The sequence below is a fragment of the Rattus rattus genome, chromosome 1, assembly GCF_011064425.1.
Source record: "Rattus rattus isolate New Zealand chromosome 1, Rrattus_CSIRO_v1, whole genome shotgun sequence".
Taxonomy (NCBI): Eukaryota; Metazoa; Chordata; class Mammalia; order Rodentia; family Muridae; genus Rattus; species Rattus rattus.
The window spans coordinates 256,157,701-256,229,789 of record NC_046154.1 but is presented as its reverse complement, the minus strand read 5'-3'; positions in this window follow the sequence as shown (position 1 = coordinate 256,229,789).

The following is a 72,089-nucleotide window of genomic DNA, read 5'->3' as shown; positions in this document are numbered from 1 at the left end:
CATGTTCTATCTTCAACTTCATTCAGTTTTGGACATGAACACTTTTACTAATGAGAGTCCAACCATTCACAGCAGCTCTTTTGCAGATATCCGAATGAGTCTTCTGGTCCAAGATGCTTTTCTGTACAGCTTTCTTCCTCTGGAGTTTTGTATATAAGAACAAGTGCACACAGATGGTCCTTATCTTTAGACATCATCCACCAGCTCTCCACATCTTCATGGTCACGAGGCTCCTAATTAAACACGTGTTTATTGATCCTGGCTTGAAGAGTGGAGGTTGTCAACCCTTCTCTGTAATCAGATAGGCCATGTTCCATTCTGTGCACAGTTTGATTTCCGATTCTCGGGAAAGCAAATTCTACAGAAAGACAAGCAAGGGTCAAAGAGAAAAGTTTGGGGAAGACAGAAGAAAAGCTGTAGGGTAATGGGGGTAGCGACGAGGTGGAGAAATAAGAAAGCAAAGTTAGGAAGGAGGAAGAGGATGAATAGAATACACAGATACAGACAGGTACACATGGCTGTGCTGGAGACCAGGCCAGGATGGGATTGGACACACAAGAGGGTCAGTGAGCAAAGGCCTATGAGACACAAAGTGAGAAAGGAGGGAGACAGACAGACAACTACAGAGGGAGAGAAAGGGCAGCCTGGTAAAGACAGCCTGAGACTGTACTACACTAGGGAAGATTTGGCCAGGCTAGAAGAGTGTTTATGGCAACCTGCCCATCAGGTAAGTCCCCTGCCTCACCATGTTGATACAGCAGCTGGGAGCAATGCCCAAAAGACCACAAGAAGAAAGATGTAGGACCTCTTGAGGGCACTGTCTAGAGTCTCAAGTCTTTTATGGTCACAGTAAGATTTCGGTGGCCTGTTTTCAATGTTGCCATGGAGAAAAGGGTACCAATAGGAAATGTAGGAAAATGGGAGAAAAATTGAAGCAATCATAAGTATGTGTCTCCTATTCAATGCAAAATGAATTAATATTTATATAAAAGTCCATGCTACAACAAAAGGAGAAGTGTTCACAGATTCTTACTTCCCAACATACAGATATTAGTTTGTCTTCTGTTGCTGGGATAAACACCATGAACGAAGGCGATCTGGGAGATGAAAATGATGAGATGAGTTATTTAGCTCATAACTCAGAGTCCATCATAGAGAAGTCAGGACAGGAACTCAAGGCAGGAACTCAATCAGAGCCCTTGGAGAAATGCTGCCTATTGGCTTTCTCCTCCTGGTTTGCTCAGCAAACTTTCAGATACAGCCCAAACCCACCTGCTTATTGGTACCGCTGCCCACAGTAGACTAGGCCCCCAAATCAATCAGCAATCAAGAAAATGCCCTACAGAAATAGCCACAGGCCAATCGGATAGAGGCAATTCCTTGATCGAGATCCCCCCTTTCCAGGTATGTCAACTTGACAAGAATGAAACAGCAGAATGCAGATGAGAAAATACCAAGCACTTATACATGCCCCCCCCCCACCTCTGCTAAGAGGACAGTGTAGCTGAGAGCACAAGGATAAGCAGTGGAGGCTCCTACTTTGCCATGGAGGGAAGAAACTCTTTACAATTTACATAAATGTTCTTCCAAAGACCCACTGTTTTCAACAGGAATCCACTGACTTGATCCTGGGGAGAAAAATCAAATCTTCCACTTTTCTCATGGCTTTAGAAATAGCAAGGTCACCCTGAGTTGAAGTAAGTACGACGGGTGATTTAGGGGAGCTTCTGTAAAAGGGATGTAGGAGGATTGGCTATAGTATCAAGGGGAAACTTAAAATCAAAGTTGATAGGACTGTAAGCTTGCTATGAATAAATGATACCCCAGACTATCCACAGTTTTTATCTTCCTCAAAGCCTCGGGATATAATATCCTTGTGATAAAGCTGGGCAATCATGGTACTGAGAAAGTAGCTGAGGTCTCACATCTCATCTCCAAATTACAGACAGATGGTGAGTGAGACAGGGCCTGACATGGGCTCTTGAAATCTCAAAGACCACACCCAGTAATGCATCTCCAAAAAAGCTGCTCCTATTCCAACAGGACCACACCTACTAATCCTTCCCAAACAGTTTCACTCACTGTCAACCAAGCATTCAAACCTATGAGCCTATGTGGGCAATTCTCAATCAAACTGCCACGGGGGATATTTTATTGTGTCAAATCTGTGTTTCTGTAACTAATGACATGTTTACCTCCTTTTCCTTGTTCTTATCCACCAGGCATCTTTTGCCATGTGGTTGTCACTGGTACAAAGGGTTTGAGGGTCCCTAGAAAATAACTCCATAATGCAGAGCATCTCAGCAAAGCAAAAGCTTTACTTCTGTGCACAGGAGTGAATGACAACATGCATAAAGAAGCAGACAAGCACACCCAGCGTGGGTCCCACTGGGCTGTCATTCCTAAGGCCTAGGGGGTCCCATGCCTCACTTTAAATGGTCTAACCTTGGTCCCGCACTCTTATGCGGATGGCTGACTCAGAGTGGAAATGCTGAGAACAGATTTTGAGAACAGGATATGACCTTGATTTTAAGAAGTGTTGCCACTAGAGGGTTTGAATGTCTGCCAAGTGTTGTCTTTATAGTTTTTTCAAAGGGTTTATCTTATTTAACCCTCTGACAGAAAACACTGTACTTTTTTGTTTACATCTATAGCTCTTCCCAGCTCCTCTATGCTTGCCCTCTGCTTGTCCAACCAGATGTCCCTGGATTCTATGTGGAGCCTGTATACTCAGGCCATCCATCCTAGAGCAAAGGTTTTTATTGCTGAGCTGTCCTGGATGACCAATACTTTCTCCCAGTCCTTGGCTTTCCCCTTTCCATTTTCTTAATGGTGTCTTTTGATGCGAACAAAGAAGCTTTTAATTTTGAGGAAGCTCGAATGGTCAATTTATTTTCCCTTCCGGTTATTGCTCTGTTTTTTTTCCTCCGAGACCTTTGCCTGCTCCCAAACTGAAATTGCTTCCTTTAGTCTTCCTTTAAAAGCTTTATGGCCATAGATTTTTTTTTAAACATGGAAAACTATCATCTCAATTAATTTTGTGAAAGAGGAGTTGATTTTCTTCTCTAAATGGATGTCTGGTCTGAGCATTTCTTCTGCAAGAGGCTTCCCTCTCTCCATCGAATTGCCTCAATGTCTGTGTCAAAAATCAATTGCCTTTTAGGTCTAAGACAATTTGGACTCTTACTTCCATTGATCTCCGTTCTAAATGGCCACTGCCGGCACATTGTCCTTCTTTGTGGGACTTTCTAGCAAGCACTGAGATCCATTATGAATCGAATTATCAGACTGCCTTTTGTCTTTAATATTTCAAATATCACATGAACATAGGAACCTTAAACTCATCTTATGACTATTAGTTAAAAACAAGCCTGGGCCTTTTTTTTTTTTTATAGAATTGTGTTCAGTCTGTAGAGCCTCAGGGGGAACTTGATTGGTCAATATTGAGCGATCCAATCTATGAACATTGTACACCTCCCCAGTCACACACCTCTTCTTTGACATCAGAACACAGGCCTTCGTTTTTAAATACAGAAGGTCATGTGCAGCATTCAGCAAAATTGTATTTAAGTGCTTCCTTGACGTTATTATTATCCCTAATTTCTGCATTGCTGTCATTATATAAGAAAGATTTTTATACTGATCTGTTTTCTGCAGCAAAACCAAGAGTCTTCACCCAACAGCAGATGGAAACAGATGCAGAGACCCACAGCCAAACATCAGGCAGAGCTCCAAGTGTCTTGTGGAATAGTGGGAGATAGAATTGAGCAACCTGGAGGGGTCAAGTTCTCCACAAGACCAAAAAGCATTCAGGGACTGGACCTGGGAACCTCTACACATTTATAACAGATGTGTAGCTTGGTCTTTGTGTAGGTCCCCTAACAGTTGGAGCCAGGGTTGGGGGAGATGTCTCTGACTCCATTGCCTGTCATTGGATCCCCTTCCTCTAATTGGACTCAGTTGGGCCTCAGTGGGAGATGAGCTGAGGCCTATGGTAACTGGATGTCCCAAAGTAGGTTTCCCCTTCTCCTCAGAGAATGGGAAAGAGTAAGTGGGGAAGGATTTATAAGAGTAGGACTAAGAGGAGAGGAGGGACACTGGGTTGGGAGAGCGATCTGGATGTAAAGTGAATAAATAAATAAATAAATAAATAAATAAATAAATAAATAAATAAAATAACCTACTATTTTGTGTTAACATTTTATTTCCTTTAAAAATGTTTATGTCATTTATACCTTTTTGTTTCCTGGCCTTCACTAGAACTCCCAGTGTAACAGGAAAAGGTGCTACAGACTTGCCTTTTTCTGCTCAGGGTTCTTTGAGGGAGGGGCTGGCTGTGAAGGTCCACCCATGCTCTCTGTTCCTATGGTAACTCACACAATCCATCAGCTTCTCAAATGGAGACATCCCAGCTCCTTGCTGCACACCGACTGCCTATAAGTGACTGCAGACTTTAGGAGCCCTGCCTAGGATCTCTAGGTTCACAGTAATAAGAGCATAGACCTGGTATTTTATTTGTAAATATTTTACTAGGTTTTACCATCAGCATTGTTGTGGAATTATGGACTTAAGAAATGGCTATTCTCTCTCTCTCTCTCTCTCTCTCTCTCTCTCTCTCTCTCTCTCAAGATTGGCCTCATTTCCTGCTTCAATGCCAATCATGTAAGCAAACTGGACACAGCCTTTCTATTGCCTGTTTAACTGATTTAACTATCAGTTCAATGAGTATACAGAACTCATCATATTTTCTGTGTTGTCTCACATGGCTAAGTTTTATATATATATAGATAGATAGATAGATAGATAGATAGATAGATAGATAGATAGATAGATAGATAGATAGATAGAGAGAGAGATAATATATGTGTGTGTATGTATATACATATACATATGCATATATATATACATATATATATATATATATATATATATGGATTTGTCAAGTGCACCTGAGTTGCAAAAATTCCCGGCTCTTCTTAATATCCATTATTATATCTTTTACATCTGCAGATCCCTTGGTGGCTCCTACTAAGGGCCCCTTGCCTTGGTCCTGCCCCCAGCAGATCTCCTGTGCCTGTGGCTAGTGTATGTGTACGTGCGCCCTTTACACTCCTTCTTTCCAAGGTTTTAGGAATCCCATTAGCCTTTTCAAAGAACCCTGCTCCCTTTGTTAAGTTCTTAATTGCAGGTTTTCTATTTCATTTAATTCTGTTCGCCCCTTTATTATTTTTATTATTCTCTCTTCTTTGGGACTAATTTGCTCCTTTTTTTTTTTTCTTGACTCTTAAGGTAGATCATTAACTTTAAACTTTCTTCCTTCCTAATTATGCATTTAAATTTATAAATTTCTTCCTAAGCTTTATTTAAACCACAGCTCATGTATTTTAATTCATCGTGCTTTTGTTTTCATTTAACTCAATGTGGGGTTTTCCCCCCTGGTCTTCATGGCGATTTCTTCTCTGAATCACGGATTATTTGTGTGTTGCCATAATTACTAACTATTTGGGTATTTTCTTATCCATTTCTAATTTAATGCAGTTAGTAAGCAAGACAGAGTGGTCCTCACCTATAATCCCTGAATTTAGAAGATGGAGAAAGAAGACCAGAAGTTCAAGGGTGAGCCTCAACTACATCCGTGATTTCAAGTCTAGCCTGGGCTACATGGCAGCCTGTCTCTAAACACAAAAGCCAATTAATAGTTTAGCAGTAAGGATTCTATCATGTTTTCTGGCACAATAAAAAGGGTTGTAAGGTATTCCTTTCAGCTCTGTAATATTTTACTGAGGATAATAATCACGAATAACACCAATCTCACACAATTAATTATTCTGTAATTAATTATTCCTCAATAGCAGGTGATATTTTCTCTTCCTTGTGAACATTCAGAATGCAAGGGGAAAGAACCTGCCTTTGCTGCCATTGAAGTCTTCATTTGCTGGCGGGCCATTCAACCCGCTGCATCCTAAATGATGCAGTTCCCTCACCCTGAAAGATGCAGTGTGATTATCTTCAGAAATGGCCACGAGAAAAGGTCACGCAGCCTTTCACTTCCACTTATTTTTCTTTATTTATTGAATTTGTAGACAATATATCTTACATCTAGGGAAGGCTGATGAACACTTAAAAAACAAAGTGAAAATATTCAGCAATATCACAAGACACAAGTCCACATTTACCTGGACTCTACGTTTTTACTCCATGCCAGTGGTGGTGATGCACACAGGTAGAATACGATAAGAAGTGATGGCCGGGAGATCATGAGTCACTGACAATAAAACTAGAAAATTCCTTTGCAAAGAGAATCAATAAATGAAATATTTGAAAGGGGTTAAGGACACAGATCAGCAGGCAAAGGTGCTTGCTGCTGTGCCTGGTAACCTGAGTTTGATTCCTGGGAAATCACATGTCCCATGCCAGAAAGAGAATAATGACCCCCACCACACATCCTTATCTTATACAAAATAAATGAATAAATAAATAAATATATATATATACATACATATACACAGACATATATATATATATATATATATATATATATATATATGCACACACACATATATATGGACTGGCATTCAGATCCTGTGCACCCACACAAAAACAGACATCATCCATTCATAATCCCAGTGCTGGGGAGACAGATAGAGGAGGATTCTGAGGGGAGAGAGGTGTTGTCTATCTAACCAAACTTGTAAATCTTAGGCTTAGTGAGAAACCCTGTATCAAAAACAGATGGCCTTCAATGTTGACTTCTGGCTTTACAAGTGCACATATGTGCACAAATAGCCCCACACACATGTGAGCACCATATGTGGTATCCATGCACACCCCAAAAGATACAGAACAGGAATATATGCAAAAGTACTGGGGTTATGCACAGAAAATAATAAAGAACTGCAGAAGCAAAAACTTAAATAAAGAGGAAGTCATTCCTCGATGCTGTTTGATCTCACAGCACAGCCAGGAGGGCAAGCTTCACAGCACTCAGGGTGCCAGCAGACTGTTCTTTGTATGCTGATGAATTCATCCCAATACGAAACAAAACACAGCAAAAAGCAAAAGCCAACTGTGAGGTATATGAGGGAGCCAAAGACAATTCTGAGAAAGAACAACATCCGAGGAATTCAGAACCTAACTGGAGAGATGGCTCAGGGGTTAGGAGTATCTGCTGCTCTTTCGTACGGCCTGACTTTCATTCCCAGCACCTACACAGTGGCTCACAGCTACCTGTAATACCAGATCTGCTGGCTTTGGGGGTAATGTATGTGTGTGCACGTGTGTGTGTGTGTGTGTGTGTGTGTGTGTGTGTGTGTGTGTGTACACACACACCTTACAGTAAAGCTATAAAAATCAAGAACTCACAAAAATGACATCAGAGAAAGCTTAGACCCATGACCTTGGTTAAGACTTATTTCTCATAAATATAACATCAAAGGCATGCCCCTCACACAAAAACAAATCTGATAAATTCCATTGCATCGAAATGCAAATCTTTTCTTCTTCAAAAGGAAATATTAAGAAAATGGGAGATAGGCTGGATGTGGTGGTACATACTTTTAATCCCAGGACTTGGGAGGCAGAGGCAAGTAGATCTCTTTGAATTTGAGGGTAGACTGGTCTACAAAGTGAATTCACCATTACAGAGAGAAATGCTGTCTTGAAAACAAACAAATAAAAAAATATACAAACAAAGAAACTATACACAAAAAAGAAAAAAGAAAAGAGAGAAAGAAAGTAAGAAAAATAGAAAAAATTGAGGGAAATAAGATTTATGATCAAGTCTTATATAGACGTAGATATATAGAACTTTTAGAAATTTAAGGGCCCCAAAATAAAACCAGACAGAATTTTTAGAGCCCAGAAAATAAAGACAGAAAGGAAAAAGATAGCTCAAAGATGTAGTTGGCATGGTGAATGGGCATGGGGCCCATGAAGGAAGCACACCGTTTTAGGTTCATGAAAAGATAACCTTAAAATGCAAATTAGAGTCCCAGTAAGAGATGATAAGACTTAACATCTTGTAAAATGACTTCAAACAGAGAGATGGAGAGCGGTGGTCAATGGGAGAAGATTCCAGAAGCATTTGTATGGATCTGGGAGTTACTTATCTTTCTATGCAGGCCACTTTGGAACTAAATCCAGCTCTTTCTTCAAAAGCTAAGCATTGAAGTACAATAAGTCCAGCAGTGCCTTCACCAAGACTAACAGAAACATAGTTTCTACACAGGCCTGGACTTAAATGTTGACAGTTGCTTTATTCATGAGCCCCCAGCTGTATAGGCTCATAGGTGGGTAAGCAAAATGTTACCTATGGGGAAAGTAGAACATTGTATTATTCAACAATGAAGAACATCTCAAGGTGATTTTGCCCTCAGGTTTCATTACGGGTGATGTTTGTCATTGTGGTGGGAGGTGCATACCTCCAGATTGAAGAATTTGTAGATCTTTGTTACAGGAAGTGGGCCAGCCACAGCGAGCAGGCAGGGATAAAGGCACTGGCCCAGGGAAATCACACATCAGTTAATGGCTTCTGGAGCCTGGGGCCAGCGAGATGGGTGGCTGCAGGCCTGGGGAGTCTCAAGCCCCCTTCATGATTCTCCTGCATGCCCTTTGATACAGCTTACCTCCAAACTGTTTATTAGAGCTGGTAGAGAGATGTGAAAGAATAAAGAGTTAGCATCTGAAATGTTTATAGAAAATTGACAGAGTAATTTCATGTCTGTTAAAATTAATAACAAAAAAAGCGGAGTCGATTTTGTATGCTTTCTGGCATTTTTCTCTCTTTATCTTTTTTTTTCAATAATTTCTTTTTTGCTCAAACCACATTCTGTGGTAGACTGCAAAATATCCCACCTCCACACAGTCCCGTGATGGACCTGTAGGTCCACCTGGCGGGAAAGGATGCCATGGGGTGGGATTCCCAAGACCAAGAACCATGTCTGAAGATCCTATGAGAGCCGAGAGTCAGTGTGGTATCTGTAGGGGGTTCATGGGTCACTTGGATGACCCTGCCATCATATGCACTGGAAGGAGGGTGACATGGTGTAAAGTGTTCTCTACCAGAGCAGTGATGAAGGCAAGGGTGTGAGTTTGTTGGGGGCTTCATGGCTAACACAAGTCCCCACCAGGCAGGAACTGAGAATGGCATGCCTTTGGTGTCCGTGCGTGCGTGCGTGCGTGCGTGCGTGCGTGCGTGCGTGCGTGCGTGCGTGCGTGCGTGTGTGTGTGTGTGTGAATCCTTTAGCACTGGTAACATGGCTTTGAGGTCCAGAAGAGCCAGGGCACCTATCAATAAACCATTACGACGAGGGGACCACTCTTGAAGAGTTGGCCACAGACAAATACAAGTCTCTGTCTACAGTGATGAGGAGATACCCGGTGCCCACTAGCACTCTTCCAAATGCCATTTAAATGTCAGAATAAGCACCTTCATTTTCAGCCACTGAGCTTTAACGAGAAATAAATAAACCCATGCTCAGGCCTCACTGAGTTGTCACGATCTTTAGGTCTGCAAAGCCAAGAAAGAGGTGCAGGTCATAAAAAGAAAACAAATACCACACATGTGTCTGAGTGTAGAGTCTGTCCTCCAATCCCAACACCAGAGACCTTGTTAATGGCTCCGTGCTCAGGACAAACTCTTAAAGCTCCAGAGGGCTCCACCTTGCTACCAGAACAGAAGCCAAGGACAGCAGGGGACCATAAGGAGATTGTTGCCTTCTCTTGGGGCTGAAATAGAGTTATAAACTTGGGTTTCTAAGTCCAGGGGAACTTCCACAGGGTCCCATAGGCGTTGGGTTTTGTGATACAAATAAGATTTTGCCAGGTATACACTCTTGAGAAGGAACTGTGAAAAGAACTTATTCAAGGTAATTTGAGCAATGCTGTGGACATTGGGAAGGTATGAGCGAAGGCCTTAGAGGCCAAAAGGGGACAAGGAAGCCTTGTGCTGCCAAATTATAACAGGAAAGGGAGGTGGTATGTGCAAGATCATGATGTGTGTCTATATGTCTGTGCATGTGCGTGTGTATATGTAATTGTGTGTGCTTATGTACATTATACCTGTGTATATATCTTTGGGTCAATGGCTACATGCTTGTCCACACCTCTCTACATGTGTGTGTCTTTGCATGTATGCGAGAGAGAAAGGAACAAAGGAAATGGGTTGTCCCTGTCCCCAGACCCCAGAGCCTAGGCTAGACCCAAGACTAAACACTTGCTTATTACCCCAGGAGAACTGCACTGGGAACCAGGCCTTCCCTGGTTGAGTGGTACTTGAGCCTCAAAAAATCCAGCCATGATGTTCCTTGTAGGAAAGGGTGTCTTCTGTTCTATTCTTTGGGCATTGAAACATAAATCACACAAGTAAATGGGGTGGGGGGAGGTCACTCTGTAGGAGATGCAGAGGGAGCCATGGAGTGAGGGTCAGCTCATCTGACCCCAGGGCCCACTCAGGGTCTTAACCTTTCTAACTGCCTTCCGCTATCCCTGCTTGTTCAGATTGGGTGTATTCCCACCACTGAAGATCTACCTCAGAGCAAAAGGAAGGGGAAAGACGGCAGAGTGGCTCACCGCTGTAGGCTGCAGAAGAGCAAACAAGGATGAACTCTGAGGTGGAAACACAGAAGCAACCAACCAGGACATCAAGTGAACAGGCACTGAGGCCTCCTAGGTCTGAGAGCAGCAGCCTTCCACTCTAAGTCTTCTCTAAGCCGTAATGGAGCCCACGCCAGAGGCAACCCCTGATCTGAGCAGCAGGAAACAGTGGAACAGAAGATACCCCCTTAACGGTCCCCTGGATATGTGCTCCCCACCACAGCACAGACTGTAATGATCAAGTCTGAGAATGAGGAGAGATGAGAAGTGAGACCCTAGGAACAGTCCTTTTCTTCTGTCTACTGCTGGGCCAGTCCTTCTGTCTACTGCTGATCACCCTCAAGCTTAGTAGTTTCTGTTACCATTATAGGCAACAAAAATGCACCAGGTCCCAGGTCCCAGAGGCTAATGTCCTGGCCTATGAATAAATAACTTCTCGCCCCAGAGGGAGCACCAATGGCAGACAGGAAACCAATTACATTTCAGTCCACTGTGGTGTCTGTGGAGGTTTGGGTGAGAAGTGTTCACAGCAGGTTCCTTCATTTGAATACTTGGTCCCCAGTTGGTATCACTGTCCGGGAAGGTCTAGGAGGTACAAGAAGTATATCATGGGGGGCTTTGAGAGTGCAAACCTCACATCTCTTCCAGCGCATGCTCTCTGCGCTGTGCCTGTGATTCAAGATGTGAGCTCTCAGTTTCCCTCTCCGGTTGCCATGTCTGCTGCTTGCTTCCACCCACCTCCCGTGACATGGCATAATGGACTCATCCTCTAGAACCGTAAGCCAAACTGGACACTTTCTTCTGTCAGTTGCCTTGATCATGGCGTTTTATCACAGCAATATAAAAGTAACCTAATACAGTGTGCCAAGGAATTTACCTCCTAGGATATGAGTGAACGGCTTATTGGCAGGAACATGGACAACTCACAGTGGCTATACTTCCCCCCCCCACACACACCCCAAAAACCATTGACTATCACGAATACTCACCCTCTTCCAGTCCTTTAACAAAATGTTAATGGGCCCAGATCTTGAGGCGGTCTCCTGGATGTAATCATGGTTGCTAACTCTTTAAGAGGGCACCAACTATGTCATCCCAAGGGCCAGCCTTCTTCAACAGGCTCCTCCTGGTGAGTATTTTGTGGAATTTTGCTGCGTTAGAGGGCCCCAGGTGGATGAGGAAGCAAACAAGAGAGAGAGATTTTACGTAACGAACGTTTTACATGGACCACAGGCAGAAATAGGCTGGCCTGTCTGCCTCCTAGAAACCTAACCTCACAGCACCATATACAAGTGTCTCTAGCATGCAGTGTGGGGGGACATACAGGAACTCTCTGTGTGAGTGGGAATCCTCTGAGGAGCCTCTCAAATAAATTGACACTCGGGTAGCTATCTCCATTTAGTCTCTACACTCGCGCATTTGTGGCTAGAATAGAAAAGGGAAAAGTGATATATCCATAGAAGCCTCACAGGGATCCCCGAAGTGGACTAACCGTGCTGGTGGACCTGCAGGCACTGGAGATTCTGTTCCTGCCCTCTGGTAAAAGCTGGGAGTCAGTGATAAACACTGAGATAGAAAACACTTTAAACACAGGACAGAGGCCAGTCCTTATGACTGTACTGGGGGCTCCTCTTTTCCAATGCTGGTATACAAAAGCAGGCGTCAGCCAGTGCTCAGTGGCCTTCTATTCCACGGACACATCTCTAACCAAAGGAAAGCTAATATCCCCAGAGGTTACAAAATAATATCTGGCCCCCGCAATAAATACTGAAAGGGAATGCAGCCTCGCACATTGTGCTACTAAAAACTACTAGGAAGAAACCAGAAGGCGTCGAAGATTGGACACTCTGGTGGTAATGAAAAGGAAACAACTGGAGGGGCTGAATTTTCAAGCATAGTCATTAGTGATGAAAGCTGAATATAGCTGAGAACAAACCAGGGCCCATAATGGCAGCTTGGGGGTCCGGGGCGGGGATCCTCCAGCTACCAGCAAAGAAAAACAATCAGATAGGAAATACAGGGAGCTGTGGAAGGCAGCAGAGACAAGGGTGCAGGGCAGAATTGCTGAGAACACAGAAATTAAACAGTAAAGGGTAGATAAATACTCTCAAGAAGAGAAAGACTGGGGAGGGTATTCCAGGATTAGTTTGAATGAGAAATGCCCCCATAGGCTCATGGATCTGAATACTTGGTCCCCAGTTAGTGGCACTATTTGGGGAGGCTATGGTGCTTTTAGGAGGTCCAGTCTTGCTGGAGGAAATGCGTCACTGCAGGCAGGCTTGGGGGTTTATAGCTCTACCCTGCTTCCAGCATATTCTCTCTCTCTCTCTCTCTCTCTCTCTCTCTCTCTCTCTCTCTCTCTCTCTCTCTCGTATGTAGTTAAAATGTGCTCTGCTGGCTTCCTGGTCATGCTACCATGCTGTCCCCACCATTATGGACCCTCCCTCTGGAACCATAAGCCCAAATAAGCTTTCCTCGTTACGTTGATTTTGATCGCGCTATTTTATCACAGAAACACAGAATGATCCAACCAAGTGATTAAGGACCGAGTACATAATGACATACATGGACAAACTCGTCACCCAGAAAAAATTATGAAAGACAGAGAGGAGGAGGAGGAGGAGGAGGAGGAGGAGGAGGAGGAGGAGGAAGGAGGAGGAGGAGGAGGAGGAGGAAGGGGAAAGGGGGAAGAGGAAGAGAAGGGGAAGGGAAAGGGAAGAAGGGGAAGGAGAAAAAGGGGAAAGGGAAGGAGAAAAGGGGAAAGGAAAAGGAAGGGAAGGGGAAGGGGAAGAAGGGGAAACAGGAAAAGGGGAAAGGGAAGGAGAAAAGGGGAAAGGAAAGGGAAGGGAAGGGGAAAGGAAAGGGAAGGGAAGGGGAAGGGGAAAGAAAGGGGAAGGGAAAGGGAAGGCGAATACTAGGACAAATAAGAGCTAACAGTGAGAAACTATGAGACCCAGTACTGAAGGGACCAAAGGATGCTTAAAGGAAGCCAATGAAGGAAGTATAGGGAAACATGAAGTAAAATTTAAGATAAAGCTAAAAGAAATCTAAAGGCTCCCAGCTAAGAAGTAAAGCCAATCAGTGCAACAGCCCAGCTGGCTCACAACAATGTTGCAGGGAAACCCACAATAGTAACTTTAATTCTTCAGGGAAAAATTACGGCCAGGCTGTTACATCAAAGCTAATCTATTATTTACTGCTAAGATAAGATGAGATTTATTCAGGCATAAAACTGTTGATGGATTTGAGGATGCTGAATTCAGGAGCTTATGTTCCCTAAGAGATTCTAACAGGAGCGAGAAACGAGACGCAAGGGGAGGTGGTGGGGGGAGATATTCGCAGCGCTGGTATCCCAAAAACAACAGAATTCTTATCCAAAAGGTCTGATAGCAAAGCCGGTTCAAATCTACGGGGACACAGCCCAGGAGAAAGAGGACACATGCAAAGGGCGACAGGGCTGGGGAGGTGGTTCAATGGTTAAAGCGGTTGCTAGACAAGAGGGAGGATTGGAGTTTGGGCCCCCAGAACCCATGTGTGGTTATTTGATAGAGAATGTCTCATGTGGTCTCCAGTATGTGAACACTTGGTTGCTGGTTGGTAGGATTACTTGGGGAGGAAGTATGTCACTGAGGTTGGGCTTCGAGGGTAAAGAAAACCTCATGACACTTCTCTCTGTTTCATGATTGCAGTTCAAATGCTACCTCTCAGCAGCTGATTCCAGCCACCATGCCTGCTCCTCACTGCTATGCTATCCCACCATAATAGACTCTTATTCATCCTGTAAGCATAACCTCAAACTCCTTCATCATAGGTGTTCTTGGCTGTGGTGTTTGTGTCACGTCAACAAAAAGTTAACTACTATTCACGTAAGTGTTCAGAGGGTGTGGTGGATCTCCGGCAATTACGGCACTCTTCAGGCAGAGACAGGAATTGCCTAAGCAAGTGAACTATCCAGACGAACCATACTGATGAACTCTGGGTTTGACTGAAAGACCCACTTCGATGAATATGGCAGACAGCAACACAAGAAGACACCAGACATCAACCTTGGGCTTTACACGCACGTGACATTCGTACATTCTGTTTTCCTTTCTTCCTGGATCTAGACTCATCACTTCCCTGCTGCCTGCCAGAGACTCTCTTTCTGGTGGACTTGGACCTATCAAGGATTTGTGAGACTCAGAAAACTGGACTATCACATGACTGTCAGGGGTTCTGCGTCCCTCTTTCATTTTCATACGTGTATGTGTCTATGTGTTTGTGTGTGTGTGTGGGTGTGTGTGTGTGTATACAGTGTATGTGCAAGTGTGTGTGTTTGTGTGTACATATGTGTGTGTTCGTATGTGTGAATGTGTGTTTGTTTGTGTATGTTTGTGTGTGCATAAGTGTGTTTATATAGTGTGCGTGCAAGTATATTTGTGTTTGTGTGTGTGAATGTGTGTATGTGTAAATCTGTGTTTTGTTTGTGTGCATTTGTATGTGTATGAGTGTGTGTACACAGTGTGTGTGCAAGTGTATTTGTGTTTGTGTGTGAGTGTGTGCTTGTGGATATGCATGTATGTGTGTGTGTTTGTATACATGTGAATGTGTTTGTGTGTGTGCAAATGTGTATATGTGTTTGTGTGTGTTGTGTGTCTATGTGTGTGCGTGTATGTATGTGTGTATGAGAGAGAGAGAGAGTCCTCACTTGTTCCTCTATTGAGCATTGATGGATTGATGGAACAATGGATTGATGGTTGTAACAATGTGAACTCAGCGCTGACTTCAGAGCCTTTGTGTGGTGACAGAAGTCTACACATTTCACCTATTACATCCCTCTAGCCATGGACACTTGGAACATCCCTAGTACCCGGACATATGCACTCTGTGATGTCCCCACACTGTGGACCTTGCAGATTCCCCTGGCTTTTTGCCCTGGAAAAGGCTTTCTGTATCACAACTTCACTTGGTTTGGCCATTTCACTCCCCAGGCTGGAGTGACAGGCTATACCCACCAGGAACGTGGGGGCAGGGGCTTCATTCTGCTGCATCCTCAACCAACAGTCTTAGAATCTAGGATTTTGCCCACCAGATGGGCTCAGTGTATATATTTGAGACAGGGCATAGCCGCATAGCCCTGGCTGGCCTAGAACCAGCGGCTTTCAAGGTTCCCTTTAGAGGGCAGGTCTTATATTACATACTTTAGCTAGTTTTAAAATCTGCTGTCTTTCTCTTTTAAGAAAACCATTTATTTATTTGTGTGTGTGGGGGGGGTGGGTGGGTGTGTAAGTGTGTGTGTGCCCGCTTCATATCATCATGTGTGTGGAAGTCAGGGACAATTCTAGAAGTCAGTTCTCTCACCCCACCATATGTGTCCTGCAAGTAAAACTTAGGTCATCATCCTTGGCAATTTCGCTGATTGAGCTGACTCCCTGGACCTCTTGTCTTGCGTCTTTGGCTTTCTACTCTCCTTCCCACTGTATGTGTGTACTCACTGCTGAGTTTTTAAGACACAGTCCTCTCCCCAGCCTGTAGCCTATTGAACAAAAACCTTTATCCTTGAGCCCCAATATGACCCTTACTGGCTCCCATACACATGCAAACATTTCCCCAATCCACACATACATTACAAAAAGGAGAGATATTGTAAAATCAAGCCTGTGTATACAGGCCTATGACTTTGAAATTAAGGAGATAAGAGGCAAAATGATCAGAACTTAAGGTCATCCTTGGTTGCATTCAAGGGCAGCTTGGGGTACTTGAGAACCTGTTGAAGAAGGGAAGAAAGAACAGATGGAAGGAAGGAATGGTTGAGCAAAGAAGGGATGAGGAAGGTCTGGGTGAATGGGAAGGAAGAGTGGAGAAGATAGGATAAAAGGGAAGGAAAGCAAAGGGAGAGGATAGGAGGTAGGAAGAGGAGGAGAGGAGATTGCAGAGGCTCACAGGCTTCTCATGGAAAGCAAAATAAGCCCAGGCCCACACCCACAAGTAAGTGGAAGATAAATGTCTTCACAGCTAATCAATCCTTAATAAACTCTATGCAAGATCGTTGAAGGGAGGATTCAGCTCAAATCTCGGCCCTGGGGGGGTAGGGGAGGAGGAGTGGCAGTTTCCAGTGGGATACAGCTTAACACCTAAAACCCAGCAAAACGGATTCCAGTGCAACTCAGGCAGCCTGAAAGCAAAGACCCAGTGGGTGAGATCCCCCCAGGTTCCCTTTTACAGAATCAGCAGAGACACCGGAGGCTGGGCAGCCCCTGAGGATAGCAGGGAGACAGGTTCAAACGTTAAAGCTACAGAGGTCTAGACAGGATCAAAGAGGCCAGGATGGAGAGACGCAAAGCAGACCAGCCTGGGGTGACTCTGTACAGCAGAGGTCTCTAGAGACACACTGACCAACCCACACACGGGTTTCGTGTCCTTCACTTCATGCATTTAACAACTTGGAGAAGAAAATAAGGAAATGTTAAATAGGGATGGGGAAGGGGGAAAAGAAGCAGGAAGAGCAGGAGTGGGAGGGAGAGGAACCGGAGAGGAGGAAGGAGGAAGAACGGAGGAGGCAGAGAGAGGAGGGAGGAGAGGTGGGGGAAAGAAGGAGAGACAATGAAGGAACTTGAAATGGAGGCTAGTGTCACAGCACTGCCAGCCTCAGCTCTGCAAGCCTTAGGGGGGAGCACAGGGTGCCGCCTTGCTGATTCCTAATAAGAAACGCAGATAGATATGGAAATTTACACAGACTAATGAACTGCATCATTAAAAGGCGCCGTAGGGGTGTTTACGTGGGTTATTCCACCAAGAGGGTCCTTTTGCTTTGTTTTGTTTTGTCTTTCCATCACACACAAGTCAGGCCTGCATCACTGGCCTGAGCGTGTTTTAAGGACGCTGCATGCTGGGTTGGCTGAGCAAACTATCATTTCAGGGAGAGTGTGGGGATGCACTTGCCTCTGAAATAGCGTCTCACAATATAAAAGGCACAACGGACCGAATTATGATGACCGCAGAGAGGAAATGTATCACTCGGGATCTCAGCAAAGGCCTCCTAGGAGCTAGCCAGCCGAAGGAGCAAGAACAGCAACACGAAGCTGTAAATAAAACAAGATAAAGACATATAAAATTTGAATGGCAAGACTAAGTCCAAAGCAAAATGTCCGTGTGTATAGGGCGCTCTCACAGGGTGAGGGACAAGGCTGGGGATGCCTTGGTGCCCATGGGCAAGGGGAAACCATTGAAACCATTGACAGAAGGTGACCGGGAAACAGCACTGCATGTCCAAAGTACAAAATGTCATCCTGCTTTAAAAAAAAAAGAAGACACGGGAAACAGGAAGGCATAAGATCCACAGCATAGTAGGGCAGCACCTCAGTAAGATGCATTCGACAGAAACCATGACAACGTCTGTAGCAATCACTCAGGAGAAAAACAAGAGGGGCCACGAGTGGTCCACAAAGGGGATAAGACAGGAAAGAGACACAGCAGCAACACCAGGGCGGCCCCTTATAAAGATCAGTCAGACACAGGGGGCTCCTTGGAATCCAGTCACTGAGAAGAGGGGCAGTGCAGAGCCCAAGCCTGACTCTGAATTGGTAAATCAGAAGGCAGGCACTACAGGATGTTTTAAGGAAAGACACAAATATTGCGATGTAATTAAAACTTCTCCTTGGAGGAAATAATAAGAGCAAAAATAAAATAAAATAAATAATAAATCTAAAGAGATCCGAGGGAGAGTCCCTCAGACTTTCAGAAAAGAATGTCTTTAAATAAGGGATGGGGAAAGAGAGGGGGGAGGGAGAATTTTGAATGTCTAGGATTTTAATTCCAAAACTGTGAACACACTCCAAAAGGCAGAGCCAATGGACTTTCCACTCGTGACCAGTCTTAACATTTGCTAATAGTTAATTTAAAAAAAAAATACACAATCGCTATAAATTGAATTATTCAAAGGAGTAAAAGGCATTTACCTCAGAAAACCTATAATTACCAGTTGATTCCCTGGTAGGGGAGATGGCTCAGTGGATAAAACGGTAGCACATCTGAGGAGTATGCTAATGTAAGGTCAGAGTTCGAGTCTCAGACACCAGTCCAAGCTGTGCAGGTGTGGAAGCCATATGGATCCCAGCACCGAGGAAGTGGAGGTGGAGGATCATTCAGGAGCCAGGCAGCTAGACTAGCTGAACCTGTGAGATCCAACGTTCACAGAGAGACCCTTCCTCGGTGAATAGAGTCGGATCCAGAAAGACACCCAGTGTCTGCTTTGACCTCCACAGGCACTTGTGAGTGTAAGCACCTATATTTTATACACATGCTCCCACACAGGAACACACACATACATGCTTGCATGCACACACACACACACACACACACACACACACACACACACACACACACACACACCATGCACAGGAATGAATGTGATTCACCCTTCTGAGGTACTTACCTGACTTAACGAAAAACGAATATTGACAGAACTGGCCAGAGAAATGTTTTTTAAGAAACACCTAACACATTTGTGAATAATATCACACATTTACAGAGAGGCAGAAGTAAAGGAAAGAAGTCCCCTTCCCCGACAACGAGCTCTGCACTCGCAGATCGTGGGGCGCCAGTTCCTTCATGGACTGGGGCATCATCTCCCCTTCCTATGACTTAGAGAAAAGATTCCCACTCAAAGTGATGATGCTGAGGATCTGGGGCCATTCTTTACCTTGCATCAAGCCTGCCCAGCAGTGCCCCGTGCCTGTAGAGAGAGAGAGCACCTTCAGGAATCCCAGTTGACCTGGAACTGCATTGCAGCCTGTACTGATCCTCCTGGAAAATGCTGCTTTCCTATTTGAACAGCTCTGAGGCCAAATTTAACTTATAAATTAGAGATGGGAAGAGAATAACAGTCAGAAACGATATAGGAAACTATAGAAATATCCTGTCATAAATATTATTCTGTATTAAATATGTCCTTTCCCCCTCCCCTCTCCCTCTTTCTCTCCCTCTCCCCTCCCCTCTCTCCCCCACCTTTCTCGACTACCTTATTGTAGTGCGGACTGCATGCCGTAGAAGTCAAGCCTAGTATTTTATTGTCACTTTGCTGATTTGGGAAAGGTCACCCCTTCAGTCAGAGGAAGCTTGCCGTGGCTTCGCCACAGCTTCTCTTTGGTATGCTCATTAAGTGCCACTTATCCTGGACTTTGGGGGCACTATTAAATGAAATAAGGGTTATTTGGCCCCAACCCCAGCAAATGGTAATGGTCAGTCTGACCACACTGAGGGACTAACTCGTGGGTAGCATAGGCAGAGCAAACACACTGGATGAAGACATGAGTCTTACCCCAGGTAGGAAAGAACAATATGGCTCAATACCGAAGCACCTACTCAGTACCTTGTGCAATGGGAACTTTATGATTTGTCTAGCTCGAATTCCCCTTGTAATGTATCAAGACTCTATTTGACCACATGTCTACCAAAAACATGGAAAATAGAGTCCTGCAAAGAGGGGTGGGTGTTTCCAGCATAAATCCATCACCCACCTGCTTCTTTTGTAAAAGCTACTTTGGGAAAGTGAACTTTGCTGTACTGTCTTCAAAGTTGTAGTATCTGAACCAAGATAGCCTTGCTTCTTAGAAGTGCCCAGGTCAGGTTCAATGACATGCTGTGTCAGCCTTGCCAACCCTTCAAGTGGACCTGGGCTCTACTGTTTCTCTGATGTCCGCAGTATGTCTCTTGCAGCAAACCACAACAGATCTAAGCCATGGGTCAAGAAAAGTATCACCTCTAACTGGCAATGGCTTGCCCAATGGAGCAAGAGAAAGATGATCAGCCAGGAGAAGAAGGCACAGGGCAGAGCCAACTGGTTCTTACCTGTAGGAAATTTGGACTCCTAAAATTCCCCAGAAGAATTAAAAAACAACAGAACATAAAAAGAAGAACAGAATCACTGGAAATTTGGGGAAGTGAGGTGTCAGCCAGGCAACACTGTCTTCATACCTGTCATTTGTAACTGCACTGCATCATAACAATGCTGTGGTGTTTACAACAGCAAGAGAGACTGAGGATAGATCAGAGAGTTCACAAGACCTCTCAGAGAAAGCTCTAAGAGACACAGGGACACAAAGAAAGATTATAATGTAGGGAAACACATGCTATCCAGGGAAGGGCCCCTCAGCCTGGGAATCATGGCAGTGTTTCCCCATGAGCCCCCAAATAACCTTCAGTAAGATTCCAATGAAAAAAATTATCAATGATTTTCAAAGTCCAACAACCCTACTGTAACATATGAAAAACCTGAGGTCTGTGGACAACAAAATGGACTATCCGAGAGGGGAAAAAAATCAATAGAAAAATGAAAAGAGTCTGTCCCACAAGATAAGAAAGAATAGGCAAAGTATTAATCTTAGTTCTGTTGTGTATACCCATGTGGTGTGCGTGTGTGGGCACACTTGTGCATGCAGGTGCATGTGCGAATGTGTATAGTGCCTATAAAGGACCAAAGTTGATACCCTGTGTCTTCCTCTAGCACTCTCCACTTTATTTATCAATGCAAGATCTCTCTCTGGACCCAGATCTCACCAATTTGGCTACTCTAGCTAGGCAGTTTGCCCAGGGATCCCATCTATGCCTCCCTCGAGCTGGGATTATAGACAGCCAGCTCATCTACATGGCTTTTGTGTGTGTTTTGAGGACCCAAACACTGGCCCTTATGCTTGAGTGGCAAGTGCTTTATCCACCGAGCCACATCCTTTTGAAACGTGTGGTTCATTTCAGAAAGATGAAGTGCATAAATAGGAGAAGACAGAGAGCTCACAGTCAGACCTGTGTGTTCAGGGACCTGTTTTATGGGAGAGGTGACAGAACACCGCAGTGGGGACAGAAAGGACTTTTTAACAGATGTCACTCTGTACAACTGAGTGACCTCATGGGCAAAGCTACAGTTGAAGCTCTCCCGAACAGCCTGGTGATTATCTGGCTAGAGCAGGACCCAAAACCTAAATTCAGACTGCAGAAGTATAAGGCCAGGAGACAAACATGAAAGTCCTTCTCTGACAATTTGGCTTTTCTTACATAGCACGTAAGGGCTGCAGCATATGCTGTAAAAAGCAAGTGTATTCCAGCGCTGCAGCACTTGGGATCAGGACTCAAGGATAAAGGGCATCTCTTAGCTGGAGACACATTGGGGGAACCCTGTGACTTAAAAACTCAGCCTTAAGTAGATATATACAATAGCCAAGAACAATAGAAAGCTAAAAAAGTAAAGAGGGCCAGGGAGCTGGCCCAGTGGATAAAGGTACCTGCTGCCAAGGCTGGGGACTGAGTTTGAAACCACATGATTAGAGGAGAGAATCAACTCCTACAAGCTGTTCTTTGACCTCCACACAAACATGATGGCACATGGTCAGGCACATGTGTGCCCTCGCATGCAAACACACACACACACACACACACACACACACACACACACACACACACACACCCCACAAATACATTAAAACATAATAGTTTTCTTAAAGGATAAAGACAGCAGTTTCGAATAATGGCTAAAGTATTAATATAAGGCCTGTCCCCTCACCCTCCGAAGGGAGACTCGATAACCAATGGGATCTTTAGGAGAGAAACCGTTTCAACAGGACTCACACATGTGCACCTTAAAACAATAACAAGATTATATATTTCAGGCCAGACATGGTGGTACCTGCCTGTAATCTCAGCGTTCAGGAGGCAGAGGTAAAAGGATTATGGCAAACTAAAGCCACCCTACTCTACAAAGTTGTAGACCAGCCAGGGAGATATGACTATGTCTTCTCTTAAATGTATACACTGCGCCCATCTGGTGGGCAACAAAATCTCAGATTCTAAAAATGTTGGTTGAGGATGAAGCAGGATGAAGCCCTTCCCCTCACATTCCTGATGGATGTAGCCTGTCACTCCAGCCTGGGGAGTGAAATGGCCAAACCAAGTGAAGTTAACTCTGGATTATCTCAACTAGGTTCACTGGGAAGACACGACCTACAAGTTGCTTAGGGTCCTAAAATAGATTTAAAAACCAGAGAGCACGAACTATACAGCAAGCAACTGAGACTCTGTGCTTCTTGGCTGTCACTATGATATTGCTAGCTCCCTCAAGCCCTCTGTCACAGTAGGCCACCTCTTGGAACTGTGAACTGGAGTCAACCGTTCCTTAAGTTGCCTTTGTTAGAACATCTTGTTACAATAAATGGACAAAACAAAGACTGCCACTAACTGGTCTGAGCTTCATTTTACTCAGGCATGACTAAAATGAGAGCAAAAAATTTCTTCAGTGCTGGGGAGAAGGCTCCATGCATAGGAACGCTTGCTATACCAACTTGAGGACCCGAGTTCATATTCTCAGCATCCACATAAGCAAAGGCTGGGCGTGGCCCTGTACACTGGCAGCCCCTGTGCCAGGAGATGTGGAGATTGGAGGATAATGACTGGGTCTTGACCACACTACCCTTGTCAAGAAACACTGAGGTCCAGGTTGAGTGGAAAACCCTGCCTCAAGAGAATAAGGCAGAGAAGAATGGGTACTCAACATCCTTCTCTGGCCTGTTCCTGTCACAGATATGAATCTGTGAACACACACACATGCACCCATGCATGCATGCACATATACTTCTCTACTTTTCCAAGTTCAAGTCCAAAACCAAATTCAAGAAGGAAGAGGACACCTGTCCTTCCTATGCTGATGGTTAGCTACCAATGCTGACTTTAGGCTTCTGTTCATCTACTGAGGAGGACCACTAGCCATTCCTGATTATGTCTCCAGATGACATCATTGCCTCAATGACAACCTGACTCTACTAACCTCCATCTACACCCAAGGTCATCCATCCCCAGACGTTCCCTCTGGAAGCCTGTCAGCCTCTGCTCCATGCTTCCTCAGCCCTCCACCAGACAGGCAATTTACCTTGTTTAGGTGACAGCGTCCTCCGGGCATAGCTCTCCCTTACTTAGCAAGAAATACTTTCAGCCTTTTTGGATTCAGCATTTCATGTGAGTGGCACTTTCCTGCTTGGACAAGGATAATGAAGCTCATGTTCTGGAGATAATATGAGGCTGACCGATTGCATCATTAAGCGCTCATGAGCAGGAGCGCCTACCCTGGCTGGCGGGAATGAAGGAAGCCCGCAGCCTCCTCTGTGAACTGCAGAAAGGAAAAGAGGAGCTGAGAAAAATTGCAAGAAGCTTGGAACTCACTGGCGGAACAAGAGCAGAGACTGTGATCCACAAACCACAGAACGCTTCGGTTTTTGCATGCTCAACGTGGTAAAGGCACTGACCTAAGACAGCCATGACATTAAACCGCAATGTGACCAGCAGGGAACGGTGTGGGCTAGAAAGGCTCCAGAATACAGGTCAGATTATCACCGATGCTTATCAAAGACTGTGAAAAGTACAAGGCAGAAACACATTTAAAATAGAACAAGTAGAAAATAAATGGTCACAGCTAAATTTAAAATATTTCAGCAATTATATTGAACACAGTGAGGCTGTCTTCCAAATCCATGGCAAAATTGTCAGACTAAATGATAAGCAAAGCCAAATATAGGCCACTTAAGAAAGATGCAAGCTCGGTAAGTGTGCTCCTGCTACTCCAGCACCGTGGGGGATCCAGGATTAGAGAATTCTTCAGGCTCACTGGCCATGGCCATCGGCCTAGCTTCATGTTCACTAAGGGACCCCATCTCAAGAAAAATAAGGTGGAGGCTGATAGAGAAGGGCATTCGATGTCCTTTCTCTGAATGCACTCACCTGTATGCACTCATAATCATGCAAGAGACACACAATTTAAAACGAAAGTTGCAGGGCTGGAGAGATAGCTCAGCAGTTAAGAACACTGGCTGTTCTTCCAAAGGACCCGTGTTCCATTCCCAGCATCCATACGGCAGCTTAGAACTGTCTGTAATTCCAGTTCCAGGGGATTTGACAACCTCATACAAACATACATGCCGACAGAACACAAAGGTACATAAAATAAAAATAAATAAGTATATTTTTTAGAAAAGCAAGTTGCATCCTACCATCTTATACTTTAAATTGCATTAAAATGAGAAACAAGCTGCATGTGTTGGCTCATGCCTCCCAACAGTTAGGCTAAGGCATAAGGATTCCTAAGAGTCCAGGCAGCCTTCAAAGGAGATGCCACTGCGGATACAACAAGTCTTCAAAGACTTCACCGAAGACTCAACAGGCCTTCAGAAGAAATGTCATGGAAGCTCCCATGAGTCGTTAAAGGAGACATCGCTGTAGACTTAACAAACCTTTAATAGCGATGCCGTGGCAGGCTTCACGAGTCTTGAAAGGAGACATCACATTGCAGACTAAGGAATCTTGAAAGGAGGCATCATGGTAGATACCATGACTCTTCAAAAAAATGACTTCACTGCAGATTCAATGAGTCTTCAAAGGAAATCTACTGCAGATACCTCGAATTTTCAGAGATGAAGCTAGTGCAGCCTTAACAGGTCTTTAAAGACAAGAAGACATTTTGAAGGCGTTATACCAAAAACAGTTTAGAAATTTAGGTGACAGGTACACATCCCTTGCCAGATACAGCTCCCTCGTGTTACATAACAGTAAGCATTAAATTTGGCTATTGATGGATTAAACAACTTTAGTTCCTAATCTAAACAATTTCTTACACACAGAGAAATTCAGCATCCTCATGATGAGTTCTTCACAACCTTTAAAGATGATACAACATAATGTGGTACAGAAAGTACAGAGAAGAACCATTAACAACCCCTCGCAACACAGTCAGTGCCTGACCAAGAATAGAACGAACTTTTCTACTCTGCTAAGGGCCTCTAAAAAGGGAGAATAATTCACAGCCAGCCTCATGTTCTCTGAGAAAACACTAAAAGTTTTCCCCTGAGATCAGGAAAGAGAAAATAATTTCTGAAACTTTCTCCAATAAGAAAGGAAAATATAATGAAATGCATAATAATTAGAAATGAAATTTTAAAGCACCACAGTTAGGTATGATGGAAACTCTAAAATAATCTGAGAAATTATGAATATTATTAAAACTAACAAGAGAGTTCAGCAAAATTCCCTGTTTCAATTCGAACACTAAACAAATTATGTCTCCATCCTGAGGTTTACAATCAGAATTTTTTTAAATGTCCACTTATGATGTTATTGAAAATAAAGTCCCCTAGGGGGAAAAATTTAAAGGTAGATGTGTACTCTACAGTATGGACAATGAGTATTACCAAGGAAACTCTCAAAGCATACTTAAATAAACATATGTCACCCATGTTTTTAAAGACACACAATGCAAATTTGTCAGTCTTGTCTAATTTTAACTATAGATTCCATGAAATCCCAATGAAAGCAGGGGAGGCAAGGAAACTGATACCATAAATACAAACAGTCAAATAGAACAAAACCACCTGATGGCAGAGAAGAGAAAGTTGACATGAGCAGGTGCCAGAAGCCATTAAAACATGGGATGGACTTGAGAGACCACATGGACAAGATTCCTGAAATCCATGCTGTTATCTTGACCACAATCATATAGATAGAAACTGTCTGGTGCAACCATTTTGGAATCCAAGGTTAAAACCAACAGGCTCAGACTCAGGTATAAACTGAAGTGAATGTTGGATCATTTGGCTCTCAGTTTAACAATGCCTTCCCATTCTCTACCCTCGGCATCTGTGTATGTTTCTAGAGCAGCTCTCGAGTGGCTCATGAGAGTCAGGTGACCCTGATCACCTCATGCTGTGATCGTCAGGAGTCAGCACTCCCAGCGTGCCTCTAATTGTAAAGTACAGACACAGGAGTATGAACAGTGGTACACAATGACCCTCTCTCACCAATGGATGGGTGGGGCTTTGTTTCCACTTCTCCTTAGATTTCTGTTTTAGAACCAATCACTTAAGGAGAGAAGCATTCTAAAGCAGTGCTATAAGGAGAGTTTGGATGCCTACTATGTTGCAAAAGACAGACAAGAGCTTATAGAAGACCAGAGAAGACTATTTGTCCCTTCCTTGGGTGCTAGCCCAAAGAATCCACACAAAGTCCTTTTGTTTTTTGGTTTTTGTTTTTTTTTTAATTTTTTCAAAGATTTATTTATTTTATGTATGTGAGTACACTGTCATTCTCTTCAGACACACCAGAAGAGAGCATCAGATCCTATTACAAATGGTTGTGAGCCACCATGTGGTTGCTGGAAATTGAGCTCAGGACCTCTGGAAGAGCAGTCAGTGCTCTTAACTGCTGAGTCATGTCTCTAGCAACCTCCCCTCCCCCAAACCTTCTAAAGCAACCCTTAAAGACAGAGTGATTGCTTTAGAGTTGCCACACTATAAGATTCTTGTGTCATGCTCGTAACCAGTCTACCACCACCATCATCACCACCACCGCTACCACCACCACCACCACCACCACCATCATCAGCCATGAAGAGAAATGGGAAGGCATGACCATTCAAAGAAAGAAAATAGATCAGTTGGACTCTTGTCTGAAAGAGACCTGACAGCAGATCAGCTGGGCAAAGACTAGATGTGGTGGTTTGAGTGAGAAACTTCCCCCCATAAGCTCATGCATTCGAACAAGTGGGTTCTCTGGTTGGTGGTGGTGTTTGCAGAGGTTTAGGTGGTGCAGCCTTGCTGGATGAAGTATGTCACAGGGATGGGCTTTGAGAGTATGTAGCCTCACCATATTTCTAATTCACTCTCACTGTTTTGTGCTTGCAGTAAAAATATGATCTCTTGGGTTCCTGCCCCTGCCATTATGTCTGCTACTTGCTTCTGTGCCTCATTGCTGTGATGGACTCTTGTCACTCTGGAACCATAAGCTCAAATAAAATCTTCCTCCTATAAGTTGCTTTTGTCCTGGTGTTTTATCACTGCAACAGAAAAGTAACTAAGACATGGGCAGAAGGAAAAAATAATGATCCTGACTCAAATTGCTAAGTCTGGAGAACAGAAAGAAAAAGAGAAGATTGCAGGAAAGTGATTGCCCCGCCCCCAGACACTGTGATAAATCACTACCATGCACTGATTTCTAATCAGACTATCAATAGACCTTCATCAGGAACCATGGAGTCCAGAGTCCAGGGCAGACACAGGCTACATAATGAACAGAAGAAATTACTGTGGTTCAGTTTTAACTGTCCACATTAAGGGTCATCGAGGAAGAGATTGTGAGTGAGGAATTGTCTAGATCATTTTGCCTTTGGTGACTGTCTTGACTATTAATGGGTGTAGGAAGATCCACCTGAAATGTGGGAGGGACCTTCTGCTAGTGCCCAGATAAAAGGACGGGGAATAATGAAAGCTTTGCTCTTTCTCTCACTTTGGCTCATGCTATTGAGCTCATCTTCTATGTTTACACTGATGGTTACTTCACTGATATAAGGGCCAGCTTCTTCAGGCTTTCAGTGTCTATTGAAGGCCAGCAGCTCTCCAGGAATCCTCCAGGCCTTCAACAATAGAAGGGGGCTACTGAGGTAGGCACTCAGTCTATTGGACTGAGCAGCTACTAGGCTTTCAGCCTCTCAGGTATGAGACAGCCATTGTTAAAAACCCAAACTCTGTAGTGTACTCTGATAGAAGAAAATGCCTTGTGAGGTATACCCACTCTATGAATTCTGTTCCTCTAGAGAACCCTAATATCATTACCAACAAAGAATCTTATAATTCATAAACCCATTCTTCAAAAGTGAGGGCAAGAGAAAGACACTTTGAACTGAAGAAGGTAAGAAATTGAGATAAATAAAAATGATGATGGGGTCTGAAGAGATGGTTCAGTGGTTAATGCTGCTCTTTCCTGAGACCTGGAGTTCAGCTCCCTTACAAGAGTGTCCAGCTTCAGCCAATTCCAGATTTAGTCATGTTGGTAACCACAGTTACCTATCACCATCCCAAACACAAAGACATTGACAGCAAGAGACTAGAAAGGCCTGAAAGACCCTAGGGGCTTTTGCCAGTCTTACACCCACTGCTTCGGGTCAAGATTAGGCCAAGTACCAACTTCCCACCTTGGGTCAAGGCTAGGTTAAGTTCCATTCTCCACCCACAGTTCTCAGGAAGGGCAGGGACATTCTTGAAAAACCACAGAATGTACTGACTGATAGTCATCTGATCCTATAATCCTAGATAGAGTTTGAATGCTTGTCCCGTGCTTGCTAGCCAATAGATTCAAAGGTCAATATGCTTAGCCAATAAGTTTAAACTGTAACTTTGCTGATATAACCTGTACCCCTAAAAAGTATAAAAACTGCTTCTCATAGCCATTCAGGGTTGCTTTCTTGTCACTCACCATGAGGGGCTGATTAAGGGTTGACCCCAACGTGCTGGAAAAATAAACCTCTTGCGTTTGCATCAAACTCCATTCTCATGTTCTCGTGTCTCACTTCACGGGTGTCCCGGTAGTTAAGACCCACTTCGAGTCTTACAGGGCCATCTTCAAACAGTCACCAAAAGAGAATAGAGGACACTGCCCTGCCTCAGACAAACTACCCTGTGATCAGGAAAAGTCAGGAGACACATACATTACACACTTAGGGGACTTTTATCACAGCAAGAAGTTAGAAATTTTGACAGTATTTTCATACTCAATGAAAGATCAGTGGGTGTGGTCCTATGTTCCCCCCTTTCCTTAGTTAAAGTTTTACTGCTGTGAACAGATACTATGACCAAGGCAAGTCTTATAAATAACAGCATTTAATTGGAGCTGACTTACAGGTTCAGAGGTTCAGAACATTATTGTCAAGACAAGAACATGGCAGCATCCAGGCAGACATGGTGCAAGCAGAGCTGAGAGTTCAACATCTTCCTCTGAAGGCTACCACTGGAAGACTCCTCCAAGGCAGCTAAGATAAGGATATTAATCCCCACACCTACTCCAACAAGGCCACACCTCCCAACAGTGCCACCACTCCCTGGGCCAAGCATATGCAAATCACCACACCCTCTTACTGGGGTATGGGAAAGTCACTTGGACAGGTTAAATGGAGGCCTTTAGACTGCATTTACCCTACACCTGATGCAGGGTGATGGGCTCACGGGAAGTGCTGATGCACTGCTCAGGGGGTGAGAGAATGAAGCCTTGGGTGGGGGCCCACAGGGGTTCCCAAACTCCCAGACATCCAGAGCACCAGGGTTGAGGAGAGTTGGAAATGGAGGAGGCCAGAAGGCTGAGGACAACATGATCCCAGGCTGGGAGAATGGGAAACTTCAGCTTAGCTCAGCGGTAGCAAGTCTGAAAGCATGGAGGAGGTAGACAAAGTCTTCCTCCATCTTCCCTAGGTCGGTTCTTGATAAGAAAGATAGTCTTTGATTCCAAACTGTTTATTGATTGTTCATCATGGAAAATGGGTACAAACCTTCTCCTCAAGGTGGACCAAAGATTAAATACATTTCAGGAAGGAATGTGGGGGGAGGGGAGCTTATTGGCTAAACCCTCAGGGCCTCTAGATACCTCATTAGTATAGAGAACTCCGTTCTGATCTGTGGTCATAGGTCACATTCCTATGTAGGGAGTGTGGTCCTGTGACAGGGGTCTGGTCGGAAGCATTTGAAGCTCCTTTAGTATGTGGGGTTCCACCCAGGGCTTCCAACCCACTCAACTTTTCCAAGTTTCCTGGCACAGTTCACTGCCCCATAATCAGGCTATACAAGGATAAGCCCTGACTAACAGGCTACAGCAAGGCTCAGCTTCGAAGAAAGTGCTGTGTGAGTTTGGCCCACCAAGAAGAGCGAGAACTGAGTGATGTGAAGACAGGACATACTTACAGCATCAAGCACTCAGTGCAGAACTTGGCCATGGTGGTCCAGGACCAGGGTAGGGGTGGGAAATCAGCGTTTGGTGGGTGCAGAGTTTTGGTTCTGGAAGGTGAGAAGATTGAGGGTGGGGACAGTAGCCCAATGTGAATGCTCTTAGAGCCACTGGGTCACAGATGAAGTGTTTAAAATTAGTTGTGTTTATATTTGTCTTATTTTTGGTCACATTTAAAAGTATATTGTGAAGGTCAGAGGTCACAGGAGGGCGACACAAGTCTAGTAAGGGGTGGAGCTCTTCTATGTGAGGCTGTGCTATGCAGCTTTGTATATTTGGTGAAACCTGCAGAGTTTGAACCCTGAGGCTGAATGGGGGCTTTAATCAACAATCGTCTATAAAAGGTACAAAGCAAAGCAACCAAACAAAAGTATTGGAATAGAAAACTCAAACAGAGTGCAGAGAGTCCAGACCGGAGTCACACAGCAGGCTGTAGATGTGACAATGGGTTCAGCCGTGCTGTGAGGAAACACCTGCATCCTGGACACTGTGGGTCACATGGGGAACCAAGATGACTGACTTGCCCATATGCAAACTCCAGAAGACCCAATGCCAAACCATGATTGAAAGACACTGAATCTAGTTGGTGACAGAAGAACATCATCATGGCCCTGGGACTGGAGAGCATCATGGTGACCCTGAGAAAGGTGAAGATTATGAAGCAGGATGTAGCGAATAAGAAGGTAGGGTAGCAAGCTCCATTTAAGTAAAATTAAGCATCTTTAGGCCTCAGACGGAGACTTTTAAGAGCAGAGGGGCAAAGCTCAGACAGTGTGATTACAGTGGGAGTAGCTAGTGCACATTACTTTCCATTTTCCCAGGTTATGGACCCCATGGCCTCACATGTGAGGCACATGCTCTGTCCTTTTTGAGTTTTTCTATCAAGACAGTGTCTCACTAAATTGTCCAGGAGGATCCCGAACTCATTCCACATTCTAGACAAGCCTTGAATGTTTGATTCTCCTGCTTCAGACTCCTGATTAGCTGAGATAATAGAACTATGCTACCAGGTCTGGAAGGCTGTTTTCTCAATAGAAGACATGTAGGAAATTATGAAAAAGGTAATAGCCTTGAGGAGGTGCTTCATTAAGCAGAGTACTAAATGGGAAATACAAAAGATCATCCAACTTTGTTTATTCTTTCATTCACTTGTTTGTTTTTATATTTTTATTGATATTTTGGGGGTGTGGTAATTTCACATCATGAATTCTGATAACACTCACTTATCAGTCTGCCCAGGCCTGCCCTACCACCTTTCACCTTTGTGATCTTCTCCACAAGAAGAAGGAGGAGGAGGAGGAGGAAGAAGAGGAGGAAGAGGAGGAGGAGGAGGAGGAAGAGGAGGAGGAGGAAGAGGAGGAAGAGGAGGAAGAGGAGGAGGAATACAATTTGTTCTGCCCATATACACTCATTAGAACATGGTCAAACTCCCAGTAGTCAGCCCCTTAAAAAAAAACTGAGTCCTTCCCCACCTGCATCAGTGCCAGAAGTCATCAGTTGTGGAAAGCTACAGTTTAGTATCCTTATCACAATTTTTGAGAAAGAATTCCCTTCAATGTCTTTCTGACTAGGCTGTTACATTGGGGGGAGGGGTTGTCACAGAAGCCTTCTATGTCCCTCTTTCTCAAATGTGAGTCTGTACTCACCAGTGCTAGAGCAAAAGCAATTTCTTTACCCTTTGCAATCAGAGGGAGCACAGGTCATGGACTTCTATGATCTCTGACCTCTGCATGGTCTGCTGCGGTGGTATGGCCACCACACTATACAGACCATGCACATCAACACAGCGCTATGCTGCAGCATGGGTCACAGACACCATCATAGCCTTCAGCCTGAGGCCATGTTGATGTCTGTGGGACATGTTGCCACTGAGGACCTCGTCTCGGTCCATAGTCCTACTGCAGTGGTGGTTGATGTTTGTGGTCTGTGCTGCCTGAAGTGTGGGCATGTCGAGGTGAGTGGCCTGCAATTGTTTGTTTTTGAGACAGAATCTTACTGTTTGAGGCCTAAGGCTAGCCTCAAACTCAAGGTGATCCTCCTGCCTCTGCTTCTTGAGTACTAGGATTATAGTTGTGCACTATCCAATCTGGTGCTACAACAGTTGATGATGTGGGGGTTTTGATGTTGCTTGTTTATTTCTTTGTTTGTTTGGGGGATTGTTTTTTATTGTTTTGCTTTTGGTTGGTTGGTTGATTTTTATTGTTGTTGTTGGTCTTCTCTTTTTGGGGGTGGTGCTAGTCTGGAAATTGAACCCAGACCTTGCATGTGTTAGACAAGCACTCTGTCACTCATTGAGCTGCATCACTCTCCCTGAAACTTTGAGACAAGTCCAGTGGATAAAAGCATCAGCTGCTCTTGCTGAAAGCTAAGGTTTGGTTCTCAGCACACACATGCTAGCTTACAATTGTCTGTAACTTCAGCTCCAAAGGATCCAATGCCCCCTTCTGGCTTCTGCAGTCACTGCATATATGTAAGGCATATACATATACACAAGCAAAATGCACACACGCACACATACACACAGACACACACACAAACACACACACACACATCCTACAAACTAACAACTTCTCACTGAAATGACTAAAATTTTAGAGACCTTTGGCACCAAGCATGGATGATAGTGGAAAACAGCAGGGGGCAGCAAGACTTGCACAGTCCACATAAGAACCACCACGAGGACAGACAAATGTGTCACACTGGTCCCTGCAAAAGATCAAAGGATAAAAGGCACAAGTGTCTGGTAGCAAAAGTGTAAAGGAGCTACTTCTGAGCCACGACAGAGATGACTTTCCTGAGAACACCCGTCATGCTTGGTCCCCAGTGACCCATATATGATTCTGGCAGCTTTAATCAGATGGATTTTACCAACTGTGGGGTGGGTGATTATGAACATACAGTCAACGGTCAGACAGCCAACTTACTGGATGATGTCCCTCAGAGACCTCTCTGGACTATTCTTTCTGTCTCTTATGGTTGCCTTTTGTCTGGCAGCCATAAGAGACAGAAAGAATAGTCCAGTTGTTTCTGTCATACCAGGAGCTTATTGCGGGAACTGTAATTTAAGAGTCACAAGCTTCCCTCTGTGCCTAGATTAGCCACGTCTCTAGAGCAGCGGAAGGCTTCCGGGCTCATGCCATAGGCAGTAGGAGATCCTCAGTCAGCTTGAAGTCCTTAGACCAGGTTACATCATACTGCTAAGTGCCATGAAGTAGGTCCTTCAGGATGCCTGAGTGGAGGCCTGGAAATGTGCTGCAGCAAAGTGATTGCCATGCAAGCATCAAGACGAGTTAAATTCACAAAAACAATCCCCCTCCCCCCAAAAGGTGAACATACTTGCAATCCCAGAACTGAGGAGACAGAGACAGGAAGACTATGTGCTCGCTGGCTAGTCTTCCTAACCTAGTTGGTGAGCTGCAAATCCCAAGGAAACAGCAGAGTGAAGAGAGAGACGGAGTCTCTCACTGCAGCTCACTACTAAGTTAGGATAACTGGCCAGCGAACCCCAGGGTAAGACAGTAGAGCTGGGCTCAGGGTAGCCAAAGCCTTTCATCCCAACGAGGCAAATGCAGGCACCTCTCTGCAAGTTCAAGGCTAGCCTGCCCCATAAACAAACAAATAAATAAACAAGCAAACCAACAGTGGTCCTGCTTAAGGAATGAGGCCTGAGGTTATCCTCTGGCCTCCACAGTCACAAGCGCACATACTCACATACTCTCATCTATCTTACGTCTGTGTTCCTTCCCCTGTGGCACATACATAAGGAGGAAGCCTGAGCCAAGAGACCACAGAGTGTAAGGGAAAAGGCTGATGGGGATGTTGGTGACAGCAGCAGCAGCATTTGGGGGGCTTAGTGGTTCGTAAGAGCACTGGGAGTTCCTTGCAAAGCCGGTACCGGAACTCTGAGTCTTCTCGGTGCAGTCCACACATTTGCTCGAGCCCTACCCTCGCAGTGCTCTTCAGACTTACTGTTTAAAGGAAGGTTACGATAATGGGAGCGGAGCACGCATCTCCACCCACAGAGGATATTGAAAGAAGCCGTGTTTGTTAGCTTAACTTATTAGATCTGTGGGCGCTGTTTAATGCTCAGAAGGTCTATTTACCGGCCACACAATTGAAATACAAAAAAAAAAGGGGGGGGAGCTCAAACATACTATGTTTATCAGTGCCACTTAAAGACTTAAGAGAATTTAATCATCTATGCTAATAAATAGGATCAAACATTAATCAAAGTTGAATCTAAAGGGATAAAGGAGTGATTGTTTTCAGTGTGTGATTTTTTTCTTTTTAACAAGTCAAATAGCAATTTTGAAACCAGAGTTTCTAAGTGACTCTTGAGTCCTGTTTTCGAAGCATGGCACAGTCCTCCAGGATTTGAAAGAGTCGGAGAACATGTGGGAGAGAAATGGTCAGCATGGTTCCTGATATCAGGTAAATAGAAACACTGGGTATCACCACCCTGAGTTACAATTCTTCTTCGTGGCCTCTGGGTGGGTCTAGTAACATCACAGGGATCTTTGTGAGAAGGAGGGTGTAGGTCAAAGATGGAGTCTGGACTGTGGAGGCAGAGGCAGAGGGATCTGGAGGGGACAGACTGTCAGGGTTAATGACAGAGGGCTAGAAACCAAACAGAGGAGGGCTCTAGAGGATGAGAAGGGACAGGAGCTGAACTTCACAGAGTCCATGGAAGGACATAGTTACTAATTGTGAGTTTGCATATCCACGCCACTGCAGAGCCCACATTTCTGACAGTGGGCAATGGAATTCAAGTTCCTCAGCCTCAGCCTTGGCCCCACACCCAGCTTCCCTCCATCTTCTCTTCCCTACCCTATCGCACCACCCCTGAGAAGTCACACAACAGCCAGACTCATGTGTGCAAACTCAACTACAGCAAAGCTGTCTGGGATGCCCTCCTGACCCGGAAGAGTTTCAGAGACCCTCTGACAGCTCCCCATGGGGAGCACCGTGGAACCAACTGGCTGTCAGGCACCACCGCTGCAGGGAGCTTGGTGGAATCTTCCAATTAAAGGTACTTTAATTACTCCTGGCTGCAGAGCCCAGGCTTGGTCTCCTGCCTTCAGATAAGGCTGGTAGGAGACAGAGCAAATGGGATTCCTCTCCAGACAGCTCTCCAAGGCCCACCTGAGCCCTCTTCCTGTCCCCTTGGAACACACTTTAATTATGCTGGCCTAGTCACAACACTTTACATCTGAGGAGGAAATTGGATAATCCCTTTAGTGACAATTAAAAGAGAGGATTTGCCTGCAGGTCATCAAGGGCATCTGGGGACATGCTGGCTGCTTTTCCTCCTCTCGCCTTAATCCCCTTATCTGGACTCCTTAGGGCCTCTTTCTTTATTACTTTAAAAACCTTATCTGGAAGGAAGGAAAACAATCAGAATGCCTGCGTGATGGTTATCACAATAGCGCTAAAATCCAGAGGACCGCAAGGCTCTCAGTACCCAAAGTCCCTAAGATACAGCCAAGTAATGGACTGGAGAAGGGCCACCCCATGTGCACAGGCCACTGGGTGTCCCACACTGGAAGCTGAGGCCAGAGTACTGAGATTGACGGTTGTGTCTGTTAAGACCAGGCATAGCCAAGGCACTATGGGTCCACTGATGTTGGCACAATGTGGGTCATGAGCAGAAGTGAATGCTTCACCCAGCCTAGAAACACCTCTTCTATCTGAACCCATTCCCAAGTCACCAGTTTTCTGAAGGAGAAGAGAACTCTGCTTCACCCTAAAAAAAGGCACAATGGAGTGCAGCATGACCAGCTGGACAGGGTGGAGGATGTGTACCTAGACACTGTGGATGAGTGGGCACATCTAGGCACTTCCCATCACAGTCCATACAAAGTCTGACACAGAAGTCAAGGGATGGCCCAATCTGAAGTGAGAAGGTACGATGACCTATCCAAAGTCAATCAAGAGCCCCAGGCTGAGTCAGAATGAAGCACACATCTGCCCACATCCCAGGCCCAAGTGTCCTTCCATTCAGTGGGGAACAGAAGACAGGGCTACCCATCTGACACCTGGAGATGCAGCAGGTTGCAGAGGGATCCCATGGTTATGCCTGGAAGTGGGCTCAGTCCTTCAAGATGTTGCAGACTCCAACATCCAGCATGACCACTGTCCTAGTTTCAAAGTTCAACTATGGTAAAAAAAAAAAATCATAATAAACAGCAATTTAGGAAAGAGTTTGTTTGGCTTCTGGTTCCAGGTTATAATATACCCTTACAGGAAAGTTAAGGTAGATAGTTATATTCACAGTCAAGAGAACAGAGAATGAGTGTATGCATGCTTACTGCTCAGCTGGCTTTCTCTACTTCCACAGCCCAGGACCTCCCTCCTAGGGAATGACGCCCCCAACAGTGTCTTCCCACTTAGCTAATCAAGACAATCCCTCACAGACATGTCTCATAGACAGGTCCCCAAGCCAATTTTATCCAGGAAAACACACACTGAAACTCTCTCTCCAAGTAAATCTAGATGTGTCAAGTTGACGATTAAAATTAGCCATCAAATGGGAAACATAGGCTAGATGTTCATCAATAGAACTCCAACCAAGACAAGGTCCAAAGGCAGTCAGTGGGAATGTGCTCACAATGTTTGCATCCTGCAAATTGATATATGGGAATGAGGTTGTAAGGACATAACCTGCCTCATTAGGAGAGATGTCCATACAAAAGATCAAGGAGATTCTCTCAACCCTTCCATCCAATCAGACTCAAGAAGAAAATGCCAATAAGAACAAAGACATGGCAGTCAGGATGTTGCTCAGTTGGTAGAATGCTTTCCCGGCATACATGAAGCCTTGGGCTCCAATCTCCAAAGCCAGGCATGCTGCTGTGCAGTTAGAATCTCAGCACTTAGGAGAAAGAAGCTGGAAATACAGAAGTTTGAGAACATACTTCATTATATAATGAGTTCCAGAGCAGCCTGGGCTACAATAGACTCTGTCTTGATAGATAGATAGATGATAGGTAGACAGACAGATAGATAGATAGATAGATAGATAGATAGATAGAGAGACAGACAGATAGATAGACAGACAGATGATAGATAGATAGATAGATAGATAGATAGATAGATGATAGATAGATAGGCAGATGATAGATAGATAGATAGATAGATAGATAGATAGATAGATAGATAGATGATAGGTAGATAGATAGACAGATGATAGATAGATAGATAGATAGATAGATAGATAGATAGATAGATAGATAGACAGATAGATAGATGATAGAGAGATAGGACAAACAGAGAGATAGATAGAGATAGATGAGATAGATAGATAGATAGATAGATAGATAGATAGATAGATAGATAGATAGATAGAGAGAGATAGATAGATAGATGATAGATAGATAGATAGATAGATAGATAGATAGATAGATAGATAGATAGATAATAGGTAGATAGAGATGATAGATAGATAGATAGATAGATAGATAGATAGATAGATAGATAGATAGACAGACAGATGATAGATGGATAGATAGATAGATAGATAGATAGATAGATAGATAGATAGATAGATAGATATTTTTAACAATTAAATAAAACCAGGAGCATTCAAGGTTCCCTTCCAGAGCCTGCAAGCTCCTCAGGATCCAGGTGATGAAGAACCATGTGGCAAAGCCAGATGGGGTAGACCAAGGGATCTGAGAGAACACCAGCATTCTCTCAGCCCATCATGGAGGACATCGTCACTCGGGCTGCTCACCTCTCAGGCAGAGGGACAAGACCTGGCAGCTCTGCTCTCCCTCAAGTCCCGTCTGGCAGGGATTGGTCCTGGCTTCCTCATCAGCCTGAGAATGTAGACCTCCTAGGCACTTTAGGTAACTCTGCAGAGCCTAGGGCAGGGTCCTAGGTGAGCAGATCCTACATCGAGACGTGTTATACTGTGGAGCAGATACTGCTCTCCATACCACTTAAACCAAAAGGGAGCTGGGGGTGCTAAGCTGCCAATGGATGGCTGTGTATCAAACACTGGTGAGTGGATTGTCACCTGATCTAACCAGCTTGGAGGTAGAAGGAGTCCTCTGTCTCAGGACAATGACCTTGTCTGCTACACGTAAAGTCAGGCCAGGCTAGGTTGGCCACAAGTGCTCCTTTGGACTCTTCTTGGTCTCTTCTGCCTGTCCTGACACCCCATGCAATTGGCTTAATCTGCTGTTCATTTCCAGATACCTGGTGGTTTCTGCTGAACCTATCCAAATCCATAGACCAGCTCCCAAACCTTTGACCCACAAGCTTCCAAGTCCAAGTCATGAAGTTAAGTTCAGTTTGCATCCCAAACTTGCTCCAAGCCTACATCCATCCATTCTGCACAGACAAATCAATCCCTCTTATGGGCCTCTCCTCTCTCATGATGTTCTGTAGCTTTTGCTCCAACCCAGCAGTCGCTGAAAATCTGTGATGCTGAGCTTGCCTGGATTAATATTCAAATGTCGATCTAACTAGCGATGCTGTGAGGGAGCTGTGGCTAGGCCAAGGCCTGGAGATACAAACCTCATTCACCCTGTAGGACAGAGGGAGGATTTGTGGGCTGACAACCCTCACCCTTCAGGTGAGGGAGCTAGCATTGGAATCAGGAGAAGGGAAGTCCCCATTGTCAAAGTCACCACGCAGGAGGTCACACTTATTTCTGCAAGATAGCATGACACGTGAGTCTTCATTTGGGGGAGAAAAGGGACTCTCTTGAGTCTGAGGAGATGACTCTGTGAGCCAACTATTTACTGTGCAAGCATAAGGCCCTGGGACCCAATCCCCAGCAACCATGTAAAAAGTTGGCCATGGCAGTGTGTGTCTGCTAACCTGTTTCTGGGGAGGTAGAGACAGGGGTTTGTATGCTAGAGTCTTGCTGGCCAGCCAGTCTAGCTCAGTCCACATGTTCTAGGTTCCACAAGAGACTTGTCTCAAAAATTAATGCAGAGAGTAATCTAGGAAGACACCCAGTGTTGCCCTTTGACTTCCACGTGTGCACGTGCACACACACACACACACACACACACACACACACACACACACACTATCTGAATGTCAGACATAAGAATAAAGGTGACTTTCAGAACACACTTGGGTAGCACATAGCAGGCTGCACATGCATGCATTAGTTTAAGGGCACACCTTTGCCTAACTCCCTCTCTGCATAGATTGAAACTGAGACTCTGAGATGACTTCATTAACTGTAGTTTTTTTCCCTCCATCGAGATGCAAATGGCTTGTCTGGTGAGTTCGATAACCCACCAAGTCGTGGCCTCATTGCTAGAAGGACTTTGCCCAATCCCGCTTTTCTTTCCAAGGCCTCATTCTAGCTTTCTGGCTCCTGGCTCCTGCACGGAAGTGTCTGATCCTGACTTCTTTCTGAATTGCCTTCTCTCTCCTGCCAGCTGCCGGCTCACAGAGGTAAGTTAATCCCTGACAAGGGCTCTCTGTGTATAAGAGTGGATTCTTAACTTTTAAGAATTGGCCTTTGATTGCTCTCAGCCACTGCTGTCCTCATTCCCGCATATGCCTCAACTGTAAATCCCAACCTGCAGACTCTGGCCATCCTCTCAACTGGATCCAACAGCTCCCCCTGCAGAAACACACACACGCACGCGCGCACACGCGCGAACATTCATTCTGCACAGAAAGTCAATTCTGTGACCTTCATTCAGCATCCCAAAAGTTTTTGCAACCCCATGACAAATAATACAGCTTCTTGCCTTCCATTTTAGTATAGGGACAGCATGCCTCTCTAAGGCTGCTCAATCGATGAATGGATAGATGGATAGATATACAGATGGATGGCTGAATAGATGTGAGTGATAGATGGATGGATGGGTATAAGGGATGAATGGGTGGATGAATAACTAGGTAAGTGAGTGAATAAGTGGATGGATGGATGGATGGATGGATGGATGGATGGATGATGGATGGATAATGAATAGATGGGTGGATGGGTGGGTGAATGGATAGACAGATGGCAGACAGAGGGTGATGGATGGGTATTAAATAGGTGGATGGTTGGGTGAGTGGATGAGCAGATGAGTGGGTGAATGGCTGGCTGATGGATGGGTCAAGAATGGTTGGACGAATGGGTTGGTGAAATCCTAGTGAGTCAGTATATAAATTGCTACAACTTGGTCTCCAGGTTCTAAGAGTACAGTCCCCTGGGTGGAAAAACTCTGAGCATGTCTAGGGGAGATTCTAGATTAGGATAACTGAGGCAGGAAGACATACTCTATATGTGTTAATACCACTTCATGGCCTGGGGTCTTAGGTTGAATTAAAAGAAGAAAGGGGCTGATTATCAACACACCCCCTCTTCCTGATGCTAGACAAAACATGATCAGCTCCTGCTGCTGTCATGAACTGTATCCCTTTGAATTGTGATCCCGTCCTTAAGTTGCTCTGTCAGGAACTTTGTCACAGCAACAAGACAGGTAACACTAAGTAACCTTGGGCAGACCACATTCTCACCCTGAACCTCAGTTTCCCCACTTATGAGAGAGAAGACTGGGTGATATCAGGGACCCTGACTGCCCTTCACGTGCTCAGAGTCTGAAGCACTTTGAACATCCAGACAGTCTGCGACACACCAACTTTAGAAGGGAAAAAAATATTAATGAGGAGAATTCAAAAACAAAGCAGAAACCCTCCTGTCAAAATCAGAGTTCTATTTGTCAGGAAGCTGGGCCGGGGAGCCTGCTAGACGAGATCACCCACGGGGTTCATCTTTATTCATGGAGCTCTGCTCGAAACAAAGGAAATCTCTCCATCAGCGCTGCCCTGAAGGGCAAGGAGGGGCTTCCCCAGCTCTCTGAGCCCAGGTTGGCCTTCCACATTCCCCGTCCTAAAAGAGATGCAAGTGGCTTTGACGAGCCTGGGCATCTGTCCCTGGCAGGGAAAGCAGTGGTCAGGGAGACAAGACCAGGAGCTTGTGGTCACCTTCCACAGCGGGTAGCTGATAGCTGAGGAGATAAGAATGAGGAGGCTGGCCTTTCCCTTCCAGCAAGAAATTACCGTTTTGACAGAGGAGGGGATTTTTCAGAGATGCAGCCTGGGCTTTCTAATACCCAGATCTGGCATCTATTCCTATTTCAATGGCGTCTGATTTCAGCCACTGGGACTCCCGTGGTTCTTTTCTATGGAATTTGCATCGCAATGATTAGAGACTGCAGGAGATGGGGAGCCAATTTTTTTTTTTTTTTTTTTTTTTTTAGCCCTGAGCTTATCAATGCAAGAGTCAGCACAGAGCAAACTTCATCTTGTCCCAGGAAACTGAATCTTCCGCCAACCCCCACCCCCCACCCCACGCCTATCTGATACCCACTTCAAAATGAAAAGAAGAAAAGTTAATAAAAATCAGAAGGACACCAGACCCATCACTTAGCATCACTGTGGTGATCAAAAAAACGGGTAAGAATACCTTACGGAAGCACTCTGCTTAAAAAATTTCACCCCTGAGAAACAAGTGACTTTCTTCTTCAAAGCTCTGGTGTATCAAAGTCTCCCAGAAAGAGGAGAGTGGGGAGAAGACAAAAATTGGGGTTTGAAGGCATGTTAATGAGTCTTTTCTTGGGAGGCAGAAATCCCTGTCTCCATGCTGGCTCCTAACAGGAGAAGGCTGCTGAGAAGATTTAGCAGGCCAGGACTGGGTAAATGGGTTCCAACTGCAGCTCAGGAGTGGGCCCCGAAGCAGGGCAGTGAAGGGGAGTCACTGGCAGAGGTGACCCTCGAGGGAAGACTTTCCAAATCAATTTGCTTACAAGGCAGTTCTGGTGTGCATAAGCCTTCGAAATATTGATTACGCATCCGAGAAACAGAACTAGATCCGCTCGGTCCTCAAGGAGCAGTGTCTGCATGGAGTCCAGCCAGCCTGAGTCCCAAGAGTCATTGCTTGAAGCTATGAATGGGGTTTGCAGAATCTGATTTAACTCCTGGAACCTCTGTGGGGCCACAGCCTAAAAAATATCCTTCCCCCATAAGTCCTGCTGGCAGGTTATTCCCTTCTGCCAAGTCTGGGAGCTTTGGAGGGCAGGTAGGCCATGGTTCCTCTCTTCTGCTGAGAGAGATGTATGGGTGGATAGGAGGCTTGCAATCTGGGCTGGGTGTGAGCACATTTTGACAGTAAACTGGTGTCTAGGTAAAGACTCTGCGAATGTCTTACAGTGACAAGGAGCAGAAGCCCTGTGAGTGGGCATGCTCTGTGACTATCCCAGAGTAAATGGTAGCTGAGGGCCTATTGGGCAGGTCCTCTGCTGTAGTTTTACCCAGAGCCTTTGGGAACCCATGGGTCTTCTCCTGAGCTGAGCAACTCTACCCTCCACTGATTCTGGAAGCTCCTGCTTCCTGATTTTAAGCATCTTTCTCTACAACCTGGAGAAGTAAATGCTCTAAAATGCTTCATCCAAACAAATACCAGGCAGTAGGAACATTTGTGTAAGTGGCCCTCTGCAGTTAGTAACTCATTTATCAAAGACAGCATTGTTACAGTGCAGTAACCTGAGGACCACACCCGAGCATGGGTCTTTAGGAAAACTTCAGTTTAGTTGTTTAGGAAGCCACAAAGCTAAGAACTCTGTTACTTAGGACTATAGGTGTCTCCTTGTGGTCTATCCACTCCTCTAGCTCTGGAGTAGACAGAGAGCATCTAAAGTGTTGACCCTGATGAGGACCTGTGATCCAGGATACCAGATCGGCATTGGCCCTAGAAGACAATGACACACAGCCTCTGGGAATTGTGGCATGGTGGTGTTCTGTCCTCCTCTCTAAGACTAGCATTGCTAATTGTAGAAGAAAAACAAAGTAATATTCCCTTTGGGAATATTCCTCCAACCATAGTATGGCTTCATTAGGAGAAAACCCCACCAGGCAATCAGATTCAATCCCTTCATATTGATTTGTAAGGGGTAGTTTTTAGTCACCTGCTGCTTGCCATTGTGAGGAGGGTTCCCAATGCAAGTTAATCACTTTGTGTTATTAAAACCCTTTAGTGCATCCAGGGACAACCCAGAAACCAGATCATCCTGAGCTTGCCTGGAACTGAGTTGTATCAGCTCATTCCCCTTTATGAGACTACAGTTGAAGCCTTTAACTGCACAAGGGTTGACTACCTCAGAAACATCTCCCAGGGAGCCAAAGCAGGCTCATGGAGGATATAGCATAACTCTTGGTAGAGTGTGATGATATGATTCCTTGTACCCAAAGCTGAGTTCGCTACCCAGCACAGCCATAAGCAGACCCCACCTCACTCTTAACTCATACCCTGATTCTTGAGTCATGTCTTGCCCATCTCACTTCCATGGGTTAAAACCATCCCATCATCCAGGCTGTATCCCCTCAGACCCCTTCACATATAGAAAGGGAAGGGCTGACAACATCTTTACAGCACAAGGAGAAGCTTAGAGTCTGGACCCTCAGATATTCACCAAGACTTCCAAGACACTACTGTCCTCACCTAACCTTGTCCGATGTTGCTTCACAGGTGACCATGTCACTAGGCAGCATCAGGGACTTCATAGCTTAGATTTCACAAATTACAAGCCACGGTAGATAACAAAAATTAAGAAAAAAAGTCTTTTGGAGTGATCAGAATTGGCATATTTTAAGTACTAAATTTTAAAAATACAGATATTTAATTTACAGATAATTTAAAAAAACTGAATTACAAGAAAAAGGAGAAACAGATAAGAAATGAGTCACACTTGAATCTCTAAAAAAGAGATGAATGAACCATGCTCCCACCCCTGGCCCTAAGGTGTGCACAATCAGATACATTAACTCCCAGATCCCCCCAAGGAATCCCTGCCTGAGCCTGCTTATATTGTGCTGGGGGCAGGGGGCAAGCTTTCTATTTTACCTGGGAATAAAGGCTTCCCAGATTCCTGTGTTTCCTCTGCTATAACCAGATAAGTTATGAGTGGATGAGTCTGGGTGGACTGTCCTCTAACCACAGATACCTCATAAATGGTGTTGGTCATGCCACAGCTGGGTGCTGGGAACAGGGTAAAGAGAGAAGGTGCAAGAAGGAAAGAAAAGAGGGCAGGGAGAAGCCAGGGGCAGGTGGAGAGAGAATTCTCAATGCTGAGGACCCAAATAGTTGGGTCACAATGGCAGAAGATGGAGTGTGAACAAGAGGAAAGCTACAGTGGGGAGAGGAAAGGGGAAGTTTGGACAGCAGCCACACAGAAGAGGTACAAGAGGGGAGGAGGCTTTGGATAGTAGAGCCCAGAGAAATTGGTGAAGAAAAATAGCATACTCATCTCGAAGTGAGTGCCTTTGCAACCCTTGTAGATACCCCAACAGAAAACAGAAGTGGGAAAATAACAGGAAATAGCCCTCTGCAGACTAAGCAAGCATTCCAAGACCCTTTGATAGTCAGCAACAGGCATTGAGAAAATCAAAGCCTGGATGGGGGCCGAGCAAGGGGGGCATAGTTTTATCTCTACGGAAAAAGAGAGCACGTAGCCAGAATTCAGAAAGAGCTCCCCAAAATGAAAGCTGAATCTAAGAAGAGAGTATCATTATGTTCCAGAAGAAAAGGATGCAGAACAGTGAACCCCAAGATGTCTGGAAAAACATGGGAGTTTTGTCATTGAAGAAATTATTGCCTGTGTAGAATGCAAATCAAGAGATTTAGCTAGTGCCTTACTTAGCTTTGACTGTCACCTTGACATGGCCTGAATCATCTGAGAAGGGAGTCTCAATTGAAAGGTTGCCTAGATTACATTGGCTCATGGGAATGTTTGCAAGGAATCTTGATTGCTTATTGGCATAGGAGGTGCCAGCCCACTGTGGGCAGCACCATTCCTTAGGAAGGGAAGGGTTCAAAAAGTTAGGCTGCTCCTGAACCTCAGAGCAAGCCAGTAAGCAGCACTCTCCCATGGTTTCTGCTTTAGTTCCTATCCTGAGCTCAACTGTGGACTGTGACCTGTAAGCTAAAAACAAACCTATTTCTTTCTTAAATTGATTTTGGCCAGAGTATTTGATTACTGTAATGGAGAGCAAACTAGGACATAGGAGAAAAGCAGAATTCTGGCCACCACAGGCTTTCTCAAGTGAGTACTTGGTGCTAGAGATGGATAATCCTTTCAAGTGCTTGTTTCTTCAACTTCTCAGTATCCAACTGGCGAAGCAAAAAATACTTAGGCAGTTCCAAGGCTTAAGGACTATTGTTCTACTGCAGGGAGACAGAAAAGGACCACAGTGGGCTGTGAATCCGTTTCGCACCATTTAAGACCAAAATCAGTGTGGAAATTCTGACTACTCAACAGAAGGCAAATGAAATAACTGTTCCTGGTCTTTGATTGGATGCAGACCCACCCAGGAGGTTATAAAGTCCACTGCTGGCTGTGTCTGTGAGGGTGTTTCTAGAGAGGATGGACCGAGGGCTGAATGCAGGTGGCACCATAAAAAGGTGTAGACCCAGAGGGAACCAAGGGAAAGGAGAAAGCCAGATAAAAACTTCTTCCTGACCTCTATGCTGTGAGCTGTCTGGCTCCACTGTGCCCTCCCTGCCAGGACACATTGAAACCCCAGCACCACGGGCCAGAATAAATCTCCATCTACCCTGAAGTTGGTTCCTCTCAGGAATGCTGTTGAGTACGCCAAACACTAAGCCATGATATATCCAAGATCTCACCAATAAAGATAGACTGAGGAAACAGGGAGAATGCAGAAACACATATGCCTGCCTTTATGGGTGATACACATGGGCTTAGAAGGATAACATTTAAGCTGGTGATGTAAGTTTAACTACATAATTAATGACATAGGGTGATATACCGTAATTCATGATATAGGAGTTCATCCTATTAAGGAAAATAAGAGTCAGAAAAACAAATATCCCATTTTCTCTCATTTGTGGTGGATTCTGGAGTATAATAGACACACGCAGAGTCATGTATGTATACAGGAAATGAGAGTAGACGTGAGATTTGTCTGGGGGATGAATGAGAATAAAAAGTAGGGAAAAGGAGAAAGAGGGTGCTGGATATGACCAAAATACATAGTATATCTGTATGAGAATGTCTCGAAGTCCATCATCACCATGTACAATAACGTCCACCGGTATGCATCTAATTAATTAATCAAGTAGACAAGCAACCTTTGCATATTGGATGCAGTCTCAACAGCGGATCCTGGAGATGCTTAAGGATGGGCTCAGGTCAGTGCTGACTCTGTAGAGGGTCCAGGGGAAGCAAGGGCTAACTGCTAACCAAGTGTACCCACTGTGGTGGAGGCAAGAACCACAAAGAAAACACGGCCAATACCAACTGCCCGTCTATGAATCCAAGAGCAGCTCAGTGATCAGTAAAGCCACTGCAAAGCCCTATAAAGATCAGGAAGCTCCATCCAGTAAAAAGACAAGACCCCTCGAAGTGTGAGACAGTTAGTTATCCCAGGATAACAAATCCAATAACAAAACCCACCGTAGGCATCAATCCTAGCTGGAAATCTGTGATCGATCAGAAAAGTGCTGAAAATAATTTAGGTGTATTTAATTCCATTTTGACACACAAAGCTCTTAATGTAAGTCTTACGGAGTGCTTTTTACGGTGCTTCTGCTTCTTCATATGCAGGCACTGATGGGAAGAGGTCTCCAAAATCAAGTATTAAGTGGGGGAAAAAGAGAAATTTGGGACTTGGGGAAAGAGGAAGGGAGAGGGGAAGAAAGAGAGAAAGGAGAAAAGGAAGAAGGAAGGAGGGAGGAAGGGGGAAGAAGAGAAGGAGGAAGGGAGGAAGGGGAGGAGGGAGGGAGGGAAGGAGCAAGCACAGGTGTATTATTGCATCTTTGCATCAACAGTTGCTATATCTATAAACAGGGTCAAGAAACAGATAATAATGAGGCGCCTCTGGGGCAGCGTTGGCAAAAGGACAACGGAAGAACTTTTCCTATATCCCATCAATACATCTAAGTAGTTTCCTAATGACCAGCAGGCTATTATCAATACCAGTTGCAGAGGTGTCACTGTGAAGAGTGAATCTGTTCCCCAGGGGACCCTGGGCAATGTGTGCAGACACTTGAGCTTGATACACCGGCGAGGGCTGTGGGAGGTCAGAATACTGGCTGAACACTAAGCCCAGACAGCTGCCTCCTGCAAAGACCTATCTGACCCCAGAGGTCATTGTCACTCCTATGGTGTAAACGTGAGATAATAAAAAGAAATGCATTAAGTTGGGGACTCAGTGGTTAAGAGCACTTGCTGCTCTTCCACAGAGGATCTGAGTTCAGTTCCCAGCAGTGGCTCATGACCAGCTTCTGAGGCTGTAGCGGTGGTCAGCCCATAAAGTGCTTGCCAGTGTAAGCACGAGAAAGTGAGTTCAGATCCCTGGAACTCATGTACAAAGGTTGGTGCAGCAGTATGCACCTGACACCCTGGTGCTAGAGAAGGAAAAATAGAAGATCCTTGGGACCTGCTGGCCAGTCAGTTTAGCCAAAACAGTGAACTCCAGGCTCAGAGAGAGACCCTGCCTCAAACAACCAAGGTGGAGAGTGATAGAGAAAGAAACCCAGTGTTGACCTCTGGCCTGCATACACATGCACACACACACACACACAGGTGAATCCTAACCCATGCTATGTGTACACACATATGACCACTGGCAACCACCACACATGTGTAGAACTCGGCTAGACTCTGTCATCAGAACCACAGGCGTCAATGGCGTGAGCTCGAAGAGGAGAGAGACTGGCAGCTGCTCTGCTTCATCCTGACCAGATCTGCAGCTACACTGTTGCAGAGCTCAATGACACAGTTACCTTGAGAGCATACAGCTCTCCTGCTAGGGGGAGAGACGGGTGCTAGACCACCACTCTATAACAGACCTGTGAGTGGAGTTGTACTGAAAAGCAATAAAAGAACAATGTGACAGACTTCACTCTAATTGTTCTGTCTCTTGGTAAATATGACCTCATCTCTGTGGAGACCCCCACTCAGGAGGTTGACACCTTTGGAAAATGCTACAGAGAAGTGGATGACTTTCCACAACCCTTCCACTCAGGAATGTGTAGAGGGGAAAGTGGAGATGCTGACAATGGGGCAGCCCTGACAGGCTTATTAGAAGGACGAGCCAAGGCACCTGCTGTGGTCATGGGCAGTTTAGTAAACAGTGATTGCTCTCCAATTGAAAAGAGCAATTGAAGATGGAGAAGCAACTCTTAGTCAGATAAGAGGGCTTAATAGGAGAGTTGCACCCATTCAAATGAGTGGCTATGCAAATGCTAGTCTTATAATCTGTTCTTAAAATGTATTTATTCTGTGTGTGTGTGCATGTGTGCGTGTGTGTGTGTATGTGAGCATCTGCATGTATATGTGAATGCATGTGTGTGTGCTTGCCTGTATTCATGAGTGTGCGTGTGTGTGTGTGTGTGTTGTACATGTATGTTTTGCCGGAACTAGTCTGACATGTAGAAGTTAGAGGATAACTTGCAGGACCCAGTTGTCTTCTTCCAGCCTGTGGTTCCCCAAAGATTGAACTCAGTTCATCAGACTCTGAACAATCGCCTGCACCCACAGAGGTTCTCCAAATATCTAACCTTAATTCTTAGAATAGTTCAGATATCCTTCCATCCTACTCCTGGGAGATAGGGCATATAAATCGGTGTGTTTAGGCTGCAGAAGTCCCCAACCCCAGAAGTTCTGACTTGTCAGGACCATGTGGCAACAGATGCTGAGGGACAGAGAAACTGGACTCTCATCTCTCCCTTATCTCTGTGGCAGTTTGCTTTTTTGGCGGGGAGGAGGGATGACTTGAAGTTGTCTGAGGTTGGACACATCTTTATGTGTTTGTCAGTGTGAGAGCTGAATTGTGAGACAGCCAGTGGCTGCACTGGGGCTTGAGTGCCCCTCTGTGACCTAAAACAAGGATGCCACAGTTAGCAAACAGCCACCCCAGCAAGTACCTTGAGACACAATGCTGGGAGACACTGAACAACTGAGCTTGCTCAATAAAGTCAGCAGAGAGCACAGAGCCTATCAGACAGTGTCTTCATCAGACGGTGAAATTGAATTAGATTCCACAATAGCGGGCGTCTGCAGCCCATTTGCATGGCAAGTGTGAGATTAGAGCAGAGTAATTTGGTAATGAAGGTGTTTGCAGGATTTCTGGGCATGCAGCTGGGTTTCAGTCAATCTTCCCTGTGATGCAGACTCATAAAGCTTTGACTTTAGTGTATGTAGATTTGAGGACCGCACATTCCAAACCCAGGAGTCTCACCCTGTTAGTTACTTGGAAAGACTACCCTAATTCTCAATGATTAGACCATCCCCTACTCTTGGACTTGAGGACTCACAGTGTTTAAGCTTTAGACTCTAAAGCATCCCATTGTGTGTGGTATTAGAGCAAAGATGGTGAAACTAGTCCTAGCATAGAGGCAAAAGGCAGCCTACTTACTAAGCAACTTCTCTGTCTAATTTTGTGTCTTCCAAGCCACACTTGCTAATCCATCTGTCCCCCTACTACATACCTTCCCATCCCACTCCGAGCTCTTTTGGAAGGTCATACTTACTCTGACCTTGGCTCTTTCTGTCCTGCTGCCTGGCTTTCCTCAGAATAGTTTGCCCTTGAGGAATAACCTGAGCTAATGGGTGTGCTGGAACCCAAACAAGACCACAATCAAGCCAGAGCAGAGGAACCTCCAAGAACTATGAGAGATGTTCAGGTGAGAGATGGGGCTGTGTAGTAGACAAAGATGACCGAAAGTGCAGGCAGGACACGCTGTAGAGCATGCCCTGCAGCCACCTTCAGAACCCAGATAGGTTCTGTAGCAAAACCGGAATGTGATTGGCCTACGGGAAGACCATAGACGTCTTCTGAACCTTGATGTCCATCTCGGCCAGCTTCATCCTGTCAAAGTCCCCCACTACCACGGGGCTGTGGCCACCAGAACCTAGCACATTTCTGGCAATTTTCCTCTTGTCAGTTAATATTATATTATCAGAGTAATTTAGTGTGTATCAGCAGAAGAAGGGTAAAGGTCATGAGAAAGCTGAGAAGATAACTCAGTTCAGTAAATTCTTGCCTCGAGAGTATGAATAATCTATGTTTTTAAAGGGCTGATTGTTACTTACACACTCTAGCAGCCTCAGTGCTAGGAGGCAGAGATCAGTGCATCCCTGGGGCTCACTGGCCAGTCAGCTTGTCCTCACTTGATGAGGTCCATCCAATGAGAGACTTACAAAGCAAGGGGGGTAGTGTCTGAGGAAGAATGCCACTGAGGTTAACCTGGGGGTGAAGGAGTGGGGGTTTGAATGAGATTTCTCCTAGTCTCTGTTGTTCGAATGCTTGGTCCCCAGTTGGTGGCACTGTGGGAAAGCTTAGGAGGTGTGGCCTTGTTGGAGGTGAGCTTTGGGAGTTTAAAGACTTGTGTCATTTCTGGCTCCCGCTCTCTGTTTTGTGCGTGCAGTTCTAGAGAGGAACCCTCGGTGTCTGCTCCAGCAGCCCAGTCTGCCGCCTGCTGCCTCTCTTCCACCGCCCTGGATGCTAACCTTCTAGAACCTTCTGTGATTCTTCATCACACCAACAGAAAAGTACAGCCATGAGACAACCCCTGGCTTCAGTGTACATACACATATACGCAAACGAGGAAACACACATGTGTGTATGTGCAGCCATGTGGATGCACATGTGTACAAACACAGAAAAAAGTTGGAAAGGGAGGAGATAGGGATGATGGAGAAATGGGGGAAGGGGGAAGAGAAGAAGAGGAATATTAAAAGAGTCTGTGAGGGGTTGGGGATTTAGCTCAGTGGTAGAGCGCTTGCCTAGCAAGCGCAAGGCCCTGGGTTCGGTCCCCAGCTCCGAAAAAAAGAAGAAAAACAAAACAAAACAAAACAAAAAAAGAGTCTGTGAAAGTCACTTGTGAAAACCCCAAATGGCCTGCAGCCTGCACTGGCTCAGGAGTGGGGCACAGCAAGTGACTCAGTACAGTCCCTGGGACTCCCTGGTACCTTTTGCAGTAGCACCGTGAAGACCTGCTGCCCAGGAGAACAGCATAAAGCATCATCTTCATTCTGTAACCCCCAACTTGCTTGCAACACCAAAGCTCCCCTTGCTGGGGGCAGGATTAGGTAGACCCTGAAACCCAGCAGGAAGCTTGGCCCTGCAAAGCAACTAGGAAAAGGAGTTTACGTTGGTCCCCTTTCTTCAAATAAAGGCATCGTATCCACACATGTGGAAAGACAGGTTAAGCGTGCATTAGCAGACGGGGTGGTGACAGAGTTCAGGCAGAGCAGAGCAGCTCCTTGTCACAGGGGATGTCTGTTGTGCCAATTAGGAACCACTTGACCAAAAGGTGGTCACATCCTGGAGGACATAAAGATGTTCTCTGGGTGTGTCTATGTCATTTAAAGGGACTGTGTCTTCCACACTCTCTGGTAATTGGGTCCCTGTAGTGCTGGTTTGCTGCTAAGCCAATCAAGGAAGGGAGAGATGAGGAGACAGTTTTAAGAGCTCCCTCGATGCTACCTTTCCTCGGGTCCTCTTGTGGTGGCGCACCTGCTTGGTTCCAAACGCTCAGAAGTTATGAGGTCAGGGAGAGCATGGGATGCAGTAGGGGCATCTCCTGGGGACAGAGGACCTGTTGTAATCAGAGAAGAACAGTAAGCTTTTACTTATCTCGGCTTTCTCTGCCCTGCTCCTGAGCATCCAGGAGGTGGCCGATGAGGATACAGCCTCTGCAGGCTCACAAACAGTAACGGTAGCAATTACTAATATCACTTGCCAGGCAGGCGATCTAGGTGCCATCCAGAGCCACGCAAGGCGCTCACCATCATCAAGTTCTCTGGTAACCCTGGGGAAGGAGGCGGACTTTGCGATGGGAATGACAGGGCATCCTAAGAGAGCTGCAAACAGCAAAGAGACAGTGATGAAGACGGAGTCTGAGCTGGAACCCTGAACGTCAGAACTCACTGCCTCGTGTAAGGCAAACACCTCACCCTCCCTGACCACCAAGCCCCAGTGTAAGCGGTAAGCTCCAGGCCAATGAGAGACCTTGTCTCATAAAACACAGCACCCAAGGAAGAAGAGAAGCCATGTTGACCTTGAACCTCCACATGCATGCATGCATGCACATAGGGATACCAGTGCATGCACACGGGGACACCAATGCATGCACACAGGGACGTGGAGGAGGACATGAAAAGGAGAAGGTAGTGAAAATGATGAAGAAGAAGAAGAAGGAGGAGGAGGAGGAGGGAGGAGGAGGAAGAAGGAGGAGGAGGAGGAGGCGGCGGCAAGACGAGAGAGGAAGAGGGAATTCGCCAGTAAGACCCATGTCCAGCCACAGCTCTATGTGATCTCCTTGGGGTCAAGGCTCTGTGCAGAGCCTTTTCTAAGTCCTTAGTAGCCATGAGAGGACCTCTGGGCGTGGGGGAAGAAGGTCAGAATCAGATTCTCCATGCCAGCAGTGGCTCCAGCCCTCCATGAGCTCCGTTGTCTCCCCTGTGAAATGAGTTTGCACTGTTCTCTGGGTGAGGGGAAGGATTCACTGAAAGAATTCTAGCCCACCCCAGTCAGCAGCCAGAGGAGTGGGACATTGATACTTGATGTTCCTCACCCAGAAAAGAGATAGAATAACAGAGGAGGGGAGGAGGAAGAAGAGGAGGAATAGGAGAAGGAGGAGGAGGAGGAAGTAACTCAGAAGCTGAGAGGTGCACGTTGTGTTATACACCATCTCAGCCTCCTCCTCAGAACCACCCTCCTGCTATAGACCTCACCTGTAACAGTACCATATATTATCCTCAGAAAGCTGAGAGGAAAACAGAGCAGGTTCCTGTGGATAAATTAATTTCCCTTTCAGAACTCAGAGCCTAACTTAGAACTCATTATATGCCCTCCTAGAAGCATCCTTTAAATATAGCCCAGTAAATATGTGTGCTGCCCCCTGTGGCAATTGATAGCCTGGCTCCATTTATTAAAGAGAGAAAGCAAGAGGGGATGATTGACAAGGCAGATGCACTAGGGAAGGACTTGCCATAGGAATCAGGCTGGACAGCTCCCACACAAACCCCTGGACCAGCCTCCGTACAGGCAGAGAAAATAGTAGATTTGGGATAATGATTGGTTGAATAGACGGGGAAGACCATTGTCCACACTGCAGACAACCTCTCCTTCACCTGTCCCTCTCTGCACAGGGCCTGACACACAGACCTTAAGGGACACATCTACATCAAGCTAGCACATGCTCCTGGGAAGGGCCATGTGTTCTCCGGCTGACCTCCAGAGCCACTGGGCAATCCACAGGGAAACTCTAGGCTCTGTGAAAGGGGATGAGGCACATTGTACCCAAAGAGTAAGGAGCTAGAGAGGTTGCGAACCTCCAACCAGGGTGAAGAGGAGTCTGAGACTCCTCACTTCCTGGCTGCAGTTCTTTGTGTCTCCACTGCCTCTATTTTCCTGGGATGAGGCATGCATGCTTTTGCCCACATCTATGGGTGTTCTGTCTTACATTTCTGGAGAGACAAGATTTTCTAAGCTAGAACATTCCAGAGTGTGAACAACAGGGAGGGGTACTAGGATGGGTAGAATAAGTATCATCTGAATTCAGCAACATGCTAACTTCCTGGTCCCAATGCCTTTTCTCAGATCTCAGGATCAAAGGGTGATGCTCCCTACAACCTAGATTGTAAAAGACAGAGCCTTGCAGGATCTGAAAACTACTCTATTATTCCTCTGTAGCCATCATTCCCTCTTGAAGTCTCCAACTCCATGAACAGTGGAAGAGGAACTGGATGCCCCAGAATCCAGTGTGAGTACTATGTTATTCAGGCCTCTCTATGTTTGGACCTTGGGAGTTTGAGGAGTGACAGGAAATGATATGGCCTACGGGTAAAAAGGTGGGTACCAGTGTGCAACCCACATCCTCACATGGCCTGTTTTCAGCACGCATCACAGATCCCTGTCCACTGAAAACAAGCTAGAAAAACTTACACCGGGTCCCTGTGTCATATATGTTGTGCCTTCAACTTCAGGATGAGGTTCTGAGAATGGCTGTCCAATGTGGTCCTGGCCTCCCCTCTGTGGGATTCACTTGTACTAGTGGCTACAGAGAAGTTGTACAGGCTCTCAGGAAGAAGGATGAGGCTGAACGTTGGGTCTGAGAGAGTCAGAGTCGTGGTAGGTAGGCTATAAACCTCACCCTCTCCTGCCTTCCTGAGACAGAACTTAGGCTGAGTCAAGAGCCCAGGTGAGCAGGGTCAAGTCTTGTGCATGGGGGTATTATATCACACACTAGCTGATTTTGGTCAGCTTGACATAATCTAGTGCCATCTTGGAAGAGGGAAAAAGTGTTGACATAATTGTCCTGTGAGTCAGCCTGTGAGACATTTTCTTGATTGAATGATGTGGGAGGGCCTATCTAACTGTGGGTGGGGCCGTCCCTGGGCAGGTGGCCCTGGATGCTCTGAGAAAGCAGTCTGAGCAAGCCGTAGGGAGCAAGCCAGGAAGCAGCACCCCTCCATGTCCTCTGCTTCAGTTCCTGCCTCTGTGGCTTTCTCCAGTGATAAACTGTGTTCAGCACACATAGAGACAAACACATTCTTTCCTACCCAGTATTGACTTTGGCCTCTGTCTTCATCAAGGAACCAAAAGCAAGCCACAGGGGGTACAGTGGTGTATGAGGTGGTCTTTCCTCACTGCAACAAAGAGCCAAACTGATTAAAGAGAAAGAGTCTGGCTTATGACATCACAGCTTTTGTTCCACACTGCCCTGGACTCTCATGAGGCTGTGCTAAAATGGGTATATACTTGTCCTTCAACAGTCCCTCCTCCCACCCCAGGGCTCTTTCTGTACTCTCTGACCCTACTGCCGTACCCCTGCATCCTGTGCCCACCATACTAGCTGAGGGCTCATTTCTGCTTGAAACCTAGAAAATTCTACCACCCCCTTCATATCTCCTGGAACCTCTTCCCCTCAGAACTTAAGACACCTCTAAACTGTGTTTTCCAGAAATCCCCACTACAAGGACATGAGGGCTACCTCTTTTGGTCACTCAGTGTATGGATTTAGCATCTCTGGTGCTAGCAAAATCCCATGGACTTGGGACTTACCAGACAACTAGCTTTCATTGTTCTGGAAGTCAAACATGACACATTTAAGATGGCTCCTGGAGAGTTCTCCTCTTTAACTAATAGCAATCCACTCATGGGAAGACACCATTCTTCCTGTGCCTTATTACAGGGGAAGCACATTGACCTGCCACACGTTGGCACTTCAAACTGCACTGGAAGAAAGATCCAGATGTGCCAAGGACAGGTGTGTTGCCTGGTGACTGTCACACCATCTCGCATACATTCCTGTGGTCGCTTATGGGAGACTGAGTCAATGCAGCTTACCCACTTCCAGCTATGGTGCAATGGGCACTCTGGAGAAAGGATGTGAGGAAGAGCTTCTGCGGTCGAACTCCAGTGAGTCAAGGGGCGGATGTGACAAGCTGACCAGCAGACTTCACGTGGCCATTTCCTCTTTCTGCCATCATATCAAGTCATTAGTGATGGCACAAGGCCCATCTACCCAAGAAGTCACTCACTGAGTATCTTCACACCAACTGTTTGCCGGGAACCATGGCTTTCTGTGCATGGTCCTGCCTGAACACTTGTATACATCCTGGCATATCCCTGCCTCTGTATCTACTCACCCAGCGTCTTTGCCCAAATCCATTTCCCCTTCCTGTGCTTCAATCTGTAAGTTCATGTAGGTTCCCTCCCATGCAATACAAGACAGCCCATGTCTGCAGCTGGATTCCCATCTCTCCCACAAGACCATAGCAGCTCTGGCACAGAAGGGACCCCCACATTGTCCTATTGTTACTCCTGAGTGAAACTGGGCTATCCTGGCCTGTCTCTGGTGGGTGCAAGACATCCTGGTTTTTCTCAGAATAGTCAGCTTGTGAGGTGAACGGACAGGGAGGCAAACAAGGAAGTCTCAGTGAGGTTTGCAGCACACAGGGGCTTTTCTCCTCATCTGGACTGGTGCACAGACGCTTCACCATGGGAGATGCTCTGGTTAGACACTCTATGAAGTCTCATCTGTGGCCTGGGCTGGGGCTTTGGTTCAAAAGATTTGGGTGTCATCATTCAACTCTATCTGAATCTGTCCATGAGATGGAAGAGTTGCCAGGACTGGGGATATGACTCAGTCAGAAAAGCACTTGCTGTCTGTACTGGCTGGCTTTGTATGCCTCCATGAGATCCAGCTGGAAGGCACTTTCTTGATTAGTGATCAGTGGGAAAGGGCCCAGCCTATGGTGAATGGAGCCATCCCTGTGCTGGTGGTTCTGGGTTCTATAAGAAAGCAGGCTGAGCAAGCCACGAGGAGCAAGCCAGAAAGCAGCACCCTCCATGGCCTTTGCATCAGCTCCTGCCTCAGGTTCCAGCCCTGTTTGAGGTCCTGTCCTGACTTCCTCCAGTGATGGGCTATGATCTGGGAGTGTAAGCCGAATTAACCCTTTCCTCCCCTATTTGCTTTTTGTCATGGTGTTTTCACTGCAGCAGTAAAACCCTAAGGCAGTATCTAATCGTGAGGACCTAACTGCAATCCTCAGAAACGACCTTAAAAAATTAAAACTGTGCCTTAAGGAATAAAACTATGCATGAAGGAATGCTTTTATAACCTGTGCTGGGTTGTTGTGCATGTGTGTGTGTGTGTGTGTGTGTGCACATGTGTGCATATATGTGTGTACATGCACATATGTGTGTATGGATGTGTGTACATGTGTGTGGATTGCATGCACATGTGTGTGTGTGTGTGTGTGTGTGTGTGTGTGTGTGCACACATGTGCAGGTTATCAGGCATAGAGGGGCACACCATCTCTCAGGCCCACACATACCTGCCCCCTTCGGGAGAGTGGTTCAGAGTCTGGATCTGCCAGGGAAGCCTTTTCTATCCTGCTTTCTTCCTCTGCCTTGGGGCGGGGGCAACCCCTGTCCGCTCCAGGAGGACAATTTGAAGCAACACTGGCAGAACAAAACCCCAGCCTAATACCTTTCCACAAAGCATATTGCTTTCTGTAGCTGTAGCAACTGGGAGTCCAGCAGCAGATCCCTAGACAGACAGCCAGAGCAGGGTTATTTTTAAACTATATCACAGCTCAGGATCTGTGCAGAGTGGGCCCAGAGCCAAGCAGCTGCACTGCTCTCTCCATCAACCACCTAGCTCTCTGCTCGAGCAGCCTGCCGGCATCCTTCCTTGGAGTGTAAGATTCCAGCGCCCGTGTGCATCCTCCTGGAATTCTTTTCAAGTCTGTTGCTCAGGCTGTATCTTCCCACAGCTATTACTGTAGCACCCAAAGCAGGCCCAAGCCAAATGACAGAAAGAAGCCACAACAAATAACCATTATTATGCTGAATGCTGGGCAGGATAGCACCACATCTGGATGCCTGGCAGTGTTTCTTACAGTTTGAGGGAATTTTCAGTTCTCGCCCATCTTCTTGGCATGAGTCAAATGCTAACACTCAAGATGAAATACTCACGAGAAGTGCAGAAATCTCCTTACATCATGATGCAAAAGCACCCGAGGTGGGCGCGTGGCAGCCAATGAGAAGCTTTCCTGGGGATGACAGCCACATGCTAACAAGTGCTCATTTACCATCGTCATCACCATAATCATCATCTTCATCAACGCCGTCATCATCATCATCACTACCACCACCATCATCACCATCAACATCATCATCAACACATTCCTCACTACAAAGATAATCATCATGTTTTAGTGTTCTCTCTTTAACCACTGACAAATCTGTAGCTAAGAATCAGTTCTGTGATGGCTGCGTTTTGCACAGCAGTCAGTCCTCACCGCAAACTTGTGCCACAAACTCTGGATACTTCTCTTTTAAGTGAAGAGCTATAAACTATAAGATTGTAAATTATAAGGCCAAACCTAGATATCTGTAATGCCCGGACCCTCTCCGTTACACCACCTCACTTCTTACTGATGAACTAAACTCTCTTCAAGCACACACGACTACAGTGACAAGAGCTCTTGGCTCAATTCCCTCCCAGTAGTGCAGAAAATAGCTTCTGCCTAGGGTTATTCATCCAATTCACTCAGTGTCTTTTTTCCAGATGATCTCTCATGGATGTCCCTTTGAAGTTGGAGCTTTGCCAGGGAACTTGTAGGGATCACTGAGACGGGTGGCTACTAGGGCTACCCTTGGGGCCTTGTGATGTTTACGGGTGTGTGTGTATTGCATGGGCATGTGTCATTCTGACCCAGGTAAATGTCTTTGCACAAGGAACTAGGAACTCTGAGGCAGGAAGACCCATGTCCACTCCATGTTCTTCCATCGACTAGCCTTAGACTAAGGTTCTTCCATTGACTAGCTTTAGACTAAGGTTCTTTCATTGACTAGCCTTAGACTAAGGTTCTTTCATTGACTAGCCTTAGACTAAGGTTCTTCCATTGACTAGCCTTAGACTAAGGTTCTTTCATTGACTAGCCTTAGACTAAGGTTCTTCCATTGACTAGCCTTAGACTCAGGTTCTTCCATTGACTAGCCTTAGACTAAGGTTCTTCCATTGACTAGCCTTAGACTAAGGTTCTTCCATTGACTAGCCTTAGACTAAGGTTCTTCCATTGACTAGCCTTAGACTAAGGTCCTTCCATTGACTAGCCTTAGACTAAGGTCCTTCCATTGACTAGCCTTAGACTAAGGTTCTTCCATTGACTAGCCTTAGACTAAGGTTCTTCCATTGACTAGCCTTAGACTAAGGTTCTTCCATTGACTAGCCTTAGACTAAGGTCAGCGACTTTATGTCGTGGGAAGCATCTGGATTCCTGTTGTCTTCAGGCCCTCTTCCCAACACCCACTCCTGAAAGTCAACGTAACTCACCACCAGAGCATTTCTCACCAGGTCCCTCTTCTCCTTCCAAGTTCCCTTCTGGACCCCACTCTCGAACCCTGAGCCACCCTAGCAACTGTGGCCGCCCTGCTCTGGACTCAACTGTCCTGAGAAAACAAAGTTCTCAGACTAGCCTTTGATCTTTGCATTCTTCTCCCAAACTCTGTTTCCACAACCCTCTGAGTTCCGTTGGCTTCAGGTCACTGTGCACCGAGCTCCCCATCTCAATCTCCACCCACAACGGTGACTCGTGCCTCTCTGAAACGTGGGCCACTGCAGTGGCCTCTGGATGGTCACCTGTTTTGCATCTCTCATCTTGGTCATCTGTCCTTTACCTGAAGTGTGATCACCGAAGATCATCCCACTCCTCAAACAGTGATTGTGGCACCAAAAGCTTCTCCTGATACAGGTGCCTCCTCACTCTCCCAGGTCTCAATCTGAAAACTGTCATTCTGTTCCACTGAGCAAAGGTGATTTTTCCTTTTGTCAGTCACCTCTGGTTCACTTGCTGGATTCCTCCCTCACCCACGATGGAAATGAAAACTTGCAGATCCTTGTTCTTGGGGACCATAGCTACTCTCCTGCATCAGTGTCTAACCTCTGTCAGGTCACAGTGCAAACTAGATCATGGGATGGCTGCCCTAGTTCTGCTGCTCTCAGGTAAAGGGAGTATGTGTCACCACAGGTACAAGGTGAGGGGTCCAGTCAGCAGAAGTGAAACACCAGAGCCAGTCATACAGCGAAATCCAGATCAGCTCCATGGAAAATCCACTATGAATGGTGGCCCGGTTGTCATGTTTAACCTTTATGACAGCAATGCACAGGTAGGACAGGGAAGGCTGAAGGACAGTTTGTGCAAGATGATTTCCATCAGGACTCACAGAGGGTTCAGCCTGAGGTCCCCTCACCTCTCACAGGATGGACACCTTGCCCTTTGCAACCTGTGTTGTGTATACTAGACAGAGGCAGCAGCCAGCCATCCCAAGCCACCCAACTCTCAACTCCCTACCTGACAGCATTAGAACCCCACTATGACTGTCCTGGGGTATCACTGTTACTTTGCAGCCTCTCAGCCCAAGGAAGAGGCTGTCCTGTCTGGCACACTTGCCTGGCCTCACCTCCCTGCTGAAGCTACCAGGTTCTGCTTGAGGAACTCCCAGCATCCTCTTTGCAGTTCTGCCTTGGATCCACCAGATCCCAGGGGCCATAATGCACCCACCTGGGAGCCCGCTACCAAAGCTGCCTCAAGTTTGGGCTGGACAGTTTGCAGGCAGATCACTCTTCCATGTGGCTGGCTCCTTTGGAAAGACAGAAGACAAGCGCTCCTGAGGGGGCCCTGCGGGGTGGGTGACGGAGGCTGGCTGTCAGTCCTACGGTATTTTGCTCCCACTGATGCAGTCTGAGTGCAGCGAAGACTTGTCGTAGAGGAGGAGGCTGGAGGGACTATGGAGGAGCCTGCCATTCAGGCAGGATGGTAGCTGGCGAGTCTCTCTGCAAGCTTCTTGACAACTCTTCTGGGGACCTACATCTAGTAGTGTCAGATACAGGAGCTGATTTATCAACAACATGTTTTAGGGATTGGGAAAATAAATGTTTGAGTATATATGGGTCCTGGGAACACTATGAAGGCCATCGCATTCTCGTCAGATACCATAAAGCATTTCAGTTCTGAGCACTCAGGGTGGAATGCAGCTGAGCAGCTCCAGACAAGAATGGTGGTGGTGGTGGTGGTGGTGGTGGTGGTGGTGGTGGTGGTGGTGGTGGTGGTGGTGATGATGGTGATGATGATGATGATGGTGATGATGGTGATGATGATGGTGGTGATGGTGGTGGTGATGATGGTGGTGATGATGGTGATGATGGTGATGATGGTGATGATGGTGATGATGGTGATGATGAGAGTGGTGATGATGAGAGTGGTGATGGTGGTGATGGTGAGGATGATGATTGTGGCGATGAACCTCAGGCCTTGTTCTCTCATTGTAAGCCTGCCTTATAGGGAAGTCACAGCAATGGGCCTGATCAGTCCCATAAACTATACGGAGGCGTACACACAATGATTTCAACAAATGTTAGCCATGTTTATTCCTTTCTCCTTAAAGAAGAGGCTGCGTCCCAGAGAGATTTGGATAGCACTTGGCCCTGTAGTGAACAAGTGGTAGATCAGGATCTGAACTCATCTCCCGACGAGGTTTCTCCTTCTTCCTCCATGTTCGGCGGCAGCCTCAGCCACAGTGCCAGTCAAGCATGTGTGGATAATGTCTATCGCTATGTAAATGTGAGCAAAGTAAGAAGAGAGAGCAGAAAGAAGATGGCAGAACTCTACCTCCAAACAGGTGACTCCTGTTTGTACCTCAGATGGCAACAGATGCCCTACCATTTGATGAGACAGTGGTAGTGGGTTGACATGGGTCAGCAATCCCACAGACTTGGAGGTTCACACCTGGCCCCGGTACTGACAGCTTATGAAGTGCAGGCTTTAGGCCTGGTCTTCTAAGACACCCAGCCTGTGCTGAGAGTCCCAGGCTCCTCCCACCCACAATCCCTTTGGGTACAAGCAAACGGACCAGAGATCCTTCCCAACCACCAAGGAGCTGTTTCTTTTCTAGTGTGGCTGGGCAGGACAGGGAACAGCCACATGTCAAGAGGCCACTGTAAAGTACCAGCCTACCACGCCCCAGGCCACAGTACACATCCTCCGACCCAATCAACCTCAATGCTGAAATAAACATCCTTAGCTCCAGCTGCTTCTTGCTCTATGGGCCACACAGTGACAGATGTGTATCACATCTCACCCTTGATTCCCAATGCCAGGACAGGGGTGCATTTCACACTGGTTGAGACCAGTACCTCGCTGGGATTCCTGTAAGGCTGCTCACTGATGAGGACACCAACACAACCCTGTCTGTGAGCAGCAGATGCATATCCACGATGCCTGTGCCTGTTCGCAGCCCTGCCACTATGACCCAAGGCCTTAGAGTCTAGGTCTGGAAACCTCTGAGCAGTAGAAGGAAGCAAGCTCTTACCTTTTACTTTATAATTTTGCTCTACCTAAATAGGCAGAGGGATGACTGATAGCTAACTCTAAGTTATAGATGAAGAAATGATGTAGTGAGAGATCTGCAGATGCAGATGTTGGTTTAGAAGGGTGATAAACAGGTACATAGATAAACTGATATGATATCTAGATGGATAGATAGATGGATAGACATGCAGGTAGAAAGAGAAACAGACAAACAGATGGTATATATAGAAATTGATAGGTGATGAATAGACTGATGGATGTACAAAAACTGATAGAGCTGGATGGTTAATAGATAATCAGATGATGGATGGTTGGACAGACAGTTGGTGATAGATGTATAAATGAATAGATGATGAATAGATGATAGATAGATAGATAGATAGATAGATAGATAGATAGATAGATAGATAGATAGATAGATAGATAGATAGACAGACAGACAGACAGATAGATGGACAGATACAGATACTGATACAAATAATACAGATACAAATATAGATGCAGACGCAGATGCAGACGCAGACGCAGAACAGCCATAGACACAGACACAGCCACAGCCACGGCCACAGACACAGACACAGACACAGACACAGACACAGACACAGACACAGACACAGACACAGACACAGACACAGACACAGACACAGACACAGACACAGACACAGATACAGATGCTACAGATGGATCCATCTATAAACCACTGGACCAGGCAGCCTGATCTCAGGAACTTGTCTTTCTCTCGACCAGTTGACCTTGCCAAGCAAAAATTCACACAAGAACCCCTCCCTACTGACAACATTCTGCCTTCTCCCCACCCCCACCCCTTCCAGTGTCCTCTGATCCTTCCTTGCACTCTCCATCATTAACATTGGACTTCAGGGAATGCTTGCTTAGATACCCAGTATCTTTTAGAAAGATATGAGAGCAAATATCACCACTGGTAAACAAAGCTTACGGTTTGGTGAGGCAAGAAGGATGCAAAGCCTCATGCGGCTACAGCTAATGGGAACTTGCAGGCATAGGGCAAGCCTGCCTGTGTGTGAAAGGGGGTGCTATCCAAAGCCATACAGCAAACAGCACTATCGTCTCTACTGTATGGGTGAGGGCTCAGAGATGCCAGGAGGCTGCCTGAGATCATACAGGGAGCCAGAGGAATGGCAGGGTTTGCTCTTGGAGCCTACATCATCTGCAATGCTCATATCCAAGTGGGCATGGCTGGATACACAGGAACTGCCTGTCTCTCCCTGCAGGAGCCATTTCCCTGCTGAACTTGAGTTGCCTCTGAGCAGAGGGCCAGGGGTCTCCTTCCCATGTCCACATGAACACATTTCTTTCTATGGACAACTGCAAGTTCCAGAGTGGACAGGAAGGTCAAGACATCAGACTGAGGGATACAAGAATGGTTAAAAGCAACTCAGGAGGAGGGCAGGTCTGGGGTGGGAAAAGCATTTCCCTTCAATCCCTCCTTTCCTCCTCTCCCTCCCTCCCTCCCTTTTACTTCTCTCCTTTCCACTTTTTTTTGCCCTTGCCTTTTCTTAAGTAAACATTTAGTAGATGTCACATCTTAATTTCAACTGTAAATATTTATCTACAATATTGGCAGGAATATCCAAAAGAGTGTCTTATTCATAGTCACAGGATACACAAATGTCTAATAAAAACTTTAAATTTCACCTACTGCCTAAAATTTAAATGTTCTCCTTCATACTTCTTCATACTTCAACCTCAGCTGTTGTCTGTAGCTGATTTTTGGCAATTTATCCTGAAACACATAAGCAGGGAATTTTAAATGGGAAAATGTGCGTTTATGTTGAGATTATTTTCAATATGAAGCTGTGTAGGCACACTGAGCCTTGCCATCTGCATTAGTCATTTTTCTCTCTGATCCAACACTTGACAAAAGCAACTTAGGCAAAGAAGGAAGGAGGGGTTTATTTTGGCGGACAGTTTGAGAATGCGGTCCACCAGGAGGGAAAGGCATGGCGGCAGGGTGGGGAGGCAGCTGATGACTTTGTATCCAGTCAGCAAGAGGACCAAGATGTCTGAGTGCTGGTGCCCAGCTTGCCATATTAGCCACACTCCACCCAAGAATCAAATGTATCTTTTCTTTTATTTAAATGTATCTTTTTATCTTTAAAGAAGGATTACAGTTCACCTCACATAACCTTTGGACTTTAAGCTTATTCCTAGGAGTCATGTGCGTCTTGTGCATATGGTGTGGGGTCTGGTGTGGTTTTGTGTTCTGTATGTGTATGATGAGAGTGTGTGTACACTGAGGGGAGGTGGGCTGTGCATGCACATACGTGTATGGTGTGCAGAGTGCTTGCAGTATACTATATATGCTGTGAGGCATACATACTGATTATATATATACCCATATATATATGGAGGGATATATATATATGTGTGTGTGTGCGTGTGTGTGTGTGTGTGTGTGTGTGTGTGTGATGTGTGGTATTATTACACTGTGTTATGTATGTTGTGAGCATGTGTGTGTTGAGTATATACAGTTATGCAGTTGCAGGTTTGCAACATATATCATTATGTGTATATGTGTGTTAGGTGATGTTACATTGTAAGTTTGTTTATTTGTGCGTGCGTGTGTGTGTGTGTGTGTGTGTGTGTGTGTGTGTGTGTGTGTGTGTGTGTGTGTATGTCTGCATGCTCACAGGCCTGTGTGAGTATAAACAATGTGGATAGCTTCTCATGCCACCTTCTCAGCAACTGTAGAAGTGCTGGCCCAGGACTTGCTTCTAAGAGATCAAACCTAGTTAGCCGTGGAGGGGACCCCTGGACAGGGCAGGTCACACGGGCTGGACCACCACCCTGTGGTGCTGATCCATTGCTCTGAGGGAAGTGGCTGCCCAGCGAAGTTCATTTTGTTTAGATCTAGTCTTTTACCTACAGATTAGGCGGACCTGAGACCCGCCTGGACCAGGAGAGGGACCTTGGACATGGGTCCATAGCCTGTGAAAAGCCAGAGCATTAACCTTGGACTATACTAGCACTGCTGTGTACCTCTTCAGATCCATCCTTGGCCTTAAAGCCCAGAGTCAGTGAGCATCCATTGTGTTGGCGTGGTGCATTCCAGTTGACTTGTTAGCAGATGATTTCACACAGCCACACAGGTGCTGGCTCAGGTCCACATCAACGTGTTCTCTAACTGGACTTCATCACAGGAGAGCAGTAGCTCCGCGTGCAGTTCAGGAAAGAGTTCCGGGCCAGCATGGGTTCCTTTCTAGAATGCACTCAGCATGGGTACAGCTCTCAGAAGCACACACAGGAGGACTGGAAGGTTGGTAAAAGCTCAGCTCAGTCTAAGAGCCCAAGGACAGGCATGTTCAAAACTCAGAGCATTTCATCAGACAGATTCTAGCCCTCCTCACCCTCTAAATCTGCACTGTGTGGTTTGATTCCTGTGCCCTCTTTAACTACCGATAATCAGGAATCTCTGCTTTTAGAACTCTGTTCCATGATGTACTAGAAACACGGAATCCCAGCATGCATGACCCTTGGAGGTCGGCTGCTTCAGTCATTCAGTCCCCTGGATCCCTGGTGCTGGAAATAAGATGATAATAAAATCAGGAGACACGGATATTGAAGCTATTTCTAATCTGTCCTTCTGCAGAAAGGGGTCCAGCATAGAGATGAGGCGAAACCAGCTGGTCTCCTGATCATATATGTTAGGACTTTACTCCTTTGTGGGCATTGTCCATCTCATTCAGTTAGGACACAAAGCCTTATCTATGTGTGCCTCAGACTTATAATGAACCATCACAATCTATTTCTTACAACTTAGACGAGTGGTTCTCAACCTTCCTAATGCTGCGACCCTTTAATACAGATCCTCATGTTGTGGTGACCCCAACTATAAAATTACTTGGTTGCTACTTCAAACCTGTAATTTAGCTACTGCTACAAATCGTAATTTAAATATCTTTATGAAAGGGTCATTTGACTCCCAAAGGGATTACAACACTCAGGTTGAGAGCCGTTGACTTAGACAAGCATGCGTATCAGTCCTATATGCCAATAGCTGAGTTCTTTTTATTGTCGAGTAGTAGACCAGGGTGCTGTTAAGTGCTCCATAGGTGCAGATATACCACAGTGGTTTAGGTACCATGGATCAAAGAGGTTCTGGGGGACCATTTTGGTTGAGGTATATCCTATATCATGTGCTTTATTGTTCACACACAGGTTTTTTGAGTGAATTCTAAGGCTGGACTGTGTGACAGTCCCCAAGCTAAGACTTTAGGGAAACTAACAAGCTACTCTCCACAGTGGCTGTACCATCAGTGGTCCTTACCAGTACTGTCCTGGTGACCCCATTTGCCGTCATCCTCCCTAGGACTTGTAGACACCATGCTAGTCCTGCTGGCAGGTGAGGAGTGGTGGTTTATTAGGCTTTGGTTAACATTTCCCTAATAGCCAGCACCATCCAGGCTCTTCCTTTGTCTGTCTGGTAGGATGCCTTCCCCTTTGTTGGTCAAGATCCAAAAGTCTTGAGATTTTAGTAAATAGATCCTACGTATCAACAGCTTGTCAGGATCAAGGCTCTCAGACTTTCCCCACTTGCACACAACTGATGTTTTTGATCTTTATTTTTATAAGTACTAGAATGGTAAGCTCTCTTTCACTGAGCTACGTCCCCATCCCTGACAGGGTTTAGGGTTCAGTCTGTTAACTTTGCCCTTTACAAACTGTACTTTCTGCCTGAGAACACTCTCTTCAGCCCGTTCAGATTTGTCCCTTTGTTGTTCTAGGACTTTTTACACTCAACTGCAAGTGAATTTTTATGTAAAAATGTAGGGTTTAGATGGAAGCATTTTGTTTGGCTGTGGTTTTTATTTTACCTGTATGCATTCAATTTTTCTGCAATAAACTGTTGCCAGAAGCATATTCCTTCCACTAAATTGCTTTTGTTGTTTTATCAAAAATCAGTCCAACACGTTGTTGTGGCCTGTTCATGAATTCCCCACTCTGTTCCATTGATCTCTCTAGTGTCTGCCGATAGCACGCAACCTTGACTGAGATCTACATAAAAACTCTTATTGTCAAGATGCACATTGAGAGACGCTATTCATGGGATGAGGGAAGACCACGAATGGGCAAATATCTTCAAATCATACGTGCGGCCAAATGTCAATAAACCCACAATATATGAGGAACTCAGTTAATTATACAATTAAGAAACAAACAATGGAAGCAAGAGCTAAGACATGAACTGACATTTCCCAAAGAAGAGGGAAAACACTGAGTAGTAACCATCAAAGAAAAGGAGAGCATCAGTAGGACAGATCAGAGAAGGGCAATGAGCTGTTCCCTTTCCCCTGTCAGGGTGTCTGCACACACACGAGTGTTAGAGAAGGTAAAGATATCCGTGCTGTGGGCATTGTTGGTGAGGACACAGAATAACACAGCTGTTGTGTATTATTTATAGCAACAAAGCACCACAATGTTTCCTCAGTAAACAAAGCTGCACTTCTACAAGAGGCAGAGACCCCACACTTGACTGTAGATCCTAGAGACCTGAAAGAGGTCTCAAAATGTCTGCACAACCCAGGTTCTGGCAGCACTGTTCACAACATCAAAGTGAGAGCTAAAGAGTCTGTCATCCAGTTTGAACAAATGGGCTTCATCCAGAAAGGGGAGCATTGCTGATCCCCCCAAAAAGAAAGACTTTGTAATAGTCTGTGCAACCTTGATGAACGTCTGTGGACATTGTGAGCAGAAACAACCCACATATGGAAAGAAATCCATCCTTCACTCCCGTTGTATGATGCCTTTCAGTGGCAGAGTCCATGGGTCCAAAAGCAGAGCAGAGGTCACCAGGGGATGGGGAAAGAGGCTGGGATTGGTTAGTTGGTTGATAGGGACAGAGAGCAGCACTTGGGGGTGGGGGAAGGAAAACACTCTGGACATGCATTGGACAACATATAGACATAGTCATCATTAAAAAAGTGGCTGAGGAGGTGAACTGTATGTGTATGTTCCACAGTTAAAATGTGCTTTAGAACTGCATCAAAGACTGATGAGATATCTCAATTGGTAAAGTGCTGAGAACCAGCCTCAGCTTGGAGAGGGGTTCTGAAAGAAGGGGTGTGTGGGAACAGTGAAACAAATCACTCAATGTCAAATCATGGGCCCAACCTGACTTTCAGACTCTCTTTCCTCCATCTCCCCTCCCTCCTCCCCTCCCCCTCCCCTCCTCCTCCTCCTCCTCCTCTTCCTCCTCCTCCTCCTCCTCCTCCTCCTCCTCCTCCTCCTCCTCCTCCTCCTCCTCTTCTTCTTCTTCTTCTTCTTCTTCTTCTTCTTCTTCTTCTTCTTCTTCTTCTTCTTCTTCTTCTTCTTCTTCTGACAACTCCCCCACCATCCCCTGCTATTCTAAAACCACTCTGGACAGCCTCATCTCTTGCATAACAAAAGCCCAGTTTTTATTTACATATCAATTTAGTCATTACCCCATTTTGATTATCCCATGAATCGCATCCCATAACCCCAGACCCTTGATTCTTAGAAAGAGACAACAAGCCCAAGCATAAACAATAAGATATCTGGGTGGGATCCTACCCTAAAATTACCATTCCTACCACACCTGAGTCTGGACTCCCTCTGTCCCAGGCTGACCTTGAACTCAAGAATCTGCCTGTCTTTATAAGTAAAAACAAAATAACCTTACCTAGGTGAGATCTTGCCCTGTGATCACCACTCACTAAATCTCTTTATCTCCTTCCTCGTATCTTCCTGACAAACTGACTCATAGTGAAGCTGCCTCTGTTCTTTTAGATCTGTGAAGCTCCTTATACAATTCATATTGCTTCTTATATTTTATATATATATAAATATATATATATATTTTATATGTATATATTTTATATATATATCTCATGCTGTTAGCATTCTTTCCCACAGCCTTAAGGGCTATCCTGAATATTACATTGTTTTATCATTTTGGTGACACTCTCTGATTATCATTGAGTCATTAATCTTGGCAGAGAGGACATTTCTTGAATGAGGAATGTGAAGTATAAAACAAAACAAAAACCAAAAAAAAAAAACCCGAAATATATATATTTATACCATCAACACCTGTGGAGACCTACACCAGGCTGACTTTGTTCCAGGGATGGGAACTATATCACTGTGTCCCTTACATCACCAAACAGGACTCAGCAATAAAGTGCTTGCCACACAAGCACAAAGATATTAGTTTGTATTCTCAGTACCCACATAGAACAAACAAACAGAAGAAGAAGAGGGAGGAAGAGGAGGAGGAAGAGGAAAATAAATAAATAAACAAACAAACAGCAACAATATAACCTCATCAAAGTGGACCAGTGATCTCAGCATTAGGCGTTTGAAGACAGGAGGATCCTTACTGAAATGGAGAGTACCAGTTACAGTAAGAGACTCTATTTCACAAAGTAAAGCACAGAGTGATTAAGGAGGATGCTAATGCTGACTCTGACCTCCACATATGTGTGCATTCACGTGCACATGATTAATAATAATACTAAATGTGGTTGACAGATTCCTCCACTGAACACTTTATTTTCAGAACTCCCTGAGCTAGTGAAGGTCCCTATGGGCTTTGGCCAGCCTTACACCCACTGCCTCAGGTCAAGACTAGGCCAAGTACCAACTTCTCACCTTGAGTCAGGGCTAGGCCAAGTTCCATTCTCCACCCACAGTTCTCAGGAGGAGCAGGAACATTCTTGAAAATCTGCAGAATGTACTGACTGATAGTCACCTGACCCTCTGGTGCCAGATAGAGTTCAAATACATGTCATATGTTTGCTAGCCCCAATAGATTCATAGGTCAATGTGCTTAGCCAACAAGTTTAAACTGTAACCTTGCTGATGTAGGCTGTAACCCTAAAAAGTATAAAAACTGCTTGTTATAGCCATTCGGGGTCACCTTCTAGTCACTTGCCACAAGGGCTGATTGAGGGTCAACCCCTACACACTGGAAAAATAAACCTCTTGCATTTGCATCGAACTCCGTTCTCATGTCTCGCTCGGGGGATCTCCTGCTAGTTAAGTCTCACTTTGAACCTTACACTAGTTCTATGACTTCGTCTTTCCACCTCAGAGTCAAGACGATGTCTCCTCTATGTGGGAGAAGTCACACTGACTTGGGCGGGCATCACATTAAATCTGTGCACCCATCAAGGTGACATCATGGCTTTGCTCAGACTTTTGATTTCCGAGCCAGTCTTGTTTCCTTCTGTCTGCTGTGGGTCTGTTACTGCTCTGTTTTCAGATTCTTGGGGGGGGAAGCTGAAACTGTTGACAGGAGACTCTGCCTCTTTAATAACACACACTTTATACATGCCCACGCGATGCTGGTGCTGCGCCCGGTAGATTACCCTCTCATTTCCAGTCTGTCTGGAATAGTTTTCACATCCCTTGAGGCATCTCCTCTGACCCATGGATTATTCACAAGTGTAGTGTTTGTTTCTCAGCGTCTGGAAATGCCCCCGCTGTTGTCTGTTCATCTGCTTCCGCTGTGTCGGGGAGCACGCGGCGTGACTTGGATGCTTTTTTAAATCCACTGTAGTTTGTCTGGTGGTGAGGCTGTGTTCTGTCTGAGAATGTTTACATATACACACACACACACACACACAGAGAGAGAGAGAGAGAGAGAGAGAGAGAGAGAGAGAGAGAGAGAGAGAGAGAGAGACTGACTCTTGGAGGACCACATTTTGCTTGGGTGGGAGGGAGCCTTCCTGGATGTCCAATGCGTCTTGTTGTCTTGGTTCTTCTGACTAGCTTTCCATTGTATGTCAGCAGAGGGTCAAAGCCTCCAGCTTGCACGTTGGACCTATTTCTCACTTCAGATTCAGGCCAGGTTTTGCCTCCTAGGCCTTTAGCTCTGCTGTTGGATGTGTAAGAATTTAAAATTTTTAAATAATATGGCACGATGACAGATGGACCATATTATTATCCTGTAATGCCCATTTCCATGTCTGAGAGTTTTTATTGGTCTGAGGTCCACTCTTCTCAGTTGGTCCTCCTGCTGTCTCTTGTCTGGAATGTGCCTGGCATGATTTCTCCATCTTTCCATGACACCCATCTATACCACCATAGTTCAAGTTTCTTTCCATTTCTTATTAGATTTATATATTTTATTTTATGCATTTGAGCTTTTTTTTTGCCTGTATGTATGTCTGTGTACCACATAAATGTCCAGTGTCCATGGAGGTCAGAATAGGCATTCCAATGCCCTATAAATGGAGTTATGGATGGTTGTGAGCTGTCATCTAGGTGCTTGTGAATGAACCCACGTCTTCTGGAAGAGTGGCCAGTGCTCTTAACCACTGAACCATCTCTCCAGCCCCTGAAGAAAGTTCCTCAAAGACAGACTATAGTTGGGCTAGCTTTTTAATTTGCTCTATAACACTTGTCATCTTAATTGGTGCATTATTAAATAGTTGAGATATTTGAGGGTTTAAGTAGCTGGTCTTAGCCTTCCTTTCTCTTCCTCCCTTTTCTTTTCTCTCCCTCCTTCAGACTGGCCAAGAATCTGAGACTAGTTCATGGATGTAGGGGAAAGCCTACTGCTATTATTCTCCTCAAGCAACATAGCAATAAATGACTCCTAATGGCCTACTGCTATACACATAGATCAGCGACTCACTCAACCCACACCGGAGAAGACTCACTCCTCTTGCAGTACATGAGAATTAACACCAAGACCCACAGCTGGACGATGTGAAAAGACTGGGAGACTTCAGGGCATGCAGTCCTAAATAAGCTGCCTTCGTCAAACTCGTATTCTGATTTATCTGGTTATCGGGAGCTATGGGGGGTTGTTGTGACTTTCTGCTTTGCTGTCATGAGTGGGCACAACCA